At 36.1% G+C, this 72,089-nt stretch overlaps 2 long non-coding RNA genes across 2 annotated transcripts; one reads left to right on the top strand and one right to left on the bottom strand.

Annotated features, from left to right (window-relative positions):
- Positions 1-13,395: 13,395 nt before the first annotated feature.
- LOC138910585 (uncharacterized) lies at positions 13,396-41,634 on the bottom strand. The gene is made up of 2 exons (XR_011415724.1): positions 41,231-41,634; positions 13,396-13,527 (listed from the first exon to the last, which is right to left on the bottom strand). It is a non-coding gene; the product is annotated as an uncharacterized lncRNA (long non-coding RNA).
- On the top strand, positions 24,960-25,459 carry LOC138910584 (uncharacterized). Its single transcript, XR_011415723.1, has 2 exons — positions 24,960-25,112; positions 25,257-25,459. It is a non-coding gene; the product is annotated as an uncharacterized lncRNA (long non-coding RNA).
- Positions 41,635-72,089: the final 30,455 nt, after the last annotated feature.

The following is a 72,089-nucleotide window of genomic DNA, read 5'->3' as shown; positions in this document are numbered from 1 at the left end:
ATTTACACGAAATATTATCACAGCAACATAATAAAATCAATTCATATCACAATTTGCCCAATGGCCACAACCAAATTCAAAAGATATGACAAAATTAATTAATTTCACAACAAATAGCCCAAGGCTCCACACAATGTATATAACACCCAAAAATAATCAATGGAGATAGAAATTACTCAACAAAAAGCAAAGTCTTCATTAAATTTAAATTTTCAATAATTATATAAACACCTCTTCTTAAGCTCATTTAATTAATTATTTGCAGAGAAAAATTCATATTGGAATTAATTTTCAAGAAATATTAAACCAACAATACTCACGAAATTTCATAAATATTTCAAGTAACAATCACATCAAATTATCATATAAAAACAAATTCAACAATAAGGATTTAGGCATGACAAACAGATGATTTAATAATTTTCCACAATTTCCCAATTTACTACACAAAAATGCCTAAGACTTTAATTCAATGAATTTTTGCACGTATAATCCCGAGTACGTACTTATCACCTCGCGTACACATCTTTTCACATTTCACAAATGACACATAAGACTCAATGCCTAAGGGGTAATTCTCCCACTCGAGGTTAAGCAAGACACTTACATTTTTGAAGTTAGGCCGATATTCCAAAATAGCCTTCTTGCTTGAATTGACCTCCGTACAGCTCAAATCTATCCAAATTAATTGTATAACTTCATTAAAATTCATCGGAAACAATTTCGGATAATAATGCGTTGAAATAAAATTTTATTCCAAAAAGTCAACAAAAGTCAACGCGGGGCCCGCCCCTCGGAACCTGACAAAATTTTCATGAAATCCGAACACTCCTTCCGATACGAGTTCAACCATACCAATTTTATCGAATTCCAATAACAACTCGATTTCCAAATTTTAATTTTTCGTTTTCAAAACCCTAAGTTCAAACCCCCGATTAACACCTCAAAAATATGTAATCTAATCGGATTATTCGATAATAACGCAATATTATGGAGTAGAAATGATCACAAGGGACTTACCTCAAGTTTTCCCGTGAAAACCTTGCCCAAATATCGCCTAACCCGAGCTTGAAATGCCCAAAAATGGCAAAAGCTCGGAACCCCTCTGTTTTTGTATTGCCCAGGGGTTTTCGCATCCGCGGTGATTTCTTCGCACCTGCCGTAAATAATTCGCACCCGTGGCCTTCGCATCCGCGGCAAATTTTTCGCACCCGTGGCCTTCGCATCAGCGGCCAATTTTTCGCACCCGCGGCCTTCGCATCAGCTGCAAAGTTTTCGCACCCGCAGTGCCTGGCCAGCCCATGAATTTTCCGCTTCTGCGACTCATTTCTCACATTCGCGAGCTCGCACCTGCGGCCCTTTTTCGTGCAGGTGTGATCACACTAGCAGCCCAGCTGCTTCAGCTCCTCCTCCAAATCCAAATTCGATCCGTTAAGCATCTGAAACTCACCCGAGGCCCTCGGGACCCCATACGAACATACCAACAAATTCCATAACATAACATGGACCTATTCGAGGCCTCAAATCATATCAAACAACATCAAAACGACGAATTGCACCTCAAATCAAAATCTATGAACTTTGAACTTTCAAATTTTATATCTTGTCCGAAATATATCAAATCAATTCGGAATGACTTCAAATATTGCACACAAATCATAAATGACATAACGGACCTATTCAAATTTCCAGAATCGGATTCCGACCTCGATATCAAAAAGTCAACTCCCCGGTCAAACTTCTCAAAAATTTAACTTTCGGCATTTCAAGCTTAATTCCACTACAGACCTCCAAATAATTTTTCCGACACGCTGCTAAGTCCAAAATCACCATACGGAGCTATTGACATCATCAAATTTCCATTCCGGAGTCATTTTCTCAAAAGTCAACTCTCCGGTCAACTCTTTCCATTTAAGCTTCAAATTAAGGATTGTTCGTTTAATTTAATTTCGAATCTTTAGTAAATCAAACTCGACCACACCTGCAGGTCATAATACATATAACGAAGTTGCTCGAGACCTTAAGTCATTGAACGGGGCATAAATTCTTAAAACGACAAGTAGGGTCGTTACATTCTCCACCTCTTAAACAAACGTTCGTCCTCGAACGTGCTAAGAATCTTTCTAAGAACTTTAAATTACTGAGTATATTCTTGCACACATACTAGTGAGTGATTTTACATTCCCACAATTTAACACGGGTCCGATAACACCATCTCAATTGAGATTATTTCTTTTCTCCATTCTTATATGCTTTAGAGCAAAAATCCCTAACTCTCCATTCATTTTCAAAATACCTGATTTTTACTTCGACGCACGGTATTAGTCTCAACTGGCTATAGCAACTCATGCCTATGCACACATAAAATTTTCTGGGGTATTTCATTCTTCCCCGCTTAGGATCATTCGCCCTCAAACACACAATATAACTTATCTCTTCTTTCGCACATCTCAATCCCCCAAATCTTTTTAACTCCCAAATTTTTTTTTTCAGAAAATTTCGGCAGAGTCTCCCCTGTAATTGGGCCTATCCACCTGCCAGAGTAACACCCAAAAAACTCCTAACAACATATCCACAACCCAACAAAATATCACAGGGTATATATCAATAACATTAATCTTGGTATCACAAGCACTGCATTAGCATAATGATATCAGGATATGAAGCACATCATATGTCTGCTCATCACCACATCTCTGGTCTTAAAAGTTGTTCATAATTAATTTCAGCATCATCAATTAATCTCATATTAACCACCACCTTATTTTGAATTTTCAGAACACTGACAACAGAATGTGAGGCATGAAGACCTCATGATTACTTACTCGGATTAATGAGTCACATTTAATGTCACATGGGCACTCACCTCATAGGCTAAAACTCAATATTTACAGTACGAAAATGGCTGAATATGAACAGAAAATATACAAGCATTATCAAATAAGCCTAACCGGTATGACTCCCTATTAATATTATTGCACAAATTAAATTTCACAAGGGAGAATTTTAAACTCATAAACATTTCACCACAAGGACCTCGTCCTTATATAATTTCCATCGCGGCTTGCAGCCCGGTTTAAATATTTCACATCATGTAAAAATACGAGGATCTCGTCCTCAAATCCGAATCACAACTATATTGCACTTTGTGCCAACTGAAATTTTCAATTTCCTTTATTTCTTCCTTTCAATACATTTCATAAACAATTTTCACAACATATAATGAACCCCCATACCGGTAGGGCGTATAATTCATAAAAAATGGAATCAATTATTTCTAAATACATTAAACCCACTATACTGAATAATAAAGATTATTTTTGGACTTATAGCCCTCAATGGTGTATAGAAATAAAATAACAGATACGGACTCACATCTTTAAATCTCCCAACAGGGATAAACATATAAGTGGGTCACAAATTTACGAAGCTCACCATAAGTAGAGCATAATAGGAGGACTCGCCTCATTATTCAGAACCAAATCAAATTAAGAAAAATATCCTTTTATAATAAAAATCGGGATCGTACCTGCAACGATACCATCTGGGGTATTGGCCCCAGCCAAATCATAGTGATTATATCAGTGGGTCAGGTCTCCACCTCTTAGGCGCCCACTATCCGCCTGTCCTCCACCTCTAGCTGACTGTGCACGTGGAGTATCAACTAGAATAAAGCTTGTAGCTGTAGTGTTCTGATGAAATCCACCCCTCCCAAGTCTGGACAATCTTTCATGATATGCCTAGTATCACCACACTGATAACAACCCCTCTGAGGTCGCGGCTGCTCGTACTGAGTCTGTGCCGGATAACTGGAATAACCACTGTAAGAATCTCGTTTCGGTGGTGCACTATAAATTGGAGCACCCCGAGTAATCTGATGTGCGGACTGAGCTGACCGACTGCTCGACCCTCCGCTATAATGGGTTATAGCTGAAGAGAAAAATCCACTGAACCCTCCAGATCTTCGAGACCTTTTGGCCTCCTTAGACTCCCTTTCCTCGCCTAAAACACCCTCAATCTTCCTAGCAATCTCCACTACTAGTTGAAATGGAGTATCAGTTTGCAATTTTCGAGCCATGCATATTTTAATATCATAACCGAGCCCCTCAATGAATCTGCGGACCCGCTCTCTGATTGTAGGAACTAAGATCGGTGCATGACGGGCTAACTCACTGAACCTGATAGCATATTCTAACACTGTCATAGTGTCCTGACGCAACCGTTCAAACTCTGTGCGCCACGCATCTCTGAGAGTCTAGGGAACAAATTCTTTCAAGAACATTTTCGAAAATTGAGCCCAAGTTGGTGGTGTTGCATCAAATGGTCTACCTTCTTCATAGATTTGCCACCATCGATACGCTGCGCCTGACAGTTGAAATGTAGTAAAGGCAACTCCACTTACCTCCATAATACCCATGGTGCAAAGAATACGCTGACAATTTTCTAGAAATTCTTGGGCATCCTCTGTAGCTGTGCCACTGAAAGTAGGTGGACTATACCTCTTAAACCTTTCAAGTCTCTTTTGTTCTTCTTCTGATGCCTCGGGCCTGACCTCAGGCTGAACCGGAATAATAGGTTGTACCGGTATTGCACCCGGAACCTGACCAACATGAACCTGCCGCTCTGGAATTATGGTAGGAGTTTGATCTACTCCCCCAATCTGCAAAATATTTGGGGCAACAAAGATCAATCCCGTCTGAGTTAATGTACCAAACATACTCAGGAACTGTGCTAAGGTCTCCTGAAGTCCGGGGGTAACAACAGGTGCTTCTGGTACTTGTCCCCTAACTGGAGCTACTAGTGGCTCCTCAACTGTTGTTCTGACAGGTGCTCTAGTCGCAGCACCTGCCCTTCCTCGACCTCTACCTCGGCCCCAGCCTCTTGCAGCCCTAACAGTATGTGCGGATACCTGCTCAGCTAACTTAGTAGCACATGTCCTCACCATCTGTGAGAGAATGGAGATACGAAGGTACAAATTCCAAATTTAACAAATTCCGCACGACAAGAATGAAAGAAATGGAAATTTCCTAACAGTTCTGTAGCCTCTCAAAGATAAGTACAGACGTCTCGGTACCGATCCGCAAGACTCTACTAGGCTCGTTCGTAACTCGTAGAACCTATGAACCTAGAGCTCTGATACCAACTTGTCACGACCTAAAATCCCACCACAGGAGTCGTGATGACACCTAGTCTCTAAGACTAGGTAAGCCGATTTCCATTACATTTTTTTAAGCCATTTTTTTGATTAAATAAATAATCAAAACTAACAGCGAAAATAATTACAATATACAACCTCCCAAGACTGGTAGTACTGAGTCACGAACTCTAATTGAAGACATAAAATGATCACGAGGACCGAATATATAATACTGTTTGATTACAAATTGACAGTACAATGAAATGAAAAGACTCCAAGGGACTGCGACAACCAAGCAGCTCTACCTTGAATCCTTACAATCCCGCTTTAACTCTGCTCAAGTCCGTTATCTTTAATACCTGGCTCTGCACAAAAATGTGCAGAAGTGTAGAGTGAGCATACCACAGCGGTGCCCAGTAAGTATCAAGACTAACCTCAATGGAGTAGAGACGAGGTACAGTCAAGACACTCACTAGTCTAATAACCTGTGTAATATAATATACAAAATAATAGGAAATAAATAATCATAAATGCAGGATAAAACAACCAGTGATATGCACAATAGACAACAAGAATACCATTAATATCACTCAACAATTAATAAACACAATTACACCCAATTAAATCAAGCCCTTCAAATAAATGTCTTTCACATAGTTCTTCCAAATAACTCTCTTTCAAATATAAATTTTCTCAAATAATTATTTTTCAAATATAATTCTTTCAATAAATCTTTTCAAATACAATTTCCTCAAATAAATATCTTTCAAAAATCAATTCTTTTATATAATACTTTCTAAGTAAAATCCTTCCAAATAAATATTTTGAATATAATTTTTTCAATTAAAAAGTCACCATGTGACACCACATTTCAAAATCATCAAAATACGGGTCTCAGCCCATTTTTATATTTTTCGTAAATACGGGTCTCAGCCCATTATCATATTTCAACGGCACCTCGTGCCCATAATTAAATTATCATATCTGCCCGACACGTCATATCCTCATTTCATATCACAACTGCACGGACAATTCACGTGCCAAATACCATTATCATTTCATCACAGTACCCCGTGCCGACATTTTATATTATAATTGCACGGATAATTCATATGCCAATATCCCCATTTTATATCACAATTTACGGTACCTCATGCCCATATTTTATTTTATAAACCGCCTGACAATAGTCACATGCTCACAATTTCAACATAAATAAGATTATTATTAATTTACTAACAACAAGACAAGTTGCACAAGGTATAAAAATAAACACAAGAAAATTACAACATCACATGAAAATTGTCAACACCACAACCCCACATCATCACACATCGTCCCTGACAATAGCCACCCTTATCCCTCCTATAGCCACCCTTATCGCTCCTCCCAGACAATACCAATAGCCACCCTTATCGCTCCTATTGCCACCCTTATCGCTCCTATAGCCACCCTTATCGCTCCGCCCAGACAATATTCCAACAAACACAGCAGTGAAATGCCACCCTTATAACCACATAATATCAACGGTGAAATGCCACCCTTATCTCCCCAAAATAACAACTCACACAACACAACAATTTACACGAAACATTATCACAGCAACATAATAAAATCAATTCATATCACAATTTGCCCAATGGCCACAACCAAATTCAAAAGATATGACAAAATTAATTAATTTCACAACAAATAGCCCAAGGCTCCACACAATGTATATAACACCCAAAAATAATCAATGGAGATAGAAATTACTCAACAAAAAGCAAAGTCTTCATTAAATTTAAATTTTCAATAATTATATAAACACCTCTTCTTAAGCTCATTTAATTAATTATTTGCAGAGAAAAATTCATATTGGAATTAATTTCCAAGAAATATTAAACCAACAATACTCACAAAATTTTATAAATATTTCAAGTAACAATCACATCAAATTATCATATAAAAACAAATTCAACAATAAGAATTTAGGCATGGCAAACAGATGATTTAATAATTTTCCACAATTTCCCAATTTACTACACAAAAATGCCTAAGACTTTAATTCAATGAATTTTTGCACGTATAATCCCGAGTACGTACTCATCACCTAGCGTACACGTCTTTTCACATTTCACAAATGGCATATAAGACTCAATGCCTAAGGGGTAATTTCCTTACTCGAGGTTAAGCAAGACACTTACCTTTTTGAAGTTAGGTCGATATTCCAAAATAGCCTTCTTGCTTGAATTGACCTCCGTACATCTCAAATCTATCCAAATTAATTGTATAACTTCATTAAAATTCATCGGAAATAATTCCGGATAATAATGTTTCGACATAAAATTTTATTCCAAAAAGTCAACAAAAGTCAACGCAGGGCCTGCCCCTCGGAACCCGACAAAATTTTCATGAAATTCGAACACACATTCCGATACGAGTTCAACCATACCAATTTTATCGAATTCCAATAACAACTCAACCTCCAAATCTTAATTTTTCGTTTTCAAATCTCTAAGTTCAAACCCCGGATTTACACCTCAAAAATATGTAATCTAATCGGATTATTCGATGATAATACAATATTATGGAGTAGAAATGATTACAAGGGACTTACCTCAAGTTTTTCCGTGAAAACCTTGCCCAAAAATCGCCCAACCCGAGCTTGAAATGCGCAACCCTTCTGTTTTTGCATTGCCCAGGGGTTTTCGCATTCGCGGTGATTTCTTCGCACCCACGGCAAATTTTTTGCACCCGCGGCCTTCGTATCCGCGGCGAATTTTTCGCACCCGCGGCCTTCGCATCCGCGGCCAATTTTTCGCGCCCGCGGCCTTCGCATCCGCGGCCAATTTTTCGCACCCGCGGCCTTCGCATCCGCAGCAAATTTTTTGCGCAGGCGGTGCCTGGCCAGCCCATGAATTTTACGCTTCCACTACTCATTTTTCGCATCCGCGAGCTCGCACCTGCGGCCCTTTTTCGCGCAGGTGAGATCACACTAGCAGCCCAGCTGCTTCAGCTCCTCCTCCAAATCCAAATTCGATTAGTTAAGCATCTGAAACTCACTTGAGGCCCTCGGGACCCAGCCCGAACATACCAACAAATTCCATAACATAACACGTACCTACTCGAGGCCTCAAATCATATCAAACAACATCAAAACGACGAATTGCACCTCAAATCAAAATCTATGAACTTTGAACTTTCAAATTCTATATCTTGTGCCGAAACATACCAAATCAATCCGGAATGACTTCAAATTTTGCACACAAATCATAAATGACATAACGGACCTATTCAAATTTCCAGAATCGGATTCCGACCTCGATATCAAAAATTCAACCCCCCGGTCAAACTTCCCAAAAATTTAACTTTCGGCATTTCAAGCTTAATTCCACTACAGACCTCCAAATAATTTTTCCGACATGCTGCTAAGCCCAAAATCACCATACGGAACTATTGACATCATTAAAATTCCATTCCGGAGTCGTTTTCTCAAAAGTCAACGCTTCGGTCAACTCTTTCCATTTAACCTTCAAATTAAGGATTGTTCGATTAATTTAATTCCGAATCTTTAGTAAATCAAACTCGACCACATCCGCAGGTCATAATACATATTGCAAAGCTGCTCGAGACCTTAAGTCATTGAACGGGACGTAAATTCTTAAAACGACAAGTCGGATCGTTACAATGTGTAAGGACATGTGGATTATGTTCGAATACGAGGTAGCATGTGAGTTTAACAACTTATAAATCCAAAATGAGAGAAAATGAACCACATGTTGAACCGTGATATCATGGGCCTTGGATATGCATACTGATGTTACGTTGAGGAAATTTATTGCAGTACTTTATGTCAAAACTTGAAGGCAGAATACATAAAATACCACCTGAACTTGTAATCAAATCTCTGTTACACATCTTTTGATTACAAAAATATTTTTACACACCTAAATCTTTTAAAAGTGTCTGTTACACACCATTTTGATTACATGGCAAGAGCATGTTTTACACACAAAGTAGGCGAGTGAATAGAAAAGAAATGTGCGAACTCTCGTCTCGGTGCCACATATGTCCATTTTTTAATTTTTTAATTAAAATATCATCTTCTTTGTCAAGAACATAAACAAACAACCAACTTTTGCAACAATGGAGAAATTATTCTCTCGTCTCGGTGGGTTATTGGATGGTGGAGAGGCGATTGGGGTTCTTGACATGGGTGGTAATAGAGTCTTTGTTTGGGGCGGTAATGGATTCTCCGTAATGGGGGTGGTAATGGTAATGGAGTTCTTGACAGGGGTATTTGGGAAGATGAAGCAAATGGATTTTTTAAAGTGTTTTCTCTTATTTCCTTAGTTAATCCACGTGTCAAGATCTCATTGGCGCGTGACATTACATTTACTTGTAAAGAGTGGTGAAATACAAAAGTGGTGTGTCATAGATACACTTTTGAAAGGTTAAGTGTCTAAAAATATTTTTATGGTCAACAAGTGTGTAACAGAGATTTTGGGTACAAGTCTAGGTCGCATTTTATGTATTCTGCCAAAAGTATAACGTCAGTGGCATGAATGGACCAACCTTTAAACGGATGGCATAGATAGGCCGTTTCTGTTAGCTAAGTGGCATGAATGAGTCAAAAGTATAACGTTAGTGGCATGAATAGACCAACCTTTAAACGGATGACATAGATAGGTTATTTCTGTTAGTTGAGTGGCATGAATGAGCCACAAGTATATCTTAGTGGCATGAATGAACCAACTTTTTAACGGATTACATAGATATGCCATTTCTATTAGTTGAGTGGCATTTTTAGACCTTTTCCATAAAATCTATATAATTAAGAGATCTTGAGTTCGAGCCTTGAGTATAAAATCGTCTGTATTAAGAAATGATTTACCCCGAATGTGAGATTCTCCGTGCGAATTCGAATTTAGTTGGATTTGAATGCGGATATCGGACAAAAAAGCCCTATATAATTGCTTATCGCGAATTAAAAACCTTTCTTCGAACAAAGTACACCTGGACAAAACATGGATTTAGACACAAAAGGTCAATAAAAGTTACAACTTCAGTTCAATAAAAAGGTCATATATATATATATATATATATATATATATATATATATATAGGGCTTCTTTACAACGTATTAAGATTCAACCTTGCGTCAGTTAACTTTAGAAAAACAAAAAGGTAAACACATTCCTCGCAAATTTTAAAGGTGAAATGTATATACAAGGTAGAATTCAATAAAAGTAAAGCAATTTTCAATCCTATCCTAATCCTAAAAATCTAAACTGACTAACAAACTCCTCAAGAATAGGAGTAGTTATATATTGACTAGGAATCTTAACTAAAAAATATTTAGGTTAAAACAAACTCAGTGCGCAAGTTCTAAAGCACATTTCTAGTCCTCACCTTCGATTTCACTTCTTTCTTTCTTCACATAGAGATTAAAAAAGAAGTCACATAGAGATGAATAAGAATAGGGAAAGCTTGTTTAGGAGAACCAATGTTGTGGTAGTAGTTTAATTTTCATTGCTCTTACACTAGTATTAGCCCTGCTTATACCTTCCGTGGCCGGAGAAGGAGGAGGAGATGCTGGAGGCGGAGGAGGAGGAGGAGGCGATGCCGGAGGAGAAGAAGGTGGACGAACAAGCCATGAAAGGGACGAGAGGTGGGCAATCAAGTGCTTCATCTTATTCTGGCCATGCTTCAAACAGTCTCATGATCATTACTATTTATCAATTACTTGTGGCCATGAATGCAATATGAGTCTTTTGATGTTGTAGAAATGATATCAAGGTGGCCACTCTATAAGAATTGACCAGTGCGTCATGAATTTTAATTTGTTAGTTCAATTTTTTCAGAATAAAATGTCTTCCGTTGTCTTGAAGCTAAGATTTTTATTTTAAAATTTAAGGACAAAATAACAACAACAACAATAATAACATACCCAGTATTATCTCACACCGTGGGATCTGGGGAGAGTAGTATGTACGCCAACCTTATCCTTACCTTATGAGGATAGAGAGGCTATTTCCCATAGACCCTCAGCTCAGGAAAGCATCCAGAACAAAATAAGTACTGATTAATCTCTAAATAGCATCCCTGAGAATGACACATATATGTGTACACTTACCCCTGTGATGTTCAAGCTAGTGCAACTTTTTACCCATTTCCCCACTCTTATGTCTTAGGAGTAGGAGAGCTAGCTTCTAAGTAGTAATGTTGAACATCTTCAATTTATATGTTACTAGTAATTATTGTCAGTTTAAGCTAGTTTCCCGGCCTTATTATTTTGTTATTTACTTATTGAGCACAGTTCTGCTTTCATTTCATCTCTGTTTCAAGGATCTTTACTAGTGATGATCTTGAAATGCTCTATTTAAGGACTATAATTATCTAATTAATTGGTGCAGATTAGTAATACAACGCTGTATTTAGTTTTACTTAACCATAAGTGAAATGATTAAAATAAGCTAGGTATCTACTCAAGAAGAGTTATATAGGTGATTATATCTAGGGCAAAGCTAGAAGGAAAACTACGGGTTCAGTCCAAATGTTGTACTTGTATTAATGTTCACTAAATATGTACTAATATACAAAATATTTTAATTTCTCAACAATTAAGATATTTTGCATAATAGAGGTATTTTTCACTCTTTTCTTTTTATGTAATATAGGATCGCTTAACCATCTTATATTTAGCATAGCTCTAATTAGTTAGTAGCACAAGATTGTTTATAGCTGTAAGCATTGGTCTTCCAATTAAAATGCTTAAATAAAGGAGTAATTTTTGAACCTGCTGTCTAGCAAGTAACATGTCATATGGTTACTAATTTTATTTTTTTTAAATAAAAATCATGTATCTTTCTTTTAGGTGACACTATTATTTTATAACTATATAAGTTAAAACTCTCATTTATGTCATGCTAACCTAGCTAGAAAATGCAAGATTAATTTTCTGAGGTGAAGAAGCAATTTTCAGTAGCCGAAAAAATGTATAATTTTTGTATATAACATACAAAATGTATATATCTACAAAACAATATACACTTCTTCGGTTATTATTTTGAGAGCGACAATACAATTTCATTTTCTCGCAATTTTCAGTTGGCAACCTTATTATCCCGAAAAGAACACATAAAAGGTTATGGCTTTGAAGATTTTCGGCAATTACATGTTACTGCGTAAGTACAATATAATATTCTTAATTTAAATTATTTCAAAAGAATAACTTCATAAAATTCATCCAGAAACGGGGCATACGAGTGTATCTAACACCCAATACAACATTTTGTATTTTTCTCTTAAAACTCTATGTTCCAAAATTTCCATAGTAGTAAAATAAAAGTAAATGTTTTTTATGGAAAAATGCAACCTTTTCTGAAAAAGCAGTACTGTTAGCGGCAAACTTCACTAGTTACGCAATAAGGATTTTAAAAAAAGGATCTATTATTCCTACGTAATAATATACAACAACAACAACTCAATAAAATTCCACAGGTGGAGTTTGGGAAGAGTAAAATATACGTAGACCTTGGGTGTGTTTGGTATGACGGAAAATATTTTTCGGAAAATATTTTCCCATTTTTCACTGTTTGGTTGCACAAAATAGTTTGGAAAATGTTTTCTTAGATATCATATTTTCCTGAAATTTGAGAAAAATGACTTCCCTAGAAATAGTTAGGAAAATATTTTCCAAAAACTCCACCTATTCTCACATCTAAACCCAACCCCCTCCCCCTTCTCTCGCCTACCTCGCCCCCCTCTCCGTAAAGTTATGTGTTTGGAAGTTTGCGGGTTTAGAAATCCTAGAGTTTACGGATTCGAAAGTTTGCGGTTCGAAAGTTTAGCGATTCAGAAGTTTATCAAATTTATGGGTTAGGAAGGTTTTTGGTTCGAAAGTTTATGGCTTCATGTTTGTTGTATCTAAATTATGTACGAATACTCTTGAGAAGTTATTTTTCTTAATTTGCATACCAAACACCGAAAAATGAGTAAGATTATTACTTATTTTTCAAGAAAATATTTTCCATGGAAAATATTTTTCGTTATACCAAACACACTCCTTACCCCTACCCCAGAGGAATAGAAAAATTATTTGCGAAAGACCATCGGCATCGGCTCAAGAAGAAGAAAATAAACAATAGAGTTTAACTGCCAAGTCAATGAAATAGGATCACCTTTTTTCTTTTGGTAACTAATTTTTCTATTAATCACCAAATAGAACATTACAAATCAGTAGCTAGTTGATCTCACTAGCTATCTCAGTCATCAACTCAATTGACAAACCTAAATATAATCATAATCAAAATTACATCATTAGGGAGTGTAACACATTTCTAACTCTGGGCAAAGCTCTAACATTACAAATATATACTATCTCTCTATCAATGCTATCCCAACTTCTACTCTTCTTCTCAAAGATCCTTTGATTTCTTTCCATCCATATAGCGTATACACATTCTGCATACATCATTTTAAAAGTGCAAGCCTGCTGCGATTTTCCTTTGGCACACTTAGCTTGATTACCCAAGCTAGATGATCTTCCCAATTATTCTTAGTGTGAGCATGTGAGGTAGTCTTTGTACCCATTAAAGTAATCCTTTCCAAATCTCCTTGGTAAACTTTGTCACACCCCTTTATTACCCTAAAAGATAGATGTTATGGATGAGGGTTAAAGAATTTTTTCAATTAAAGTAACAATTTCAAATAGAGATTATTTTATTGTTCAGAGTCGTCACTTGGAATTGATTTTTGGGTGTTTCAAGTCACCTTTTATTTGAATCCCGCATCAAATGAAGGTTGACTCTATTTATTATTGATCTGCGTAAAGAGGAGACTGAGTAAGAAATTCTGTTGACCGTGGAGAAGGTGTGAGACACTCCCTGAATCCCGTGGTTCTAGCACGGTCGCTTTATGACTACAACTTGGCTTGAATTAACTTTTGACAAACTGTCTTATTTGGGTTTTCGTGTTTTGCCTATGTCCACTTTTATTGCTTGATTATTAGAATTATTAAATGATGTTTTGAATAATATTAAGTTGTCTTACCCACACCACGGAAGCGAATGTGCGGCCGAGAAGAATTTCATTCACTTTGCCATAACCGCGCTACGCAAGTGAATCCGCCATCATGCCAAAGGATTATTAGTACGTTATTACTTTTGGAAAAATTACTACATTTGAGGAAATTAATTTAGAAATTTATTAAATGTCAACTACCGCGCTACGCAAGAGAATCCGCGGTCGAGAAAATTTACTAAAACGTACGTGCCGAATGATTGCTTAGCGTTTAAAATTAATGAAAAAGTGTTTTAAAGTTAATTAATATTATTTTTTTTTAGAAGAAAACATCTAAAATTCCACCTTTTCTCAATTATATGAAACGCCTCAGCTTAGAGAATTTGGTAATCAATTATGGAAGGCCTAACTAACTTATTGAAAATATTTTGATTCATGATATTCTATGCTTAAATTTTAAACAACTCTTAAAGAAATATTAAGTAGTTAAATACATAAAAGAAAGCTACTATATTAAACAAAATTTCTACGGTAGTGACGGGATCATATCTACACTTCTTGGTGGTTTGAACTCTATTTCTATCTCAAAAGGTCATGTATCCTATCTAATCAAGGTATTATTTTTGAACAATTGCAATTAATTTAAGAGCCTTAACCGAGGAGGAGACCATTTTCACTTACAACTTATTTGGATGGTTATTACCCATTGTATTGTATCGCATTGTTACTTTAAATATGATATTTGTTTTGATTGTTACTTAAATTTTATTGTATTGTATCGTTAACTCCATCGTTACATAACGACGAAATGTGCCACTTTGTGTAACGACTGATTTGGTGTGGTCGCGTCATTACCTTGTCTTTTTCTCTCAATCTCACCCTTCATTATTATTAGATAATTATATTTTATCATTTACCCTACCTTTTTATATAATAATTTTATCATGTATCATAATTTTTCTTTATAATATTGCAAGTTTATTCTTCATATTGCTGGTGTGTGATATTATGAAACGATGACAAATGACACAATCTATTTATACATTATATTTATCAAGCAATACAGTACAATACAATACAGTACGATACGATACATTATGAAACGATACGTAACAACCATCCAAACAAGCTGTTAAGTTAGACGAGAATATACATTCAAGCTTAATATGAAACTAACTTAAACAGTATGATGACCCAATATGTCATCTTTAATTTTAAACATTTATTTTTGTGTTTTAAGACCTCGAATAGCACCTTTCAGCATTCCTCGACTTGCATGCGCAGTCCGTAAATATTTTCGGAAAGTTTATATTAGAATAATTGATTAAAATGTGAAACAATGCTTTAAAACTCACATAAGTTGACTTCGGTCAACACTTTGAGCAAACTATCACGGCCCAAAATCCCACCAGAGGTGTCGTGATGACACCTAATCTGTAAGACTAGGTAAGCCGATTACAATTACATTTCAAGCCTTTTAAAAAAAATGATAATCGAACCCACGGAAATAACTACAAATATAACAACCTCCCAAGACTGGTAATACTGAGTCACGAACTTTAATCGAATACATGGAATGATCTCAAGGATCGAATACTTAATACTATTTGCTTAATAATTAACAGTACAATAAAAATGAAAAGACTCCAAGGGACTGCGATGACCAAGCAGCTCTACCTTGAATCCTTGCGATCCCGCTTTAACTCTGTCTGAGTCTGATATCTCCAATACCTGGCTCTGCACAAAAATATGTAGAAGTATAATATGAGTACACCACAGTCGGTACCCAATTAGTATCAAGACTAACCTCAGTGGAGTAGTGACGAGGTACAGTCAAGACACTCACTAGTCTAATAACCTGTGCAAAATAGTATACAAAATAATAGGAAACAAATAACAATAATGGCAACACTAATCAACCAGTAATATGCACAGCAGGGCAATAAGAACACCATTAATATTGCTCAACAAATAATAAATACAAGTATACCCAATTAAATCATGTCTTTCAAATATAAATCTTTCGCCTATATACTTCTCAAATAATAATCTTCAGGATATAATACTTTTCAATAAATATATTTCGAATATACTCCCTTCAAATAAATATCTTTCAAATATAATTATTTCATATAAATCTCTTTCAAATATAATTCCTTCAAATAAATATCTTTCGAATATAATTCTTTCAAATAAATCTTTTTGAATAAAACTCCTTCCAAATAAATATTTTGAATATAATTCCTTCAATTAAAAGTCACCATGTGACACCTCATTTCAAAATTATAAAATACGGGTCTCAGCCCACTTTCATATTTTCACGGTACCTCGTGCCAAATTTCTCTATCACAACTGCACGGACAACTCACGTGCCAATATCTTTGATGATTTAACCATGGCACCCCGTGCCCACATTTCATATCACAACAGCACGGACAATTCACGTGCCAATATCATTATTATTTACTCACGGCACCACATGCCCACATTTTTATTTCATAATCCACCTGGCAATAGCCATATGCTCCCAATTTCAACATAAATCAGATTATTATCAAATTTACAGAAACAACAAGATAAATTGCACAAGATATAAAAATAAACACAAGAAAAATCACAACATCACATAAAAATTACCAGCGCAATAACTCCACATCATCACATATCACCCCTGACAATAGCCACCATTATCTCTCCTATAGCCATCCTTATCAATCCTATAATAGCCCCTATTATCCCTCCGCCCTGATAATATCAATAGCCACCCTTATAGCTCCTATAGCCACCCTTATCTCTCCTATAGCCACTCTTATCACTCCTCCCAGACAATATCCCAACATACATAACAACAGTGAAATGCCATCCTTATACCCATATAATATCAACAGTGAAATTTCACCCTTATATCCTCAAAATAATAACTCAAATAACACAATACTTTATGTAAGCACGTAATTTTTGATCCGGCACGTTTTTGAGCTATTTTAGTGTTTAAAATATTTATTTAACTTAACTTTAATTTTTATAGAGTTTCAATCAATTTTTACTTCAAATTACAATTTAAAAAAACTCAAAAATATTTTTAGTTTTAGTTTAAGGTCAGTTAGTATATTTATGTTTATAGTATTTTAATTTTACCATGACTTTAGCCTATTTTCTCTATTTTTACTTTATTATAACATTTAAAAATATAAAAATATAGTTTTACTTTTAATATTTAATTTTATTTTAGTAGTTTATTAGGAGTGATTTTTATAAATACATTACATTATTTTAGTCTTCTTAGCCCAAAATTAAAACTCAACAAGACATGGACCCAACCCAATTTCCTAAATCCAAGCCCAATCCCTTAACCCTAAGCCCCTTCTCCCTACCTAAAGATAAATACACACCTCACCCAAAATAAAAACAAGAAAAAAAAGCGGCCGCTCTTCTCCTCTCTAAAATTTACTCTTTGCCTATTAGTTATCTCCTAAAGAAAAGGCTTTAACTTCAACACCTCTACTGTTTCTATTTGGTATTTACCATAGCAGAAATTTGGTTATCCTTTATTATCTTAGTGGAGTCTGCTTTTGTCCGAGGAAAAATAGTAGAGTCGAGGTCGAAGTTCGATAGCGCATCTAAGACCCGCCTCAGCTCGCTGCCCTACAAAAGCTCTTTGAGTTTCGGTTTTCTCTGGGTCGAGTAGAGTTCGAGTTCGTTCGCGAGATTCGAGTGTTTTCCGGCGTGGTCTTTGGTTAACGGGTCTGGTATTATCGGCTCGATCTTCTTTGTAAACCAGCTGAGGAGTGTTTTTTTTTTATATTTCGAAAGTTATAAAAAGGTCCGTTTTCGGCATTTCCTTAGTTCTGCTTGTTTTCTTTTGCTTATTATAGTTTGGTGTTTATTTTTGATTAGCTTATGCCTATTTCGTGTCAGCATTGTTTTAGTTGTTGCTTTGTTTGGTCTTGTTCATTTTTATAATATTCTGTTGGTTTATACCTTTGAGTTGTGAGGGTTAAAATCGTTGGTGAAATCTATTAAGCAGTTTGGTGGATGTTTAAGTCGTTCTTGCGTGATAACATACATTTATCTTGTTAATTTGACTAGTTTGTTCATTTTTTTCTTAATATTAATTGTCTTGTTCTCTGAAATATGATAATAGATTTGATATAATGGAATTTGGATTTAGTATGTTGGGTCATTAATCTGTTGGGGCTATAGAGTATTGGTACATGTTGGCCTATTTATTCCGTTAACTAATTTACTTCATTCTTCCACAAATAATTTCATAATTCTTGACCTTACAATAATCTAAAATTAGCTTTAGAAAATTAATTAATGAACATCGTAGTTTTCTTTAAGCGCGATTAATAATGAATCATCGTGATCATGGGTATGGTTTCCGTGGCATGGTCACGATACGTAAATTCCAATTCGGGTGTACATTTCATGTGACCCGACCATAACTTCAAACAATAATAAAAATAAGCATGTCGTAAATCGCGGGTGCATTTCATGTGGCGCGATTTGCGATGTGTGCCAAAGTGACAAGTGTACGACATCGTGACTTGTTCCAGAAATAATTTCATAAATAATTAAAAGCGGTTAAAAAGTAAAAATGCACAATAGGCTTTAAATATATGATAAATCAGATAATTAGGCCAAGTATTAATTGTTAAGCGATCATGCTAAAATCACGGAATTCGGGAGTGCTTCACACCTTCTCCCGGGTTAACAGAATTCCATACCCAGTCTTCTGTGTTCGCGGACCATAAAATAGAGTCAATTTCCTCGATTTGGGATTTAAAATACATCGGTGACTTGGGACACCATAAATTATTCCAAGTGGCGACTCTGATTTAATAAATAATTCCATTTCGAATATTGTCACTTTAATTGGAAAAACTCCCTTATCCCCTACCCGCCTTCGGGAAAAAGGAGGTGTGACAGCTCTGGCGACTCTGCTGGGGACCGAACCCAGAATCTCTGGTTCAGGGTTCTGAATTCGAGCTTATAATAGCTGTTATGATTGGCTTTCACGATTGTCTAATTTTTACGTGTTTGAGCCTAATGTGCTAAATGCCGCTTTTTTTTTTTTTACCGCTTTGATATTGTGTGAATTGTATATAAACTGCTACGAAACCTTTCCTCTCTCTGAGTCTTCTAAATCTTCTGGGAAGTGCACGCTGGCGTGACTTCTTTTCTGTTAGTGTCATATCCTAATTTAGAACGAGGATCGGATCAGTTACAAAGCCGGATGGCCTTTTGGTTACCGGTATGTTGCCCCCCCTCGGCTCGAGTTGTCCGCTCGGGTAAGCCAGGTCTAGAACCATACACCCAGGGTTTTAAGCCTAGAATAACATAGCCTCATGCTGGATCCCTAGTAGGTACGTTTGTTTGCATTACGTGCATTTGACTTTGGAGACTCAACACAGGGGTTGGGTCTGTCTAGGACAGGTGTACCCAATTTAAAAGACCATTCTGATGCATTTTTACATGTTACTTGTGCATTTATCGGTTTCGACTTGTATGTTGACCGGTTTTTAGAATAGGGAAAGGAAATCAAGCAAAATCAAGAAGTGAGGTAGGATAGAGAAACATCCAGAAAATACCAGTGTTCAAAATATCCTGAAACTCTACCGAATTTTTTTTTAAAAAAAAGAGAGAAGAAAAGGATGAGTCTTTGAAAAATATAAGTCCTATTTTTCCACGAGTCAAAATTGGCAGAACTATGCGGGTCTGATTCTCACCGGATGTGAGATACGTAGGCAAACCTCATCGGTTCCGGCCCACAATTTTCAAAACAAAATCCAAAAATATTTTCCTTTATCTCCTCTTTAGAAAGTCTTTCTTTTAGACCCCAATTTTCAAAAATCTAAAAATATTTTCCTTTATTTCCTTCTTTAGAAAGTCTTTCTTTGAGACCCCATTTTTAAAAATCCAAAAATATTTCCTTTAATTCCTTCTTTTAGGAGTCTTTTTTAAAAGAAAATCCAAAACAAATAAAAGATTAAAAAATAATTTTTAAACCCAAAAAAAAAATATTTTATTTGTAGGAGTCTTTCATTAGAAAAAGAAAACAAATGAAATTAAAATCCAAAAAAAATATTTTCTACCTTTTTTTTAGAAAGTCTTTCTCCCAAAAAATCCAAAAAAAAAAAACATTAAAAGCCAAAAAATATTTTTCTTTCTTATATAGAAGTCCTTCTATCGGAAAAATTAGAAAAAATAATCAAATTCCCAAAATATTTTCTTTCTTCTTTATAAGTCTTTCTTTCGAAAATTAAAAAGAAAAAAATCAAAATCCAAAAAGAGTTAGTTTATTTACCTTATTTCTGATCATCCCGAACTACGCACGATCTGATTCATGTTCCCACATGATACGTAGGCAACCCACATCAGGTTCGATCGACCAAAAAAATAAATAAATGAAAAAATAAAATAAAAATGATGATGATAATAAGGACCGACTGTGTCCATTCTAACGTGTCTCTTGTTTTGAATCATAGAAAAAGTTTGAGGTGGTCGGTTTGTGGTAAGTTGGCAACATAATATCCAAGGGAAAAATGCCATTGACAACTGGCATCAAAGCTGTTACAAGTGCTCAAGAGACTCAGGGTCAGAGGGTTCTACATGAGTCTACTGTGGTTGAGGAAAATAGAGTACTGAAGCAATAAATGACTGAAATGTGTCAAGCATGGGCCAATGGCCAAGGACCGCCTTTTTCTATTCATGGTTTCCCAGAGTTCACATCCATTTCGACTACTACCATTCCGGTCTCATTGCCCGATCAATCCTATCCACCTGGGTTCAGTCTTTTTCCCAACTGTATGACTACAACTGAAACTTCTGTTGCGCGCTCCCAAAGTGTGCCATTGACAACCAATCAGACAACCACTACTGTTATATCCGTCTTCACCATCCCACAACCGACGGTGGTGCAAAAGAAAACTCACGAGTCACAATTTGCTACCCAACAAGAACAATACCATTCTCCTGAGTACCACTCGTACCTATTCGATCTTCCTGCAAAGATTGAGAATCCTGCCCGTAAGATGGCACAGGAAGAAATGACCCAAAGAATGAAAAGCTTAGAACAACAGTTGAAAAATATGCAAGGGTTGGCAGGTAAGAAGAGTGTTGCCTTCAAGGATCTATGTATGTTCCCCGATGTTCGTTTGCCACTTGGTTTCAAGATCCCCAAATTTAAAAAGTATGATGGACACGGCGACCCCATAGCTCACTTGAAAAGGTATTGCAATCAGCTAAGAGGTGCGGGAAGAAATGAAGAATTGCTAATGGCTTATTTTGGGGAAAGCTTGACAGGGGTGGCCTCTGAATGGTTTATTGATCAAGACACCTCTCACTGGCATGTCTGGGATGACATGGCCCGGGCCTTCGTCAGACAATTCCAGTACAATATCGACATCGCCCCAGACCGCAATTCCCTTTCTAACTTGAAGAAGAAATCGACTGAAAGCTTCAGGGAATATGCCATTAAATGGAGAGAGCAAGCAGCTAGAGTTAAGCCACCCATGGATGACCACGAGCTAATCACTGTCTTCCTTCAAGCTCAAGAGCCAGATTATTTTCAAAACATGATGTCCGTAGTTGGCAAATCCTTCTTGGAAGCAATCAAAATTGGGGAAATGGTTGAGAATGGCCTTAAGACAGGCAAAATTATAAGTCAAGCAGTTCTCAAAGCTGCAACTCAGGCTGTAAAGATTGAATCTGATAATTTTAGTGACACGAATGAGAAGGATGAAGAAACCATGATGACAATAAGGTCGAGAAGAGGTCCTAGGAGAACATCTCGAAGGTATGAGCAGCCTCATCAGGTTTCCGATGATTCCCCTGAGCACTACTATCCACCTCAGAACCCACAATACTCTATTGCTCCATTTCAGTATGTTGTCCAGCCACCAAGTCACCCCAGAAAGCGAGCACCAGCACCGCAAAATCTCCACCAGTCTCTACAAAATTTTCAAATGCCCTATAACCCACAACGGAGCCAGGGGTATAGAGGGGAACAAAGGTTGAAAGATAATTTTACACCAATAGGAGAGTCCTATGCAAGTGTGTTTGAGAAATTAAAGTATTATGACATGATTGCACCTATTCCTCCAAATTATGTGGACCCACGTGCAAGAAACTTTGACCTTTCTAAAAGGTGTGAATACCATTCCAATGCCCAGGGGCACAATGTTGAAAGTTGTCGGGATTTGAAAAGAGAAATAGAAAGGATGATCCAGGAAAAACTGATAGTGATCCAAGATAATGACACCCAGAATATCACGCAGAATCCTTTATATGCACATGATGATGCACATTTTGTGGGGATGATGTGTGGTGACATGGAGTATGAGAATCCTCTCGGAAACTTACCGACTGAAATTGGAGAAGGCCATGGTGATTCTGATGAACAAATTTGTGGCTAAATGTCAAGCTTAGCAATTGAAAAGTCATTCCCTCCTCACTAGGAAGGAATCTTGGTAGCTTGTTTTGATGTTTTTTCTATTACCTGGGTTATTCCAGGGTGTGATCCAGATTTTATTTGTTTTATTGAGTCGAACCCTTCTATCCCTCTATTTTGTCTATGTGAGTCTTGTCTGTTCGTTTTGTTGCTATTTTCATTAGCCGGGTTATTTTAGGGTCGTAACTCGGATTTTAGTTTGTTTGTCTTATTGTCAAATCCTTCTATCCGTTATTCAGTGAAATACAGTTTGTCCTTGTTTCATTCCATGCTTAGTTCTTTCGCCGCTAGTTCTAGTGACATGGCATGCATGCGGAACTTTTGGCCAGATCTTAGAAAATTGATCTAATCTTGAATCGGATAACCAAAAAAAAGAAGAAGATATTTTTTAGGATGAACAAAGAGTCGAAACACTTTGGAATTAAGCTCGAGTAAGTTTTACCTTCAAATCATTGTGAAGATCGGGTTTGGGAAAGAATCAATTGAAGTTTGTTGGAAAGTTTGACATTAAGGGATGGAAAGTGTCTTTCGACCACGACACACCAAGAAAACAGACATGTTCATCAATGTTGTATCGCGAAAGGAAACCATGTTTGGCATTCTCGAGGCTAGGAGGCCATTTTTCTGCTACTCAAACACTTTACCCTTTGTTACCCCTTTTGAGCCTGTGTTATTTTCTTCGACCACCCTCTTTTGGAATCAAGTTTAGAGTTAAAAGTCCAAAAAAAAAAAAAAAAAAAGAAAAGTCCATGCCCAAAGAGTACGAACTAGGTCAACTCTTAGAAAGTACAAGTAAAAAAAAAAAAAAGAAGAAGAAGAAGAAAAGAACAGTCAAAAGCTCATACCCCCAGAAAATAGAAGTTGGGCAACTTGTTTTGAAAAAATAAAAGAAAAAAAATGGAAAAAAGAAGAAAAAAAAGAGCAGAAAGAAAGATGAAAAATAATAGTTAGGTCAGATGTTTGAACTACATTAGACCTGATTCCTTTAAAAAAGGGATACGTAGGCAGCCTTACACGGTTTGGTCCAACAAAATAAGAATTCAAAAAAAAAAAAAAATCCAAAAATCCCCAATATCTAAAACTGTGGCAAAGATTTTATTTCACTTTTGAAAGAGTCGATTTCAAGAGTTGTAAAGTGTACAACCCATCATATTGAGTCTACTTAGAGCCTCCATGCCGACCCATCTTTCCAACCCTATCCAAAAACCTTCCAAATAAAGACCTTCCGATATGCCTTCAAGAATGCCAAGAAACGCATGCAATGAGCAACGGTTGTCACACGACATAGAACACTGTCAGGTTGCTCACACAAAGAAAAAAAAGAAGAAAAATGAGAGAGTCTTACTAGTGAAAACTCTCACGGGCACTGTAAGACGACGGTAATCAGAGATGAATAAATGAGAGAGACTTGCTGATGAAAACCCCTCGGGGCACCACTAGTCGAAAGTGAGTCATTAAGCTGATGCAAAGAATTGACACAAACAAGCCCGACTTCAAATGTCATAGGAATGATAAAAGGAAAGATTTGAACAGTTTGAAAGATCAGGCCGCTAAGTCCAAAATGCATGTCATGATCATAAAGGCTAGCTGCCCCCCCAAAAAAATCTTCCTCCTTTCCTTCCCGACAGGGGTATTTCTTGTTAATATTGTTTCTTCGCATCATTGTGTCATTCGCTCTGAGTCAGTCCTTGTCAAAACAAGCAAGAAAAGATTTCAAAATCTGCTACCAGCTTTTCAGTTGCACAAAGTAAATTTGGCCAGCACAGTCAGTTGTTACAGCCAACATGTCTTGAGGATTCGTGCAATACGAAGGTTTCCCCCAAAAGACTCTTGTCAGCCTATTTGGCTAAAGCAAACAAAGATAACCTCAAGGTTAATCAGGAATTCCCTGTAGTACCGAACAAAGACTATGAAGTGGCACATTGTGCAAAACACACTTACCAGTTGTGATTCTCCCTGAGAGACCAAATTGCTCTAAAAGCAAAAGCCATTCAAGATATCTGAAAAGGTTATCTAAGAAAAGAAATCTCTCTTTTTTTTAGATAAGGCTGATTGAGCCTCAAAACACAAGTGGCATTAGGAGCGAAACAATCAGGTTTGATACAGAAAGTAAAGGTCCCTTGTAAGGAACAACAGAGTCTCCCAGCAGTGCAGCCAACTACCAATGCAGTCAGTCTTCCAAAAGTTGGATGATCACAAAGTCAAGCCACCCAAGACTCAAGGCCGCAAACCGACCACCACTTTTAAAACTTACAAAATTTTCTTTGTTTGAAACAGGAACAAAGCAGTGCAAGGAATTTGGGTTTCCAAAAAAAAAAAAAAAAAAAAAAAAAGAGAAGAGCCAACAAAAGGTAAGTTTCTCAAATTTTTGCCTTTATCTGTCTTACTAGTGTGCATAAATGTTGCCATTGCTCTTCACATTTTTCCTCCTAGGATAAAAAGTCCTAGTCCGATGGATTTTCTCCCAATAAAAATCTTAGTCTGATGAAATTTTCTCCTAAGATAGAAAACCTAGTCTAATGAATTTTCTCCTAGGATCGAAATCTTAGTCTGATGAATTTTCTCCTAGGATCGAAATCTTAGTCCGATGAATCTTTCTCCTAAGATAATAAAAAGAGACCTAGTTTGATGAATTTTCTCCTAGGATCAAAATCTTAGTCTGATGAATCTTTCTTCTAAGATAGAAAACTTAGTCTGATGAATCTTTCTCCTAAGATAACAAAAAAAGACCTAGTCTGATGAACTTTCTCCTAGGTTCGAAGTCTTAGTCTGATGAATTATTCTCCTAAGATAGAAAACCTAGTCTGATGAATTTTCTCCTAGGATAAACGTCTTAGTCTGATGAATCTTTCTCCTAAGATCGAAGACCTAGTCTGATGAACTTTCTCCTAGGATCAAAATCTTAGTCTGATGAATCTTTCTCCTAAGATAACAAAAGGACCTAGTCTGATAAACTTTCTCCTAGGATCAAAATCTTAGTCTGATGAATCTTTCTCCTAAGATAGAAAACCTAGTCTGATGAACTTTTTCCTAGAATAAACGTCTTAGTCTGATGAATCTTTCTCCTAAGATAGAAAACCTAGTCTGATGAACTTTCTCCTAGGATAGAAATCTTAGTCTGATGAATCTTTCTCCTAAGATACCAAAATAAAAATAAAAAATCTAGTCTGATGAATTTTCTCCTAGGATAATAAGTTTTTTAAAAAAAAGAAGAAAATCTGAAAAAAAAAAAAAAAAAAACAAAGGTCAACTTTTAGTTTTCTTGAGTAATCAATCTTTAGTTTTCTTGAAATCAAGGGTCTCGCCTGGAGAATAGGGTCAGTTTTTAGTTTAGTCAAGCTTAGTTTATAGTTTTCTGTAAGCTCAATCTCAAATTTAGGAGATGCACTTCCTAGTTTGGGTTTTTCAGATTTTTATTTCTTTAGAAGACGCACATCCTAGTCGAGTCCTCAATTTTGCTCTCATCATTGCATCCTTCATCAATAACATAGGTAATTTATAGTTCTGCTAATAACTCACAAATCTTCCTAGTGTAAACTGGGGCAGAAAAAGTTTCTTTTGTTGTTTCCGTTTTGTTGTAGTTGCAGGCACCCACCTGGAAAACGAGAGATTTTATTTCAAGTTTTAAGTCAGCAGGCACCCACCTGGAGAACGAGGGAATTAATTTCAAGTTTTAAGTCAGCAGGCGCCCACCTGGAGAATGAGGAAATTTATTTCAAGTTTTAAGTCAACATCAGGCACCCACCTGGAAAACGAGGGATTTTATTTCAAGTTTTTAAGTCAGCAGGCGCCCACCTGGAGAACGAGGGAATTCATTTCAGGTTTTAAGTCAGCACAGGCACCCACCTGGAGAATGAGGGAATTTATTTCAAGTTTTTAAGTCAGCAGGCGCCCACCTGGAGAATGAGAGAATTCATTTCACGTGTTAAGTCAACAGCAGGCGCCCACCTGGAGAACGAGGGAATTAATTTCAAAGTTTTAAAGTCATCAGGCACCCACCTGGAGAATGAGGGAATTTGTTTTAATTTTCAAGTCATTATCAGGCGCCCACCTGGAGAACGAGGGAATTTATTTCAAGTTTTTAAGTCATCAGGCGCCCACCTGGAGAACGAGGGAATTAATTTCAGTTTTAAGTCAGCAGGCGCCCACCTGAAAAACGAGGGAATTCATTTCTTTTTTAAGTCATTAGGCGCCCACTGGAAAACGAGGGAATTCATTTCAGTTTTAAGTCATCAGGCGCCCACCTGGAAAATGAGGGAATTCATTTCAAGTTTTAAGTTAGCAACAAGCGCCCACCTGGAAAACGAGAGAATTTATTTCAAGTTTTAAGTCAATATCAGGCACCCACCTGGAGAATGAGGGAATTCATTTCTGTTTTAAGTCAGCACAGGCGCCCACCTGGAAAATGAGGGAATTCATTTCAAGTTTTTAAGTCAGCAGGCGCCCACCTGGAGAATGAGGAAATTTATTTCGAGTTCTAAGTCATCAGGCGCCCACCTGGAGAACAAGGGAAGTCATTTAAGAATTCAATTCAAGTTAGAAGTAGCAGAAGCTCGCCTCAAGAATGCGAGCTGACAGTCCGAGATGACCAAAGGAAGAAGTCACAATCCAGAATAAAAGAAAAAAAAAAGAAAAAGGAAAAAAGAGAAGTGAATCCAAAATGCATAAGCCAATGAAAGACATGAACTGCTCAAGACATGGCTGAATACACGAGCACCGCATGTCCGGTCTTCATCCGAAGAAGCTGTAGAAGAATGAATCAGCACCTGCAGTTAGCAAGCCGCAAGGTTCAAATCAAAAGTCTGCATGAAGAACCATTCAAGCCTCAAGATCAAGCCTCAGAAGACTTATAGATAGGAATCCTGTAACTCATAGCTGACAGGCTTAGTTAGACTTTTTTCATTTTTTGATGTAATAACAGGACCGCGGACCGGAACCTCGACGGAACGGTATCTCACTCGACTCTGTCATCCTCTCCACACACTCCATTACTTCATTCACCCCTGAACTATACGTGACCTGATTCCTTTAAAGCCAAGGATATATAGGCAACTCAGATACCAGGGCTCGGTCATAATCTTTTGTCCGTCTTTGTTTCGCTTTGAATAAGCGTCGGGTCATAAATCAATTACGTTGCTTATTGTTCTTTGCTCCGAAAACTCTTCGTATTTCCAAGCAAAGAGGGGCAGCTGTAAGCACGTAATTTTTGATCCGGCACGTTTTTGAGCTATTTTAGTGTTTAAAATATTTATTTAACTTAACTTTAATTTTTATAGAGTTTCAATCAATTTTTACTTCAAATTACAATTTAAAAAAACTCAAAAATATTTTTAGTTTTAGTTTAAGGTCAGTTAGTATATTTATGTTTATAGTATTTTAATTTTACCATGACTTTAGCCTATTTTCTCTATTTTTACTTTATTATAACATTTAAAAATATAAAAATATAGTTTTACTTTTAATATTTAATTTTATTTTAGTAGTTTATTAGGAGTGATTTTTATAAATACATTACATTATTTTAGTCTTCTTAGCCCAAAATTAAAACTCAACAAGACATGGACCCAACCCAATTTCCTAAATCCAAGCCCAATCCCTTAACCCTAAGCCCCTTCTCCCTACCTAAAGATAAATACACACCTCACCCAAAATAAAAACAAGAAAAAAAAGCGGCCGCTCTTCTCCTCTCTAAAATTTACTCTTTGCCTATTAGTTATCTCCTAAAGAAAAGGCTTTAAATTCAACACCTCTACTGTTTCTATTTGGTATTTACCATAGCAGAAATTTGGTTATCCTTTATTATCTTAGTGGAGTCTGCTTTTGTCCGAGGAAAAGTAGTAGAGTCGAGGTCGAAGTTCGATAGCGCATCTAAGACCCGCCTCAGCTCGCTGCCCTACAAAAGCTCTTTGAGTTTCGGTTTTCTCTGGGTCGAGTAGAGTTCGAGTTCGTTCGCGAGATTCGAGTGTTTTCCGGCGTGGTCTTTGGTTAACGGGTCTGGTATTATCGGCTCGATCTTCTTTGTAAACCAGCTGAGAAGTGTGTTTTTTTGATATTTCGAAAGTTATAAAAAGGTCCGTTTTCGGCATTTCCTTAGTTCTGCTTGTTTTCTTTTGCTTATTATAGTTTGGTGTTTATTTTTGATTAGCTTATGCCTATTTCGTGTCAGCATTGTTTTAGTTGTTGCTTTGTTTGGTCTTGTTCATTTTCATAATATTCTGTTGGTTTATACCTTTGAGTTGTGAGGGTTAAAATCGTTGGTGAAATCTATTAAGCAGTTTGGTGGATGTTTAAGTCGTTCTTGCGTGATAACATACATTTATCTTGTTAATTTGACTAGTTTGTTCATTTTTTTCTTAATATTAATTGTCTTGTTCTCTGAATTATGATAATAGATTTGATATAATGGAATTTGGATTTAGTATGTTGGGTCATTAATCTGTTGGGGCTATAGAGTATTGGTACATGTTGGCCTATTTATTCCGTTAACTAATTTACTTCATTCTTCCACAAATAATTTCATAATTCTTGACCTTACAATAATCTAAAATTAGCTTTAGGAAATTAATTAATGAACATCGTAGTTTTCTTTAAGCATGATTAATAATGAATCATCGTGATCATGGGTATGGTTTCCGTGGTATGGTCACAATACGTAAATTCCAATTCGGGTGTACATTTCATGTGACCCGACCATAACTTCAAACAATAATAAAAATAAGCATGTCGTAAATCGCGGGTGCATTTCATGTGGCGCGGTTTGCGATGTGTGCCAAAGTGACAAGTGTACGACATCGTGACTTGTTCCAGAAATAATTTCATAAATAATTAAAAGCGGTTAAAAAGTAAAAATGCACAATAGGCTTTAAATATGTGATAAATCAGATAATTAGGCCAAGTATTAATTGTTAAGCGATCGTGCTAAAACCACGGAATTCGGGAGTGCTTCACACCTTCTCCCGGGTTAACAGAATTCCTTACCCGGTCTTCTGTGTTCGCGGACCATAAAATAGAGTCAATTTCCTCGATTTGGGATTTAAAATACATCGGTGACTTGGGACACCATAAATTATTCCAAGTGGCGACTCTGATTTAATAAATAATTCCATTTCGAATATTGTCACTTTAATTGGAAAAACTCCCTTATCCCCTACCCGCCTTCGGGAAAAAGGAGGTGTGACACTTTACACGGAATATTATCACGACAACATAACAAAATCAATTAATTTAACAACAAATAACCCAAGGGTCCACACAATATATATAAAACCTCAAAACAACAACAGAGATAGAAAAATAACTAAGCATAAGACAACACCTTCTTTAATCCAAATTTTTGGTAAATATACGAATACCTCTTCTTAAGCTTATTCAATTAATTATTTGCAGAGGGAAAATCCATAATGAAATTAAATTTCAAGGAATATCAAATCATCAAACTCACGGAATCCACATAAATATACAAGTAATTATCATATCAAATTGTCATATAGAAATAAATTCAACAAACGGGAATTGAGGCATGCCAAATAGATGATTTAATAAATGCCAACAATTATCCAATTTACTACTCAATATTTCTAAGACTTTAACAAAATATATTTTGCATATATAAGCCCAAGTACGTACTCCTCGCGTACACGGCTTTTCACATTTTACAAATGGCACATAAGACTCGATGCCTATGGGGTAATTCCCCCACTCAAGGTTAGGCAAGATACTTACCTTTTTGAAGTTATGCCAATATTCCAAAATCACCTTCTTGCTTGAATTGACCTCCGGACAGCTCAAATCCATCCATATTAATTGTACCACTTCATTAACATTCACCGAAAATAATTCTGGATAATAAAACGTCGACTTAAAATTTATTCTAAAAAGTCAACAAAAGTCAACGCGGTGCTCGCCTCTCGGAAACCGACATAATTTTTATGAAATCCGAACACCCATTCTGATACGAGTTCAACCATACCAATTTTATCCAATTCCGATAACAACTCGACCTCCAAATCTTAAATTTTTATTTCTTGGAAGATTTTGCAAAAATTTGATTTCTTCCATTAAAATCCAAATTAAACGATGAATATAAATCATAGATTCATGAAATATAAACACTTTAGGATATAGAACACTTACCCCAACCAAGCTTGTGAAAAATCCCTCCAGAATCGCCTAAATTCGAGCAACAAAAATCCAAAACGAAAATAGCGAAATGACCATTTTTGGTCCTTAACATTCTGCCCAGTTTCCGCTTCTGCGGACATATTTTCGCATCTGCGGCCTTGCTTTTGCGAGCCAAAATGCGCACCTGCGCTGCCTCAGCTTCTGCGAGCAAAGTGGCCGCACCTGCGCCTGCGCTTCTGTGCAAATGTTGCCGCTTCTGCGGCCTTCTCCATCAACCTTGCCCAGCTCCCCTTAACTCGCTTCTGCGACAAGCACCTCGCTTCTGTGACCACGACATCGCAGAAGTGATTGCATCAGCTGTCCAGATTTTCCAGCATCTCCAAATGTCCAAAAATCAATCCGTTAACCATCAGAAATCCACCCGAGGCCCTCGAGACTTTAACTAAATATACCAACATGTTCCAAAATACAATACGGACTTAGTCGAGGCTTCAAACCACGTCAAACGACTCCGAAATTATGAATCACGCATCGAATCGAATTATGAGTTTTCAAATCTTTTAACTTCTATATTTTGTACCGAAACGTATCAAATTAATCCAGAATGACTTCAAATTTTGTACACAAGTCATAAATGATGTGTCACGACCCAAATTCTCAACCTGTCGTGATGACGCCTATCTCGATACTAGACAAGCCGACATTTTCAATAAAACACAATTTCTTTTAAGTTTGGAAATATAATATTTAAATACAATCCACAAACCTCTCAAATACCGATACAAAAACTCCCAAAACCTGGTGTCACAGAGTATATGAGCATCTAATTATGAATTCATGTCTGGAAAATACGGTCCATAACAGTCTGAGACCCGGGACCTCAACCAAACATACCATCAAGTCCTAAAACATCATACGAACTTAGTCGAACCTTCAAATCACCTCAAACAACACTAAAACCACGAATCATACCCCAATTCAAGCCAAATGAACATTGAAATTTTAAGTTTTCACAAACGACGCCGGAACCTTTCAAATCACGTCCGATTAACCTCAAATTTTGCACACAAGTCATAAATGACATAACGAAGGTATTCCAATTTTCAAAATCAGATTCCGACTCCGATATCAAAAATTCAACCCTCCGGTCAAACTTTCCAAAAATTTGACTTTCGCCATTTTAAGCCTAATTCCACTACAGACCTCCAAATAATTTTCTGGACACGCTCCTAAGTCCAAAATCACCATACGGAGCTATTGGAATTATCAGAATTCGAATACGAGATCGTTTGCACATAAGCCCACATCCGGTCAACTTTTCTAACTTAAATTTTTAATTATGAGACTAAGTGTCTCGTTTTATTCCGAATTCCTTCCGGACCCGAACCAACTAACCCGTTAAGTCATAAAACAATTGTAAAGTATAAATTGAGCAGTAAATGGGGGAACGGGGTTATAATACTCAAAACGACCGGCCGGGGCGTTACATTCTCCCCTCTTAAACAAACGTTTATCCTCGAACGGGTTTAGAATCATACCTGGAGTCTCAAATTGGTGTGGATATTTGTTCCGCATCTCCTGCTCAATCTCCCAAGTAGTTTCTCCGACTGGTTGGCCTATCCACTGTACCTTCACTGATGCTATGTTCTTTGACCTCAGCTTTCGAACCTGCCGGTCTAAAATAGCCATCGGCTCTACATCATAAGTCAAATTATTGTCCAGCTGTACTGTACTGAAATCCAGAATATGAGATAAATCCCCGACTTAATTTCGGAGCATGGATACATGGAACACTGGATGAACACCTGATAGACTAGGTAGCAAGGCAAGTTGATAAGCCACCTCTCCAATTTTCTTAAGTATCTCAAAAGGCCCAATATACCGAGGGCTCAACTTTTCCTTCTTCCCGAACCTCAACACACCCTTCATGGGTGAAATCTTGAGCAGAAACTTCTCCCCAACCATGTAAATAACATCACGAACCTTCCTGTCGGCATAACTCTTCTGTCTAGACCGTGCCGTGCGTAGCTTTTCCTGAATCACTTTGACCTTCTCTAAAGCATCCTAAACCAAGTCAGTACCCAATAGCCTAACCTTACCCGGCTCAAACCAACACACAAGGGACCGGCATCATCTCCCATACAAAGCCTCATACGGAGCCATCTGAATACTCGATTGGTAGTTGTTATTGAAAGCAAACTCCGCGAGTGACAAAAATTGATCCCAAGAACCCTCAAAATCAATGACACAAGCGCGTAGCATATCTTCTAATATCTGAATAGTTTGCTCGGACTGTGAAATTGTAATTTGAATATATAATTCAACCATAGAAATGACTCCAGTGGGTACCAATAATACCAGCATATGTCTAAACAGGATTTTTAATACGAGTGTCAGTTCAATTTTCCCTATCACGTAGAGAATGTATGGATATCAACAGATAATTCAACTACATAATTTCATGGAATTTGACCAAGTCACAATTCCTACGGTGCACGCCCGTCACCTAGCATGTGCGTCACCTCAAAACCAATCACATAACACATAATCCGAGGTTTCATACCCTCAGGACCAAATTTAAAACTGTTACTTACCTCAAGCCGTGTAATTCTTTATTCTGCAATGTCTTTTCCTCGTGAATTGGCCTCCAAACGCCTCGAATCTAGCCACAAATAATTTGATTCAATCAATAAAATTTATTGGAATTAATTCCATTAAAAATTCTAATTTTCCAACAAAATCAGAATTAACTCAAAAATCGCATATGGGGCCCATGTATCGGAATCCAACGAAACTCACAAAATCTGATAACTCATTCAATTACGAGTCCAACCATACTAGTTCCACTCAAATCCGACTTCGAATCGACATTCAAATCCCAAAAATTTATTTTATGAAATTTCTACAATTTTTCCCAAATTTCCATCTCAAAATACAAATTGGATGATGAAAACAATGATATATTCATGTATGTTAACTAAATCTGAGTTAGAATCACTTACCTAGATGAATTTCTTAAAACATCCACGAAAAATCATCACAAACCGAGCTCTCTAGGTCCCAAAAAATGAAATAATACCCTAGACCTCGGTTATATAGTACATTCTCTGAACTCACCATGTGCGGTCCGCACAATTCCAAGTGCGGCCGCACATCCCAGCTCCTACGGTTGCACAAAAATTGTGCGGCTGCACTCTCTTGGTGACTGTACTGCCAGACTTTAGTATATTGGCCATAACTCTCTATACATATGTCCAAATGATGGCTTCTTCGCCTTTATGGAAATTAGACACGAAGGGATACAACTTTCGTATTTAAATCATCTCAAAATTCCTCTTAGATCAAAAGATATAAGCTTCCGAAGTCGGACCAGCGAATTTGAGAGTTCCTGAGTGCGGCCGCACACAAAATTGTGCAGCCCGCACACTCCTCTGCGGCCGCACAATTTTCCTGAGGTCCGCACTTCCCTTTTGCCTCAGCACTCCCAAAATGTACGGTCCACACTTCCAAAGACCCCAGAACAACATTAGAGTGTCAAAAAGCCCGAACCCGTTCAAAACTCACCCCGAAACTCACCCGAGGCTCCCGGGACCTTAACCAAACATACCAACCAATCCTAAAATACCATACAAACTTAGTTGAGCCCTCAAATCACATCAAACAACTCTAAAATCACGAATCATCCTCCGATTCAAACTTAAAGAACTTGAAACTTCCAAATTCGACAACCGATGCCGAAACCAACCAAACCACATCCGATTGACCCCAAATTTTGCACACAAGTCAAAATCAACATTAAGGACCTACTCCAACTTTCAGAATCGGAATCTGACCCTGATATCAAAAATTTCACTACCGATCCAAAACTCCAAAAATTCGACTTTCGCCATTTCAAGTCTAAATGAGTTACAGACCTCCAAAACGCAATCCGGACACACTCCTTAGTCCAAAATCACCATACAGAGCTATTGGAATCATCAAAATTCTATTCCAGAGTGGTTTACACATAAGTCAATATCCGGTCAACTATTTCAACTCAAGCTTCCAACATGAAATTCATTCTTCCAAGCTAACTCCAAAATACCTTAAAACCAAAACCGACCATTCACACAAGTCATAATACCTCGTAGGAAGTTATTCAAGACTTCAAATAGTTGAAAGGAGTGTAAATGCTCAAAACGACCGGTCGGATCATTACAAAAGCTATTCATTTTTATTTATTTTTTCAAAATGCCATTTTCCAAGTTTTTGACATAAAGTGCTGCAATAAATTTCCTCAACATCAATATGCATATCCATGGCTCATGATATCATGGTTCAAGGTGTGTGGTTCATTTTTTCTCATTTTGGATTTATGAGTTGTTAAATTCAGATGCTACCTCGTTTTCTAACAAATCGTTTCCATAACCTCTTGTTGAGAAGGTAGTTAAGCTTATTTTAAGCATTTCACTAGGAAGATGAATGGTTAAAATTACTAATTAGTAGTTATGTTACTATTTGGCTATATATAATAGATTACAATAGTTCTTAAATAGAGCACTTCAAGATCACCACCGGTAAGTTCTTTCAAACAGGTGAGATGAAAAGAGTACTGGTCACAAAATCAACCCATTTTTTGTAACATGGGGTCCAAGTTTAAAACGTATATAAAATAAAATTTGGAGATTGGAAATGATGTAAATTCAAAAAAGTTTAATCTAATTATTTAAGAAAAATACATTAACTTTCACTTCTTCTTTTTTCAAAAGCAAAATAAAGGAGGAAAAGTTGAATTATGTTAGGTGTGTTAGATTAAGACTAGTTATTTGACTCATCTTGACCTAAGCAATCTTTAATTGGGTTGAATCATGACTCACTCATTGATTTGACTCATCTAAATTTGACCAACCCACTTATTTGTCACCTCTAGACCAAAAAACAAATTGTGTTAAACTTGAGATAACGCCATAACGGTATAGAGATTATCCAGTTCTGGAAAGTAATAGGTGTGATAATTAATTGCATAACATAACAGCAAAAGATCATTACATGTCCTTACACCCAGAGGCAGAAGTAAGATGGATTCTTTACCTTTAAACTGAATTTATTTCTTTCAACTCAAATTTTATTTACATATTAAAAATTTCAAATGTATACATATAATGAGAGACGAGTTCAAGATCTAGAGTCACTATTCAGTACGAGAAAAAATTATTTTAAATTGTTTTTTTTGTATATTCATCGAGCTGAAAGCAATGAATTCAGTTAAACTTACAAAGTCTTGCTAGATCTGCCGATGCATATAGCAAGATCATATTCATTTAACACATTAACTACATACTGACTCTAGATCGTGAATTCGCCTTTACTTACATCCAAAAAAAGGCGACAATGAGGTGAATAAGGAGAGTGTTTGAAGCAAGCTTAGAGTAAGATGAAGCACTTGAATATTGTTTCTTAGGATCACCACCAGCTTTCCGCCCTGTGAATCCCCGATAACCACCTCCTCCTCCTCGTCCTCCTCCTCCTACGCCACCTTTAATCGCCTCCACTGACGGTATAAACACGGTTGACATTAGTATAATAAGAACAAGAAAAACCTTAACTAGTACCATGATAATATTGTTGGTTCTTGGAAAAAAGCCTTTCTTGTTCTTCATCGCTATAAGATTTTGAAAGTAATTAAGACAGCAAAGAAGCAAATTGCTAGTGAATATAATTCCAGGCCAGCACAGATATGGCGCTTCAGAAGAATAAAAGATGTAAAATTAAAGGTGAGATCAAGAAAAGGAGGAAACAAATCAGACAGCAATATATGCGCTGCTATTATATAAAATAGTGTTTAAGTTGCTAGTTTAGTATAGTTTTTTTTTTGGTTATTATATGTATTTGAGTTTTCTTTTCCTTAATTAAACGAAAAGGTTATCACTATTTTTCTTTTTTTCTTAGAAGAAACACTACAAATCTATCATATCGGATTTTACTATCGATTGTTATGGTAATATGGACGTGATTTTTCCACCTTTAACCAAAGCTCTCATATACGAGCCTTAGAAATGCAAAAGCCTCTGGTAGGAAGCATTTTTCCCTTAATTGGATCCTACCCAGCGCGAATTTGAATTAATCCGGCAAGTAGACTCGGAATACCATATGGTTATACCAACAAAAATAGCATTTGGTTTTTGATTTATTAGATTAAAATGTTTGCAAATTTCTATAAATAAAGGCCATTTCATCTCTTTTGCTATCGGACAAAAATCCAGGATTAAAGAGTTTCAAATGAAAAAATAGAAAGTTAAATATTGGGGAAACAGTTCTATATGAATCTCTTTTTATGTGAATGTCATAAAGTTATTTACTGGGATTTCTTTGGGTTAATCTTTAATCTTGTCTCCTTAATTTCTTATTTCTTATTGTTTCTAATTTAATAGATTGTTCATATCCTTTCACTATTGTAGGTTCAATTAACCAATCACACCAATGTTTGTATCTTGACTTCACTCTATTTCTCTTAATTATTTTTGTCATCGTCAATAAGCTAGAGTGCATCAAGAAACTTAGGCAAATTTCTCGGACTTGATTGTAACACGTTATTTAATGGGTTTACGCAATACGAATTTAAAATTAATTAAACTAGTAAATATCAAATATGGTTACAATTTTTTTTTTCAAAAGAAAAACCACATGATCAGCAACCACATTTTGTACGACTTTTTTATACAGGCAGGGGCGGATCTTTAGTGTTAATTATGGGACACGAGAACTCATGGTCCCTCTGCCAAACTAGATATTTTATGTAAGTATTTTTTAGAATTGATCTAATATTATGTATTGACACTCATGGTAAGTATTTTTTAGAATGGATCTAATATTATGTATTGACACTCATGCTCTATATATATTGAATAGTGCATTTGGTTCAGTACTTAATTATTTACTCAAAGAAATAGGGATAAATTCCCATTAAACACTATTTTTCCTCCTTTATTTAGTAAATATTTACTAAAATGAAGTACCTGTTCATCAAAAATTATTAAATTTAAAATAACGATACGATACAATAGAAAAATTATCAATAATAGGAAATTATCAATAATGACTCTTTATTCTGATGCAAAAAAAAAAAAAAAACTAAAGGGCTGCTATTTTGGATTTAGTCACTCTAAAGGGTTGCTATTTAGGAATTAGTCAGTCCATCTTGAATTTCAGTTATTTAATTTATTTTTTCATGACAATAATGTCCTAAATTATCCTGAAGTTAAGATTTTTAATATAAATTTAAAGACAAAATAAGTACTAGCTAATCTCTAAATAACATCCCTGAGAATTGCTATCTGTGAACTTGCCCCTTGGCTGTCCATCCAATTGCTTAAACTAAAAATAGCCGGTGGATGTATAGTATATGCATAATTTATGTATTATATGTGTATAATTATATATATTCAATGTATAATCTATGTATATGGCTAGAAAAAATAAACAATAAATATGGCCGACTATTTGCGTAAAGATCTCATTTTCTTTCTCTTGAGAATAATGAAATATTGGGATTTTTCTCTCAACAACCCACATGAACCCTAAGCGTGTTTCATCGATTATCCTATAATCAGAACTTTATCATCGTCAGATACTGTTGTTTATGGATTTCTGTATCGACGATGTTTAAGAAGTTAGTAAATATTTAGTAGTGTAATTAACAACCTTTTTTTTACGGAGTAATTAAGCGAGTTTGTGAAAGAAAGTTTGAACAAGTTGCGGTTCGGTCATTGTGTTATAGTGTAAAAAATGAACAAGAATGGAATTGACAGGACTTGATCATAAGTGCTGCGTGCTATGAAAATCTGCCTTGCGTGCTTCAAAATTCTGGAGAAAAAAATCCGACCCAGCGTGGTTTAACAATTTGGCGAGAGGCTATTTCTTATAATCTTAATGGGGTCAAAATATAAATAAATGTTTTAAAAAAAATCATCTAGTATCATTATGCAAGTAACTATATAAGAATATAAATCCACCATAAAATTTCTGTTAAAATCACACGGTTGAGAAAATTCGAAAAATGGATACTTATACAAAACTGTATGTTGATCAACCACATAACTTTTTTTTTTTCGTTTGGTTACAAATCTCTATTTGAATTGCTTAATTTATTTTCCATCTGATCATTTCTTCCTCATGACTAATTCTAAGTCGAGTGATGAAAAACAACAATCACTACCTTTGTGTCTTTGCCAGTACACTTCTTCTAAACTTGAGTTTTTTTTTATAATAGTATTATCTTTATTTTGATAATAGAAAAATCCGAAGGTTAGTGGTGCTTGATTGGAAGCTCGAATGATAATAGACTTGTCGCTCTATCATTCTCAACTTAAATATCAGATTTTCATATGCACTTAAAAACTAGACTTTTATATATGATAGAATTTGAACTCGTGATGTATCTTGACCAGAGGCGGACCTATGTGTTGTAGTGCGGGGTTACCGGACCCTGTAAGTTTCGGTAGAAATCTTGTATATGTATATGTGTATACCTTGAAAATGATTAATTTAAATCACTTGACACCCTGAACACGAAAAGCCTTAAGGGGACTCTGATTGAGCAGAATGATGTGCCCCGTCGCATAAAAATCCTAAATCCGTCTCTGATCTTAACCCATACATCACGTGCTGACTGCTGCAATTGGTCTGTGGATTTTTGTTGCTCTCCGTGAGGCTTTTGGCCTAATAGATTTTGTGTTACCTCAATTCGAGTTAAAAGAAAAGTCTGATTCCTAATCCAAATCTAATTTTTTTAGTTAAGTTTGAAAGAAATGCAATTGCGGAAATCATATTGCTTTTTATAATGGAAACATCTTTTTTATCTTATGTGAAATTGATGAAAATATGAAACACCTGGAAATTGTAATGTTGGAAGACCAAAGCCTTGGGGCAAAACTTGAGTTTTATTTCCTTACTACTAAGAGTTGGATACATCTTTAACTTGTGGTGCCCAATTTTTCTTCAACCAATTTAAACAAAGTTATAATTGTGGCTCCAATAAGGTTAAGAAAATTATTATCAAGGGTTGTGATAGGATGAATAAGATCTCTTTACCTTTAACTTGAGGTTAGGGGTTCGAGCCTCAAAAACTAGTCTTGCATTGTCTTTATTGACCTCTTGCAAAAAGTACGAATGAAATCGTTTCAAAATGAAGAATTAACCCAAATAGCCGTCCATCAACTGCTTAAAACTAACCGGTGGAAGTATAATATATGCATAATTTATTCGTCTTTATATGTGTAATTGTGTATAGTCAATGTATAATCTATGTATATGGTTAAAAAAGGTAACAATGAATATGACCGATTAATATTTGTGTAAAAATCCCTTTCAAAATTAATAGGCTCACAATGTTAATATAGAGAGGTTTTTTTTTCCTTATGTATTCCAAGGAAGAGTTTATGTTCTGGATTATAGAGAGAGTTTTAGGTATTTGAAGTAAGATGACATGATTGTAGTAATTGCGTAGTTAATGTCTGATAGTGAAGATTTGGATTTTCTTGATTTCACCTATTTCCCTTCATTAAGATGACCTACAACATAGAACTCTGTATACCAAGTCAATATAGTAACTTGAAAAGTATAATATAATAACATATTATAATGGGTTAAGTTAACAGCTTGTTTGGATGGTTGTTGTTATGTATGGTTTCATAATGTATCGTATTGTATTGTATCGCTTTAATGTATATAATATTTGAATAGATTATACTGTTTACCGCCGTTTCATGATGTCATGCACTAATAATATGAAAAATAAACTTGCAATATTACAAAGAAAAAGTAAGCTACAAGCTAAAATTATTATATAAAAAGATATTCGGATAAAATAGGATTATTTAATAATATAAAAAGGCAAGATAAGAGGAAAAAAATAAGGTAATGACGTGATAATTGATCGTTACATAACGTGACACTTTTAGTGATTTAATCATAAGATATAATATAATTTAAGTAACAATCAAACAAATTTTATATTTAAAGTAGCAATACAATACAATAGGTAACAATCATCCAAACAAGCTGTAAATTATCTTTTTTTACATTAGCAATGTATAAAACTTAAACAAAGGTAATGCTTAAGAAAAAACAAAGTTGTTATGAAAACATATGCTAGTATATATACATCATGAACTTTAATTTATATATTCATTAATAATGTACAGAAAAAGTTATAAAATCAAATCACTTAAGATATACTTACTGCAATTAACTGTCTTTATAACCCGTACAATAGTTTAAATTACACCGATAATATAATATTTTCACACAATCTACATATATACTAATACAAACAATAACCACGGGACAGTAGCATTAATTTCGTCTATTTACTTTACAAAAGAATAACTATAATAAGAAAAAGTAATGTCTAATTGTAACCCTACTCCAAAATATATATTACACGCAAATTTTTAACTAATTTTCTAAAAGTTAAAAAAATGAAAAGTAAGCGAAAAAAGACATAGCAATGCAAGAAGAGTACCGTAACGAACTAGATCCACTGCGTTTCGCCGGGTGACCATGTGATAACGGCCGCCACCCCTCGCTTCCGCCGCCACTGCCACGACGGCCTCCTCTAGACCTGCCACCACCACCCCTTGCTCTGCCACCACCACGGCTACCACCACCGCCACCGCCACGGATACCACCGCCACCTCTTGCTCCGCCGCCGCTTGAAGAAGCAACTGCTGATGTTAAGAGGAGACAAATAATAGAAAGGACTAGAAATATTTTTACGAGGTTCTTCATTAGGCAAATACGGAGTAATGAGTTTGTAAGCTAATTGAAAAAGAAATAAGAATTTGCCCAAGTCTTGTGGTTTTATGTATATTTATTTGTAGACAGGTGCTAAAAGAAAAAACAAATTACTCCAAAGGACGGAATAGGGGTCTCGCCTTTTACGTATAAAAGAAATGCAAGTAATTAACAAGAAATGCAGGCTCTTGTTTATATGCGCGGTTCGGACCATAAGGGTCTACTGCATGCAATTTTATCTGCATTTCTTCGAGAGGCTGTTTTCACGGCTCGAACCCGTGACCTCCGGATTACATAAGAACAATTTTACCCGTTGCGTCAAGACTCCTTCAGATTCAAGTAACTAGTACTCCATAAAACTCTGCAATTTGATTTGGCTTCTCTTTATTTTTTGTTGAAAATTAATTTAAAATTATTATAGAAAACTAAAATTATTTAGGTTTCAGTATTTGCGAATTTATCTAATTCATATATGTTTAATTAAAATTTGTAGTCAAATTAATATAAATAGTGATTTTCCTATTTTTACTTAAAATAAAATTTGTTCTATACAGTCATCCATGTATTTAGCTTGTTCAAAAAAGAAGGTTCTCACTGTAGCCCCACTGTAACCAAGAAATGTTGACCACAACGGAGCATCTTTAACAAGTGTTTCACTTCCCTCACTTTTGCTACCTCAAAAGTTGTCTGCCCACCACGTTTTTTTGCTCGGTTGATTCTGAACGTGAAGGGGGCGGCACCTCCAGTATGGCTGCCTTGTCTAACCATCTGCACACAAAACAATTATATGTTATAAGACAGATGATTCACATACGTTTGAGTCTGTAGATATCGGATATCATATGGTTATACAAAAATTAAGGACGTACTATTGTATCTGTACCAACTAGTCAATGGGGAGTTATGTTTAGGTACGTATACATTATAATGTACCTGAGGAATGCAATGCGAGGAAGAATTTCTGTATCGGTAGTGTCATTCTTGAACAGCTGATGATGAGAGACTGGGTAATTCAGATGCCTCTTTGATATTGTCGCTTTAACAATCTTAAAGACATAACGAAGAGAGCTCCTTGATGGTTTCTTGCGTTCATAAAATTGGAAGCCCAACAAGAATAAAGCAACTCCCCCACCATTGCAAATGTAGATGTCTTGTAATCCACTCCCACTCTTGATTTGAGAGGAATGCAGCCAAAAATATACCTATAATCCAGTTGCATCTCCAGCTAAACTTCGTCGTATTTCTATCCTTATTTTTTCGTGGTCCTCTTCACGAAATGGTTCACTTAATGATTTCCGTAATAGTATACGTGCAGCCCAGTAAACTATCCAGCTAACTTTTGGATTTGCTCCTGAAAGGTGTTCGAGCTTAGATTACTTCATGTTCTTCCGAAGTTGGTCAACAAGGAATGCTTTCAAAGAAGTATCTCGGCCAGTCTTATTGAAAGCTAATAGCACCAGTGCCAAAACAATATTTTAATATTTAGGCGTCGGGCCTCATACCATAGCATACCCAGTCCCTGCTCAGAGAGAAAAAAATTAATTTTACTAAAAAGGGTTTTATGGATGATAATGATGATGAAGATGATGACGACGAGGATTGGGGGCGTGCATTATTTGGATAAACTCAAAATTCGAACTGAAATCCAATCCGAATAAGTAATTATTTTGGATTTTCGGATAGATTGGATTTCGGATTTGGAACTTCAAAATTTTTAATATTCGAAATACGAAAATCTTATAATCTTATATTTTTAGCCCTACTCGACTACCCATCAGACATTAGCGCATTACTCATATGCTCAATCTAATAAGTTCAATATTTATTACTTATTAGATATTATCCCATATATCCAGTACTAATTACCACGTCCAATATGCTTGGACTTGTTAATTTCCAAGATGACTTAGGCCGCATTTGTTTGCACTTAATGGATGCCTGAATTTTAATCATTCAAATCTTAATTATTAAGTGTATTTTTTTTACTTCACAATCACTTAATGGGTCTGAATAGATTTGTATGATTAAGATCTATAACAAAGACTTAATTTCATCAAGATGCTATCATCCACATTCATTACTAGCTGCCGCCACTGCCTACCATTATAACCTACCACCATAGCCGCCACCACTACCACCACCCACCATCATTATATTCAACCATAACCACACACTCACCCACCTCAACTACCACCACCAACCACCTCACCACCATCAATAACCATAGTCGTCACCTTTTACCATTATGAACTACAACTATCCATCATCATCTTCATCAATCACAACTGCAACCACCATCATCACCCACCATTATTAACTATCACCACCAACCATCACTATCTTCAACCATAATCGTTATCGCTACCAATCACCACTAGTTATTACCTAGAACCACCTCCATCAACCAAAATTACCACCAACCACCGCTCTAGTCGGCACTCACAAGCAACTTTGTTAGCACTCAAAATTAATAATGTGTATATATATATATATATATATATATATATATATATATATATATATATATATATATATATATATATATACACACTATTAATAGAGTATTAGATTAATTAGTATTTTATTTTAATTTATATTTATTAATTTTTAAATAAAAATAAATTCTATATATTCAGATGTTTAAAAAACAAACAATCTTGATAATTTAGTATTCAGATCTTAAAACACATCTTAATATTTAGGTGTGTATTCAGATTCAAATGTCTTAATCTTAATACACATCTTAATATTCAAATATGTATTCAAATTCAGACGTCTTAATCTTAAAAAAATAGACCTTAGTAGGGGGTTCAGCATCTTTGTCTGAATAACATGTTCAATTGCCTCAAATTTTGGAAACTGGCATATGATTCTCCAATAAGAGTGAAAACATTTTCTCTTTGCTGCTGCCTTTTCATTTTGTACTCCGGCCTCAGTTGGAACTAGTAGAATTTTGGTAGGCTTGTAGGATGGATAAGGATTTTGTAGAGCTGACGCACACCATTGCAGATAAGGAGGAGGTTGGGCATATAATTGCACGTTGTGAACATGGTACTGGAGAGGTCGAATTGAGTATTGTAGGGGGTGGATAAGGGTTTTTTGGGCATCATGCTCTTTGACATGGTATTATATGGATTGACTCGCCAGAATGTCACAACCAACCACCTTTTTTTTTATAATGACAAAAATAACAAAAAGGAGCAAAACATAGTCAATGTGTTAGCGTTAAGCAAAACATAGTCAATGTTTTAGCGTTAAGGCATTTAACTTATAGTAATATCACATAACATGCAATGCATCTAAGAACAATTAACGGTTCTAGAACGACTTTGAGGGTCACAAGGTCATTTGGCATCATCCCAATTTATGCTCGTTCTGGCCTTCCTCATTCTCTCCTTCCTAGCACCCCTTGGTTCACTTATTTTCTTTCCTATTTTTCATTTTTATTATCACTCATTTCTTTCTAATTGTCTTTCTTTTTTTTCTTTTTATTTATTGTATCTTATTGCTCTATTTGAAAATGATTCGATCGAACTCGACGTAAATTATGTATGTATCATGTTATATATGAAAGAGATCTTGGGTTATTTGAAAGAAGTGTTGAATAAAGTAAAGTAAAAAAATAATAAGTTTTTTGGATGTTTAATTTATATACTCTTTTTTCTTTCATTTCTCAATTACAAAGTAAAGTATGAGTAAAAAACTCAACAGAGTCAATTGAACTTGACAATCTCTAACAACATTTTAACGACTGACTCAAACCAAAGACTATGGGGACTCAAACTAGAACATCACAAAGATGCACGCCAGCTTAAAAATAAAATAATTAGTATAAGAAACATATAGATAAAGTCTCGTCAAACTGCTCTGCTTTTGTCCTGGCTGCGACGGTCTTGGCACGTCTACCAAGCGCAAACTTTGAAGCATACCCTACAAAGATGCTTTAATGCCAGGAACAAGGGTCAAGGCATGTGAACCTGCTTTCGGAAGGCTGACTCTGAAAAGGTATTAGCAATGCTACTGCACATTTGCCACCAAACCTACCAGTTGTGACCTGATCAGCAACTCAATTCTAACTCTAGACTCTGGATCATCAATCTGTCGTTAATCGTTCGTCTGAGCATCTCTACTCTGGAATCGAATTCAATCAAATAAAGTACTCATAGGTGCACTCATGCCTAAGAAGGTCCTTTATCAAAGTATCCTTTAATTCCATTTTTCTTTGCGTTCTTCCAATATTGCACGTATTTGATATCATCAGGTAGTTGAAACTTTTTATGTTCTCTTGAAGATCCAATACAGGTGAAATTTCCTATCTTCTAACCAACAACCGTATCACTCTATCTGGCGTGTATGGTCTAATGCGCTTGAGCCCAATCAAAACTAGGAGATCCTCCATATGATATCCTACCAAAATGGTGTCCGGATGAAGACAACGGTAAGTACAGAGAATATTCTCACTCATCTGTGATCCTAAAAATGCAATCCAATCCTCAACACCTACATGCAATACAAATTTAGGAACCTTCATCCTATGCTTAATAATTCACCTGATCATATATGGCACAGTCAATTGCGTAAAGTAGTAAAGCAAGGTATAAGTGCTCTATCATCCACAGTTGCAACAAATGTTTACTCTCTTCAAAAAACCCGATGCCACTCCTAACCTCACTAAGAGGCCGATACAATTCGGCTCAAATCATTGGCACAATAGTGATATTCTTGCCACGCTCCTCATGAAATAGCTCTGTCATTACTGACCCCAAACGAGTACTAATATGCCTTTCGTCCTAAGGGAACACTAAGGTACCCAAAAGAGCGAGACTAAAGGCCTCGAGACAACATTTTTCCCAAGCGGTCTAGTTTGAGCTGAACTCGTCCCAAAAGATATCAAATCATTCGAATGTGCATATCTAGCGAATAAGTACTTTGAAGATATCCATGACTCTTTAAGACACCTCAGATGCCCATTATCCTTAAGACCTAGATCCTTAAAAAATTGTTTGCCGGTATGGGCTCTAGGAAGAACCATTTCGTTGCCCAGATACAGCAGCCGCATAAGACCAGATAATCCTAAAAAAGTAGGTATTATCATAATCTCCTAACCTGAAGACCATATAGTGTGGATTCCAATATGCCAACATCACTTCTATTAGATCCAGACTGAGTGTGACGTGCAAAAGTGAGGTGAGAGTGCCCAATTTACGCATTAACACATGCTACTATAAAGGTGTGAACATATGCCACCACTTAATTAACTTTTTAGGAACCTTGACCACCATCAGTACTTTAGAGTGAATTAGCGAGTTCATATCTGATAAGAGTAATGAGGTCAAATAGAGTTAGTGACTCAAGACGCTATGTGCGATCATTATTGTCCTCGGTGCGATGAATGTATTCACGTCCTGGGATAAGACAAGGGTGGGCACGACCTTTGAAAGTGAGATATGAGGTTCTAAATGACTTCAAGATCCACAACATTTTCAGTTAGACACATGCAAAACATCTTTAAGGCTATTTTTTGCAAAATGACCTAGGTGGCCAAAAGTGGCTAGAAGTACAAACTCAATTAGGATGATCTCTAAAATAGAAAAACACCTCACTAGGGCTTACATCTCTTCAAACTACCAAGATTACTTTACAAAAATGATCCCATTTTGCAAAAATAGCCAATATGGTCAAAAGTGGCTAGGGATGCAAATTCAGCAAAGGTGGACTTAAAAACAATTAGACATCTAGTAGTGGACTCAAGACTCCCAAGACATGGATCAACTTGTTACTTTTGCGAAAATAGTCTTATTTTGCAAAAATATCTAATATGGTCAATCATGGCTTGACATGCAAGACTCGACTAAAATTTCCCTAAAAAAAGGCCCTTGAGACTCACCTTTGAAGACGAAAAAAAACTTAACCAGGTTGCCTACGTATCCTATCCCAAGGAACGAAAATCAGGTATGCGTTGTTCGTTTAGATTGTGAAGCTAGAAACTGGCTTGAAAATTTATTCTGTCTTTTATGGTATAAAAAGTGCAAAATCATTTTGAGATTTTATCTTTTGAGACTTGAAGAGAAAGTGTTTTAAGCAAATGGTGAAAAACACTTTAATGGGTCCCTCTTTTATTTTTTCCGCTTCTCTTTTTTCTTTCCTAACCCTGTCCCTAGGCATTAGTCCACCAAATGACTATGTTACCCTAAAAATGCAACAATTAGCATATAGAGATAATTTAATGTCTTTTGGGCCAAAGGACTATAAGGCTCCGTAAAAATTTCCCTAGAATCCCGAGTTTCGTGGTGCCGAGGTAGGCCAATGTGTTCGAAGGTAGCACAGACTTCTTGGGTCGTGCAATACATTGGAGATTTGGAAGAATAATTTTTGTAGAACATGGCATTTCTGCAGTCCATTATGTAGCGGAATAACTACTCCGCGGACCGCAAATTCGCCATAGAGTGAAAACGGAACAAAGCCAATTTTGGAGGTCGTTTTGCGGTCAAATATGAGACCGCATAATCATTTTGCGGGCCGCACATCCATCGCAGATTCAGTATAAAAAAATTTCGGAGGGTGACTTTTGCGGCGCATTATGTGACCGCATAACTGTTCTCACGGCTGTACTTGCACACTTCAAGGTACCCATCAAGAAATGGAAAGTTGGTACAAACAAGGATTATTTTGGGGCAAACACTCTAACTGCTTGTGACTATGAAGTCCAAACCTCTCCCAAAGAACCTGGTTCATCCAAAAAGGTTCCTGTGAACAGCAAAGTGCGAGCCTTGGTGCAAGAAAATTAGGTTAAGGATGTTGAAATTGATAGGGGTAAAGAAGAGGTTGGCGAAAGTGGAGACTGAGAGAGATGCTATCAGAGCTAAGCTGGCAAAAGAAAAGGAGAAGAATGATGGCATTCTTCAGGATATGCTGAAACTGCTTGAAGCCAAAAACCAAGAACCTTGTCCTTCCCAGCCTTAAGCCTTCCTGGCCTAGTGTAGATCAACCAGTGACCCATTTCGGGATTTGTTTTTGCTTCTTTTGCTCATGATCCAGTATTTTTATTTCTTTTTATGCTTTGTGGTACGATTTTATCAATCAATGAAATTCACTGCTTTTGCTCTAACTGTTTGTTGATATTTCTTAGATGGTTAATATCCTTAGATTTATCGATAATATTTGACTCCATGATTGCATTTGAAGTAGCCCTAGTGGCCATGAGATTTCTATTAAAATCTGATTATCTAACATTATTATGTAACTTTTTGATGATGCCAAAAGGGGGAATTAAATTGTGCTTTTACTTTAGACTGTGGTGTTTATAACATAATGAACCTCGTCCTTGGTGATAAGTGGACTTAAAAAAAGTAAAATATTTTAACATTGTGTTGATGTTGAGCTGAATCGAAACATGGCCTACGCTTATGAAAAACACATAGTTTGTCATCATCAAAAAAAGAGAATTTGTTGGCCCAAGTGAAGTTTGTTTTGAAATTTGACAAAGGAACTGAGGCATGAACCAGGTCCATCCCATGTGTACACAGACACGAGTAGATTCGAGCATAAGGGATGCACGTGAAAGAGATAAGCTTAACTTGTTATATTTGATATCTCCTTATCGAAAAGGTTGCGTAATTGATAGGGAGAAGGACTCCTTACTCAAAGAGAACACTATCCAAGATAAGGGAGGAGTTAGAAGTTGTGGATAACTAGAACTCTTCCACCAAGGAAGAGTAGCATTAGAACTCTAGTTATTTCTCATTCTACTAACTCTATATATTGCAGGATGTTCTCATTCTACAGGTATGCACAAACGCTAAAGTTAAACGTGAGTTGAGAGAAAAATAGCAAGGAATTTTACAAACAATTCTTGTGTAATTCAAGTGTGCGAACCTGAAGCTACATGAACCAGATAGAAGAACCAGTTCCAAGTGTTTGTCTTTTATTCAAGTTTCATTGTAGTAGGTGATTTTCAAATTGTACATTTCAGCTTTATCTAGAAATAATTGTATTAGGTACTCTAAGTATTCAAGGTAGAGTTAACTTGAAGTTGTCGCAACAGTTAGAGGCTGGTTGTCACAATGGGATTGGAGTTAATCCTTAGGTTTACAAAGAGTTTTGAAAATGCTGTTTTGGCTCATTGATTTAGTGAAGTGTTAGAAAAAATCCTATTGAGTAGTACGTCGTGGTTTTTTCACCTTTTGAGCCGGGTATTTTTCACGTAAAACTCCTTGTATTCTTTACTTTCTGCATTATTTATTCCGCAACTGTAATGTAAGGAACGCATATAAGAACTAGGTCTTTCGATAATCCAGTGCACGCGAAAATCAGACACCACACAAATCACCCCTCTTGTGTGGCATTGACGTATAAAATATCAGGAAGACAAACCATCATAGGCATTCATGGACAGAGCAGCAACTGGTAATATCATCCTCCCGTCTGTGAGACGAGTCGCCAAAACTGCAAGCATCCCGTACTCCACTAATCCGTGCACGGTCACCAATCCTAAGATGGTCACCCATCTTGTGTACTTTTTCATAGCCATTATATTGTTAGTGAAAAATATTCGCCTTCTTCTGGCTTGGTTGTTGCCTTTATAAGTTATAACTATAAGCTTTGACACGAATTACATATAACATTGGTTCTTTACTACTATATAGGAGAGCCTTGGAAGCAGCTGAAGGCCTTCTTTCGAAATTTCAAGATTTTGGTGAATCAATATTGTTGTACTCTTTCTCAACACAGTATAACGCTATTTTTTGCTCAATTCTACGGATACGCATGAGAATCTGACAGAATAAGTGGGCCCAAATAGCATGCATGCTCATACGTAAAGTAGCCATTCACAAAGTGAACCTCCGTGAGTGTTCATGATTAGGTTTGGGTCATTTTTCCCGAAAAACAAACCAAATTAAGTCGGTTTTTTAAATATTGGAATCAAACCAATTAAGTCAGTTTTTTATCGATTCGATTTTTGTCGGTTTTTCGATTTTTTCGGTTATTCATCGCTTTTTTTATTAAATATGAGACATACACTACCAAACGCATATTCCGGCGACTATATTTTCAACGTAACACTATCAAATCAATTGCTTTTTGAGAAATTTATCATTTACCAAGATATATTGATGATAATTGAATCAAATAGTGATAAATAATTAAAGTACTAAATTAAAAATCGATTATTTTTAACATGAAATAAATTCTTGTACTTAGCAAAAGAAAACTACCAATCAAACTAGAATGTAAAGGCAAATAATTAGATTATTATAATAGCAAAAAATTAGACTAAAAATATAAATGACTAATATGTACCATAAAAGTTTACAAACTTTATATAAAAATACACATACATACATATATATATATATATATATATATATATATATATATATATATATATATTTATATTTAAATAGCTAATTTTATAGTCGGTCTAGTTCGGATTTTTTGGTTATTTTTTATTAAAACCAAAATCAAACCAAATTTGATCGGTTTTTAAAATTCGAAATCAATACCAAACTAAACCTAAAAAGTATCGATTTTTTTGGTCGATTTGGTTCGATTCTTTGGTTTTTTATGAACACCCGCACTCCGTAGTAGCAAAAAGGAAAAAACCCTCTGACCTGTGGGACCTCCTTAGTAATTTTATCTACCGCTTTTCCTCAACTTGTTCTTTCATCGAATAAAATACCATGCCAATTATTTTTCCTAAGAGTCCGTTTGGATGAGCTTATTTTAAGTGGCTTTTACGCATAAGCCATAAGTTAGAAATTCTAACTTTTGGCTTCTTTTTTTTTTTGGTCATTTTAACTTAAAAACAAGTGCTTAAAAGTACTTTTTTACATTATCCAAACACTATAAAATAACTTAAAAGATATTTTGGCTTAAAAGTATAAGCCGATCCAAACGGGCTCTAAATTTGATAGCTCACGTGCAACATGACTTTATAAAATAACATACATTTATTTTAGTATTAATTAGAAAAACTTTGATCTTTACTTTTATAAATAATAGTTAAGACTTAGGATTAAAATATTAACTCAAAGGATACGGCCTAAGTCTTGTGTTAGTCCAAACATTTTGGGCTTTTAAGAGAGATAAGTTTGTAAAAATTGCATGAGACATCTTATTTGGTCACCTCCATTTAATCTATATCCATATTTTTAAAATTATTTAACCTATACCCCTAATTTTGACAACTTCAGATCCTGCACTACAAATTGAAGAACTTCAGACTAATTTGTCTGAAGTTTGCACTACAAACTGAAGAATTTCAGACTAATTTGTCTGAAATTTGTACCCCAACACAAAGTACGTAAATAATAAAATAAGAGTGTATTGTCAAAACTCGAAGAAGCATCAACTGAAGTTTGGAACTGCAAAGCCAAACTTCAGACATTACCAAGTTAAATTTTGTCTGAAGTTTGCAACTATCATGCCAGGAAAAATTATCTAAAGTTCAAATATAACAAGCTGATTTTGTCTGAAATTTTCACTACAAACTGAAAAACTTCAGACTAATTTGTCTGAAGTTTGCACTACGAACTAAATTTTTTTTGATTGCTTTTGCAAGTCAAGCCAAATTTCAGACAAAAATATCTAAATTTTTACTTTGATAAGGTCACACTTCAGGTAAAAAATTCTGAAGTTCAAACTTCAGACATAAATTCTTGCTACTTCAGGCCCCGTATGTCTGAAATTACCCGAAAAATAGGTACGCTAGCAATTATTTTTGCAAAGCGGGTATAAGTTAAATTGTGACCAAAAAACTAGGTATAGATGCAAATCCCCCGATAAGTTTGCCAAAAAAGAAGAAGTTAGGACTCGCTTTCCTATAGTCTATTGAGAAAAAACTTGTAGTGATGGCAATGGGGCGGGGCGGGCAAGGCGGGGCAAGCCTTGACCTACTAACATTTGACCCCGCCCCGCTAATCCCCCTACGCCCTGTGCGGTTTCTTTTTCTTTCTTTTTTTCTTTTTTTTTCTCTTTTGCAGTATTCTAAAATAATATTTTTTTAACTTTTTCAATTTTTATTTGAACGTTATATAATGAAAGAACCAATTTGGACTTGGCATGAAAATGCAAGGTTGGATTCTACCCCATTTTCCTCATCGAAATTAAATTTGTGATATCATGAATCAAGGATAAATTTCAAGGAAACAAAAAGAGGGGCTCATAAAATATACTAGTAGTATATGAGTAAAAAGTAAAGGGGGAGAATCGGTCAAAAGTATTTCTTAGTGTACGTTACTTTATGGTCCATTTTCCCTCCTCTATATTTGTTTTTTGTTCTTTTAACCAAGTCATCGAATTACACAACACAATAACAGCTGTGGTGGCAACCTCTTCTCTTTTTGTTGTGGGGTTAAGGCTGGGGGAGGGGGTGGTATACATGTTGCCATTCTTTTATTAGTACGAGAAAATCCACACCTCTTTATCAGCCATAGCGTTCTTAAATTCCCGCAAGTATTAGATTTGGTCTAATATTACCCCCCATTCACCTATTGGGATAAATATATCCTCCCCGTTAAGGTTTTGGCTCACACATGCCCTTTAAATTAACAACTCATTTCTGATTAAAAATTAAAATTATTTTTAATGACGTGATTTTATCCTATTGGTTGATTTAAAACCCACTCCAAATATGTCCAACCCACCCACCCGTTTGAGACCGACCCGACCCAACTCCTACATTACCCACTAAACCATATAACCCATCAGCCAAATACACTAATACTCCCCCATATGACTGATAGTCCTCTCAAAATTAGGGTTCTTGTTGTTGTTCTTCTTCCCTCTCTCAAATCTGAAAATCAGAGTTCTTACATCTTCTCCATCTTGTTTTAGCTTCAAAATGACTGAGTCTTCTTCTGCTTCTTCCGAAATTCATACGACTGATACTCCCATCTCTGAAAATTAAGGTTCTTTTTGTTCTTCCCTCACCCAAATCTGAAAATCAGAGTTCTTACATCTTCTCCATCTTGTATTAGCTTCAAAATGTCTGAATCTTCTTTTGCTTCATCCCGTGACCAAAGTGAGAACCGTACATGTTATTGTAGATTGATTGCCAACTAATTTACTGGTACGACACTTTTGAATGGTGTGCTAGGCACATTGAAGCTAATTGGAGCAAAATCTGGAGAGGTATAAAGATGAAAACGTTAATGTGGTGGTGTGCTTGGAGTACCTATGAAGAAGAATTCAAAGATCAGTTGAAGACTCTGGGTGATATTCATGAAGATGCTGCTAGGAAACTATTACACTGCCCTCCTCAAAACTGGTGTAGGTCTTACTTTGACACTACATACAAGAACCAGATGGTTGACAATAACTTTACCGAATCATTCAACAAATGGATTCTTGAAGCAAGAACTAAACCTATAATCAAGATGTTGGAAGACATTAGATTAAAGGTAATTTTTTTTCTTATGTTAAATTTTTTATAATTTTTTATTACTATACTATGATCTTCCTTTTTATGGTAGGTAATGAATTTGTTGAAGAACCATGAGGAGGAATGCAGGAATTGGAAGGAAGAAATTAGCCCATATGCTATGGAGCTTTACCATGATTACAGAGTGATTGCATTAGAGTGTAAAGTTGTCTTTAATGGAGATTATGGATATGAAGTGGTTGAGGGTAAAGATAAGCATACAGTGAACCTAGAATTGAAGAAATGTACTTGCAGGCATGGAATTTGACAGGAATACCATGTCCTCATGCTATCAAATCTTTAATGCACGGCAAAGAAGATCCATCAAACGAGGTGCATTGGTGGTATTCAAAGAAAGCTTATATGTTGGCATACATGCATAAGTTACAGCCAGTGAGAGGCGAGAAATTTTGGAAAGTTGAGTCACAACATGCAATAGAGCCACCAGAAATACATAAAATGGTGGGTAGACCAAAGGTAAAGAGAAAAAGAGAAAAAGATGAGGCTAGAAAAAGGGAGGGGGTCTGGTCAGCTTCAAAAAAAGGACTTATAATGACATGTGGGTTCTATGGTACAACAGGCCACAACAAAAGAAAATACCCTTTGGTAATAATTTTTTCACATATTTTCTTACCTAACAACAAATTTTAATTTATAAACACCATTTAATGAACAACTCTTACATGCTAATGGTGAAGGAACCTCCGGACAGTACAAGATGTGCCCTTAATGGCACCACAAGACAGTCAAATTTCAGAATTTTTTTTCATGCCTACTCCTGGAGTGAGTCAATGTGATGGACCTTCAAACATAGCTCAAAGGAAGGTATCTGTTGCACCTTCAATAATAGTTGATAATGAATATGAGCGTGAAGATGAAAATGAAGATGAAGATGAAGAGCCGAATGTGATGCCTAAGGTGATATCTGAAGCTAAGACTAGGCTTGAACAAAGAAAGTTGCATCAAGAACCTATTGGTACTAGGAATATTGGCTTCAAAAGAAATGTAGATGATGTTAACGTGCCTACTAATCTGTCTTATTCATCAAAGAAGCTCACTTGGAGAGGCAAATCAGTTATGTCCGCAAATCAGTTGGTAGCAGAAAAGGAAAAAAAATTGGAAAACTAAAGACTAAAAAGGACAAGCATTAGAGTAGTTTGTGTAGTTAAATGACTTTTGTGTAATTTGACTGTTATGTACTGATTAATTCAGACCTTGTTTTTGTTGTTTAAGTGGTGAATTAGTTGTGTAATGACTGTTTTGGTTATTACAATCATTATTGTGTAATGACCGTAAAGTGTAATGACTGTTATGTGTAGTCATTTCTAGTAAAATATTGAAAATGTTAAGTGTAATGACTTAAGTTCGGTGTAATGGCTGTAAAGTTCAAATATTAAAACTGTTAAGTGTAATTCTGGTAAACTACAGTGTAATGAGTATCATTGCTAGTATTTTCTTGCTAGTAGGTTACAAAATGTCGCATGCGGTAGTTCTGATATTCAGTAGCAGAACGAGGAATGCACTTGCTTAGACACTGCACATAACAAGAATTATTGTTGTTTGGTATAGTACCAGATTGATTTTAATAACCACCCCAACAAGAATAAGGGTTGTTTGCACTAACATTATGCATTTATTTTCCTACTACAATCAACACCATCAAAAGGGTAACAAAAACATGTATTCTCTCCCTTGCCACTTTTGTGTTGTTTGAATTTATTTATTGTAAATTGTGAACCATTCTATTAGACCAACAAAATAAACCAACAGAAATCTTAACAAACAAAATAGACCAACAACCCTTACATACTTAACAAACATCAGTTTCCTCTCATCAACTTATGCAGATTTTTTATATTTGACAATCAAAACAACCAATCTAAACAATTAAAATATACGTATTTCCTTCATTTAACAACCAAAAACAAACTAGTTTAAACAACTAATATCAGCAGATTTTCATCATTAATACAACCAGACCATCATTTTGCCATCAACGCAAAAATACACAGATATGTTGGAACTTTTCATCATCAACGCAAAACATTAGAGGTCACCAACTTCAATACATCATTGTGCCAGCTACAAAAACAACAAAAATAGCCCATGACCATATCGCAAATCTTTTTCATCGCTTCGATTTCTGCTCCAAGTTTGAAACTTTCTCTTCTAAGGATACGTTATTCAAATCTGCAGCTTTACTCCCAACCATATCATCCACTGTCTTCCTCAGCTTGTTCATTTCCAGATGAAGGGCATTCAACGAATTTCTTTGCTTATGGATAAATATTGACACATGAGGTGGAAGTTCTTCATCGCGCCATTCCCAATATCGACAACCATTAGTCTCATAACGACAATATTTGTAGAATCTATGACCACCATTCAAAGGTGTCGTAGCAGTAAATTGGTTGGCAATCAATCCACAATAACATGTACGGTTCTCACTTTGGTCACGGGATGACATTTTAAAGCTAAAACAAGATGGAGAAGATGTAAGAACTCTGATTTTTAGATTTGGGAGAGGGAAGAACAAAAAGAACCTTAATTTTCAGAGAGGGGAGTATCAGTCGTATGAATTTCGGAAGAAGCAGAAGAAGACTCAGTCATTTTGAAGCTAAAACAAGATGGAGAAGATGTAAGAACTCTAATTTTCAGATTTGAGAGAGGGAAGAAGAAGAACAACAAGAACTCTAATTTTGAGAGGACTATCAGTCATATGGGGGAGTATTAGTGTATTTGGCTGATGAGTTATATGGTTTAGTAGGTAATGTAGGAGTTGGATCGGGTCGGTCTCAAACGGGTGGGTGGGTTGAACATATTTGGGGTGGGTTTTAAATCAACCAATAGGATAAAGCCATGTCATTAAAAATAATTTTGATTTTTAATCTGAAATGGATTGTTAACTTAAAGGGCATGTGTGAGCCAAAACCTTAACGGGGAGGATATATTTAGCCCAATAGATATATAAGGGGCAATATTAGACCAAATCTAATACTTCAGGGGCAAAGCTAACCCTTTTCCGTTGAAAAAATCCAATCTTTCTCTTTCCTCTTAAGAGGGAAACTATATTCCAAAATAAAGTTTTCCCTGCCTGTCATGCCTCATTAAATTTTAAAAACAAATTAGCCCTGCCCTACCCTATCCTATTTAGTGTCTATACAGGCCCGCCCTGCCTTGCCCTGCTCTGTCCCATTTAGTGTTTACCCTGGCCCGCCTTGCGCTGCCCTGTCCAATTGGCATTCTTAAAAACTTGATTATGTTTCCTCCGTTTTGATTTGTCCATTTTTTTCCTAATGTTTTTCTGTACCCTAAAAGTGCATGGTGTAAATAGTGAATCTAAAGAGAAAATGAAAATTTTATGATATCTTTTTCATAGTTTATCTTTTTGGTTTTTAAAGGAGTAATGTTTTTTTATGAAATTTGCTATTTTGAGAAATAGTATGAGGGAGTCAGGTGAAAATTCATCTGACATTAGAAAAAGGCAGGCATTGCTTAATCATTACTCTAAATCACATTAACATCATAGTTTTTGGCACCGCAAAATAAACCTGCTTGAGAGCCAAACTTCGCTTACTATTATTCCAACATTATGCAAATAAAAGTTAGCTCACTTTCTGTTTGTCCTTTACTTGATTGTTATTGGCGTTAAAGATAAGAAATTTGTATTGTACTCTATTGACTTAGCTTGCTCGCTTAATCCATAAAATTAGTCATGCTGAAAAGTAAGGAGAGACAACCTCTTTGTCACAACTTGATATTTTAGGAGTTTGTACTAACCAAATAATTAGTTTACGTATTAAGTTAGAGGTTTAAATGTAAATATTTCTAAAACACTCTTTATATAACGATTGTACCAAATGTTTAATAAAAAACTTCTATAATATTTTGTGAATAATTTGGTTCGCAGTCCTCTTCAAATGTAAGAAGTTTTATTTAGATGATGTGGCTGCAGATAATTTATCTTCTTCTATCTCCCTAAAGTACAATGGCAAAAACTATCTGAATTAACAAGGACGGTCACGACCCAAAATCCACTATAGGTCGTGATGGCGCCTAACGCCGCCGTCAGCCAAGCCAACAATGTTTGATCAATTTAATTACTCATTTTATTACTTTCGAAATCATAAATTTTAATAAGGAAGGAAATTTACACTTTTAAATCCACGGGAACGTACAAAAATTATAGTTTATAAGAGAAATAAAATGCAGTGATAATATACAGAACCGTTAGCATCAACTAGTATATCCCAAAATCCGGTATTATAAGTGCATGAGCATTTACTATGGAGTACAACAATAATAATACAACATCTATCTGAAATATAAATAAGACAGAATAAAGTAAATGGTATGATGAAGACTCTGTGTGCTGCGATGCGTAGTCTGGAATGCAGCTCACCATAAAGTCTCCTCAGCAGCTGCTCCTACGCGCCAAGATGACCACCAAATGAACCTGTCGGATCATGCACATTTAGTGCAGAAGTACAGCGTGAGTACGTAAATCAACACGTACCCAGTAAGTATCTAGCCTAACCCCGGAGAAGTGGTGACGAGGAGTCGACATCGACACTTACTAGTGGTCTAATAAATCAATATTGTAAATTATAAATAGATAAGAAGCACAACCGTAGTAGTGAGGTAAATATGTAACTAACACAATCTCCAAAAATTTCTTTAAACGATATCAATTCCCCATTTCGTATTCTATCTCAACAACTCAGAAAATACCTAGTGCCAATATCAAATAAATAAGAAATACCATATAAAATGCAATGCATCAGTGGAAGAAACAATCTCGTGAATATTCGGACTGCTAGTGATATAACGCACGATTACGCTGAAGTCGTACGACCAGATTTCACAAAGAATATGATACTGCCGAGGCGATCGGCCCGATCCTATCATAACATGTATACTGCCGAGGGTCGAGCGGCACGAATCATAGATGCATACTACCAAGGCGAACTGCTCGCTCCCATAAGAGTGTGGTACATAATCCTGCCGAGGCGTTCAACCCGCTCCACAAGAAAGGAAAGGAATTATCCAATTACGAGACACGAGCTTATGGTACAGTATATGAACACAAGGTAAGTATAACCTTTACCGTTTCTCAAATAACTTGCCAACAACTCAAGGTAATAAAGCTTGACCTAATATATATGTATATATTTTTAAATCAAGTTCAATTATAATTTCAATTAATTAAGCCACCAGAATGAATTCAAATATTACATGGTAAAGTCCTAAGTCTACCCGGACATAAACATGCTTTAGCTACGTACAGACTCTTATCACCCCGTGCGTACGTAACACCCTTAACTAATAGCACATAACAATTACATCACCTAGGGGGTAGTTTCCCCCTCACAAGGTTAGACATGAGACTTACCTCGCTCCAGAGTTCCATAACCGTCTCCAACGCCTCTCTAACTCCTCAACTCAAAGCCAAATGTCCCAAATCTAGTCAAACAACATGCAAATCAATCAAAATATACTCCAATGCTTATAATTAATCAATTTATAACAATCCTCAACTCCGCTTGAAAAGTCAATAAAGTCAACCCTCGGGCCGACGCGCCCGAATTCTGAAGATTATTAAAAATAAATATTACTCATAACTCATATGGTCTATATACAAAAAATCATCCAATTTCATCCATGAATCGACCCCCAAATCAAGGCTTTACCATTTATCAACTCTCGGGCTCAAAATCCCAATTTCTAAAATCCAAACACGAATAAAAATAATAACCAACGGAAATAATAATGGAGAAATATCAAACCAAAGGTCAGACATATACCCCCATGGTTAGACGAGAACAACGCCGCAACAATCACCTCAAACGGAGCTCTAGAACTCAAGATATGCCCAAAATACTAAAATTCTAGGTTTAAAATACTGTCCAGATGATTTTTTCGTCATCGCCTTCGCGGTAGACCTTCTCGTCCGCGAAGAGTAATTTTTCGTGTTGACCGATCAGCCCAAAAATCCTTCTTCGCGTTCACGAAGAACAAAACTTCGCACCAGAAACCAACAATTTTGGCGGACACGAAAATGGGAATAACTCTCTCATACAACATCGGAATTCGACGATTCTTATTGCTATGGCTCCGTAATTACGCTACGGATCTAATGGTTTAATCCAATCACAAATAAAAGGTCGTTTTCTCTATATAGTTCCCTTTATTCCCAAAGAAACGACTCTGAAACATTAAAAAAGAGCGTGACACAACCCAAACACCTCTGAAACACACCCGAGGCCCCCGGAACCCCGTCCAATTACACAAACTAGTCCCAAAACATATCACGAACCTGCTCGAGACCTCAAATCACACCAAACAACATCAAAACTATGAATCGATGATCGAAACCTTTCTTTAAACTTCAAAACATTCAAACTTTGACGAACGCGTCCGATTCATTCTTAAACATTCTCGAATGACGCCAAACTTTACGCACAAGTCACAAATCACGATACTAACCTCTTCCAAGGCTCGGAACCTCAAACAGATATCGACAACACCAAAGTCCACTTCAAATCAAAGTTAAGAAATTCTAAAACCTTCAAAATGCCAACTTTTCATATTAAGCGCTGAAATATTTTCGGACCACCCGATACTCAACCCGAACATACGCACAAGTACAAAATCATCATACGAACCTATTGGAACCTTCAAATACCGATTTCGAGATCATTTACTCAAAAGTCAAACCTTAGTCCATTCTTCTAACTTAAAGTTCCGAAATTAGAATTTTCCTTCCGAGTCAACTCCGAATTTCCCGAAATTAAATTTCGACCTCACGTACAAGTCATAATACCTGAAGTGAAGCTACTCAAGGCCTCAAACCGCCGAACGACGTGCTAGAGCTCAAAATGACCGGTCGGATTGTTACATTCTCCCCCATTTAAACATACGTTACGTGTCAAGAACCGTTCCGGAGTTGTCCAAAGTCATTGTTTAACACCTCGTGCACCTACCTGTGCTACCACAACCCAGTTGAGCACATTAGCTCGAGCTAGACTGTAGATCCTCCCTTTTATTTAATCAATAAGCCTTAGAACCAAATTCCAACATCCGGAATTCTCCACGAGACCCAATATTTTTTAACATACGAACACCGCATCAATCACTACACACTGTACCAAAACATGATCATGCACCTATGCTGAAATCACACCATGCACCACATAAGTATTTTGCCCATAATAACATCCTACCACTATTATAACTGTAATTTCATGAATCTGATGCCCGCAATACACCTTATAACACATATAAACCCTATTCCAACTCTCGCAATACTGCCACGATGGAAGAGATGTGTAAAAACTCATAACCACATGCCGAATCAACAAATCATGGAGTCTCTCCTACTGACCATTACCTCATTCTGAACTGAATAACGATATTTGCTCTTTAATATACCTTATATAAATCTGATTGCACTGATTTCAGGTCCAATACTCGTCTCATCCAGTATAAGCTTCTCAGGCAATAAGCCACCTCAAACACTGACCAAGATCTCATAAGACGCCATCAATGCGCCGACAAGCCATAACTTGAATATGACCCATAAGGAGGAACGAACTTTGGAAAAGAACTACCCAACCTGCGTAACGAATAAAACGGTCGAACAGATACTATTAACCCTTCTTAGAGAATGAGAAACAATATACACAAGAATATATATAGGGAACCGTACTCAACACTCACTGTTGCGGCGTGCAATCTGATCCACACATGATACCGTTGCGACGTGCAACCCGATCCAAACAACATACCCGTGGCGGCATGCCACCCGATCCACACATAATAATAAATAAGGAAATACCCATCAAGCCATAATGCTTACACCTATGAAATACCCGAATATCGACCACAAGCATGCCAAGTGCAAAAATACAACCCTAGGGAGACGGATAGCGCCATATGCTACAAAACCCGAGCACGACTATGGTGCAATAAATGACCTGCATCTCGAGAGCCATCCTGCTCATATAATACCACAAGCTACACGGGACCACAACACTTGTGCGAATAATCAATCCGTCTTGCAACCCACATGGCACAATAGAGTATTACATGGAATAACTGACGACGGGAATAACACCCAATGCCCGAAGACTCCTCCATAAGCAACGTTATGCTTAATGAACACATCGGGCCTGATGTAGAGCACACATCCACATTAGACCCATCAACGGACCCCAAGCTGATTCCAATCATCCCATACTGGGCCAACAACCTTTCAAGGATCCACAATGGCCCCATTCATGACACACGAGCAGTCGTCCCAATCCGAAACAAACTCCCACAGTTCACAACAAAAGGGATAGAATGCCTCCCAGGCATAAACTCTCCCATTTGCAACAGTACAAGAATCGCCATACCCGATATTTGATCCCTAACAATCAAATGACTACACGTCACACTTATACGATATTCCCGTGGGATATACTCCCACAACCTTCCGCACCATGTAGTAAAATTTGAACATCAATGGCCATCAACCATGCTATTTCTATAGTACTAGCCAAGCATCCACATTTCAATACCCAACACTCCTACCACAAAATAGACCATCCTCAGGCTGCCCGGCAATAGTGACAGCATACACTAAACATCTGAAATCCTCCCCCGCTTTTCCGAGCTCGTGACATTCTTATCAAAACCAAACCGCAACCTTGATCCTCAATTTTTAATTTCCATACCACTTACTGCACCTATCATGCCGCTACGCAAGAGTCCAAGAATTTTATCATAACCCGTGAACCACTAGTAGAATAAACATTTCATTGGCTAGAACACCCTTTCACTCCACTCATTTCAGAAGAACAATTTTAGCACGCAACCGAACTCCCATAACCGCAAAAAATACAAACCTCACGTCGTGGTCTAAACCGCTATAACTCTTCCGAAATCCATTTACACAACAAGTCCATTTGAATCAAATACCTCCCAAATCAATCAAATTATGGTGGCTATCAAGCCCACATGTACAACCACAAATCACATGTATAACTTCACACGCCGAAGGAACTGATCATCGCCACAATCATACTGATTCAACCATTACGAACCGACCCAACTTCTTCCAATTTACTCTTGACTTGCCTTATAAATAATAATAGCTCAATTCAAAAATATAACAAAACTCGATCAACACTCATTCCGAGTGACCCAAATCATGAGATCACCATACAATGGACCCAAAATCCTTAGACACCGCGCTTACATCCTTGAACCCATTAGAAACACTATTGAGAGCCACCCACTCTGTCCTGTTCCCGAGTATAACCAAATTCTAATGCTCTGCTAGCACATGAACACCCTCTCAAAGAACTAGCCGACCGAATTCTTTTCCTTGTACATCACTCCACAAGAAGCATAAAATCTGAGTCTTCCCAAAACTGCACATGAATCGATGAGGCGAAGTATAACACACATTCATCAAGTTCATTGCTCGAATTAACCCTGATATTTTATTTTTCTTAGTCATAATTACCCACAAATGCCTCGATAACCAGAAACCACACAAGCAGACAATCACAAGCTCCAATCATAGACGGTGGGCTCCCTCACTTAGCTTTAAGCTACAATTACATAAATCTAGAACCCGCAAAGATTCCTCCTTCTCAATTACCATTATCTTGCACCTTTACCCTGCCAAATTTCTCGAAATCATTTGCTAAACGTTTCATGAACATTCAGAATCATTAGCCACAATCACATATTCGACCTCTTACCGGGTAGCAAGTAGAATTCTTCGTAGATGATTCATCAAACTCGTGCATCTGCTGACCTGCTCACAAGAGATAGCCCACTTGTGGAATTTCCATACCGACGTCTTTGACGCTGCACTGGGTACAACTACCACGAAATCAGTAAACCCTCTGAAGCCCATACTCGTCTGCCAACTGTAAAAGTCAGTTCATTCCCTATAGACATCAACTGAAAGTCCGGAAATACATTCCAAACTTGAAGTCACGTCGCATCCCATAACGATAATCAAGCTTTTACATCCCTCTTCATTTCAAGCAAACTCCTTTCTGTCATATCAATCCTTCCTCAGCGCAGTAGCCACCATCCCAAATGGCATTTATAGACTTGGTCATTGTCTACCATGATTCCCAAATCGCTCTAAACTTTTCTCAAGGCATGTGGCTTCCTACCACAGAATCCATATGATACGATGTCACTCCCACTTTGGTTAAACCATCTCTTTTAAGCAACTTATCGACCTCTGCTTTTCATACTTGACTTGAAGGTAATTCAACCACCGCGAGACATCTCCCACTATGTCCTTCCTCATCCTTCGCTACCCAAATACTGCATCAAATCAAAATCCATCTCTGTAGCACCTGAACTAATAAATTGGTACTCTAAGCCTCCTCGAAGATCATCTTTCTTGAGCCATCAGCTTTAGAAACACTGATTCGATTCTGAAACAACTACACACCGCCATCTATGACAACCACTTCTTAGGCACTATTTCACAACATCCTACCCCGAAGGAAAATCAAAGAAGACCATAACACCGGTGAACCTTAATACGTTTAAACAAGGACGACGATTCCACATCACAAATGAGAATTCCACCATGCTCAAAAATATCAAGTCTCGTTACTCCATCAACCAAAGCCTGAACATCCATAGTCTGATTGCCTTTCCTCCACTGGATTTAAATGTCGAATCTCTAAACCATGAACTGAGAAGTCCTCCTTTCAAGGCATTCACAGTCGCGATCCATAAATAAGCACCCTACCATTTACATCAACACTATGCGATAACCACTCGTGAACATCATAACAATATGTGCATAGCCTCAAAACAATAGGCAATACTAATACAGGGTTGAAACGACAGAACACCCTTCCATAGGATGACAACAATAGCTCGCTCGAATATGCAGGGATATACATCATGCACCATGTCTGCAGTACCACTACAACTCCTCGATGCCCAATTGATAACAAGCACTCCATGTCGCATAAGATTGATTACGAAGGAAATGAAGGCATAAGTTTCAATGGAATCAAATCGCACGAAGAGGAATCAAGAAGGGAAGTGCTTCTAACATTCATGTAGCCTCTCAAAGATAAGTACAGACATCTACGTACCGATCCGCAAGAATCTACTAGACTTGTTCATGACTCATGAGCCCCAAGTGAACCTAGCGCTCTGAAACTAAGCTGTCACGACCCAAAATCCATAATAGGTCGTGATGGCGCCTAACGTTGCCGTCAGGAAAGCCAACGGTGATTGATCAATTTAGTTACTCATTTTATTACTTTCTAAATCATAAATTTCAATAAGGAAGGAAATTTACACTTTTAAATCCACGGGAACATACAAAAATTATAGTTTATAAGAGAAATGAAAGGCAGTGATAATATACAAAACTGTAAGCATCAACTAGTATATCCCAAAACTCGGTGTCACAAGTGCATGGACATTTACTAAAGAGTACAACAATAATAATACAACACCTGTCTTAAATGTAAATAAGACAGAATAAAGAAAATGGTACGATGAAGACTTTGTGGGCTACGATGTGTAGCCTGGAATGCAGCTCACCATAAAGTCTCTTCAGCAGCTGCGCCTACGTGCCAAGATGACCACCAAATGAACCTGTCGGATCTTGCACATTTAGTACAGAAGTGCAGTATGAGTACGTAAATCAACATGTACCTAGTAAGTATCTAGCCTAACTCTGAAGAAGTAGTAACGAGGGGTCGACATCGACACTTACTAGTTGTCTAATAAATCAATATGGTACATTATAAACAGATAAGAAGCACACAAGTAGTAGTAAGGTAAATCTGTAACTAACACAATCTCCAAAAATTTCTGTAAACGATATCAATTCCCCATCTCGTATTCTATCTCAACAGCTCATAAAATACCTAGTGCCAATATCAAATAAATAAGAAATACCATATAAAATACAAGGCATCAGTGGAAGGAAAACTCTCGTGAATATTCGGACTGCTAGCGATATAACGCACGATTACGCCGAAGTCGTACAACCAGATTTTAGAAAGAATATGTTACTGCCGAGGCGATTAGCCTGATCACATCATAGTGTGCAAACTGCCGAGGGTCGAGAAGCACAAATCATAGATGTATATATTATACTATCGAGACGAACGACCCCCTCCCATGAGAGTGTGGTACATAATCATGCTGAGGCGTTCGACCCTTTCCACAAGAAAGGAAAGGAATTATCAAATTACGAGACACAAGCTTATGGTACAGTATATGAATACAAGGTGAGTATAACCTTTACCATTTCTCAAATAACTTTCCAATAACTCAAGGTGATAAAGATCGGCCTAATATATATGTATATATTTCTAAATCAAGTTGTGATGACCCAAAAGGTTATTTTTAAATTTAATAATTAATTATGTATTCTAAGGCCTCATAAAGCACTAATTATCATTCCTCGACTCGCGTGCGCAGTCCGTATAATTTTTCGAAAAGTGTTTATATGAAGAATTGATTAAAATATGAAATAGAGCTTTAACACTCAACTGAGTTGACTTTGATCAACATTTTGAGCAAATGAACCCGGATCAGTGTTTTGATAGTTCTGGTAGGTCCGTATCATGATTTGGGACTTGGGCGTATGCCCAGAATTTAATTTGGAAGTCCCTAACTCAAGTTATGGCCATTTAACGGAAACTAGAAATTTAAAGGCTAAAGATTTCCAAAGTTGATCACGTATTTGACTTTTTGATATCGGCGTCGGAATCCGATTTCGAAAATTGGAATAGCTCGATTATGTCATTTATGACTTGTGTGCCAAATTTGAAGTCATTCCGGATTCATTTAACATGTTTCGGCACAAGTTTTGTAAATGGAAAAGTTTGAAATTTTTAAGTCCAAATCAAGGTGTGAATTGTAATTTCGATGTTATTTGAGACCCCGGACTGGTTGGTATAATTGAACGGGATCCCGAGTGGCTCGGTGAGCTTCAGGGAGAGTTTGAGCATTTCGACACTCTAATGTTATTCTAGAACTTTTGGAAAAGTGCGTGTGTGCGGCCACACTTCAGGGGTTCTATAGGTTCAATGGTCCGATTTCGGAGGCATATATATTTTAATCCACAATGAATTTGGAGATAATTCAAAAATGAAAGTTGTAGCCATTTGAATCTAGGTTCCAGAAAGGTATAGCATTAATCATTTGGACAATTGTACAAAATGTTATTGGCATTTTACTGAAGCCTGGTAAGCTGCCACAATGAAGTGCGACCGCACTCAAAATTGTGCGGCAGCACTTGAAAATGTGCGGACCGCACATTGAGAAATCAGAATTGTGTACTATATAACTGAGGGTTTGGGCATTATTTCACATTTTGGTCTTTGGGAGCTCGGTTTGTGATGATGTTTCGTGGGTTTTCAAAAAATCTATTAGGGTAAGTGTTCCTTATCCTATATTGGTTATATTCAATGATTCCATACTCATTTACATCATGAATCCGTGAATTTATGGAAGAAAAATCAGATTTTTATAAAATTTTCCAAAAATGTAAAATTAAGATTTGAAGGTCAATCCGATATTGGAATTCGATAATTTTTGTATGGTTGAACTCGTATCGGAACGGGTATTCGGATTTCGCAAGTTTTTCCAGGATTCGAGACATGGGTTCCACTGTTAATCTTTTTAGATGAATTTCGGATTTTAATCCGAAAAATTTATAATTTCATATGAAATTAATTCCTACGATTTGTTTTGCGTGTATTGAATTGTTTATGACTAGATTTGAGGATTTCGGACACGAATTCGCGAGGAAAAGGTTTATTGGAATCTTGAATTTGGTTGCAAGCGAGGTAAGTTTCGTGGTTAACCTTGACGTAAAGGAATAGAATCCGTGAATTATTTGTTACGTGAATTTCATGTGTAACGATGTATAGGCAAGGTGATGAGTGCCTATACTTTGTCAAATTAATTGTTTGCATAACTATTTAAAAATCATAAATTGTTTTAAGACGTGAATTAATTGTTATAATAATTATTTTCTCTCATATTCCTTGTCAATTATTAATTCTTGAATTCATGCAATAATTGTTACATGCTTATTTGATTTATGTGTCTTAATTGCTACTTGACATTTAGCATATTAAATATGAAATTGCCTATTTTTTCCCTGATTTTTCATAATTAATTGCTACTTGTCATTACTTGTTTCCTGAATAAATTATAATCATTGTATACTTTGTTGCCTAAAAATTTCTTATTGAATGTGGTGTTTATTGGAGTATTTTTATTACAATCAAGAGTTGTTAATATTATATTGCCAGAACGGGTTGCACGCCGCAATGGAAATAAAAATGAATATATTGGGGGATCGGGTTGCACGCCGCAACAGATTATATTTTAAGTTTATATTGTTGGATCGGGTTGCATGCTGCAACAGAAATTGATTGAATTAATAATTGGTTATGACTGCCGAGTTGATTTCAACTGAAATGAGTTATATGTTTTATTTCTATTATTGTCTTTATTACTATTATTGCGTAAAGGTTAATGTAAGTGACCTGCCTTAGCCTCGTCACTATTTCGTCGAGGTTAGGCTCGACACTTACATAGTACATGGGGTCGGTTGTACTCATACTACACTCTGCACTTCTTGTGCATATTTCGAAGTTGGTCCCAGCGGCGTACCATAGACTTACTCGGATTTCAGCTACCCAGAGGAAACTTGAGGTATAACTGCACAACGTCCACAGTTCTAAAGTCGCCTTCAACTTTATTTTAGCTGTGTGTTTTCTTTCAGACAACTTTATTTTATTCAGACTCTTATTGTATTATTCTAGAAGGTCGTTCATGTGTGACTCCAGTTCTGGGATGGTATTTAGACATCGCGATTATTATGGATTATTCACTATATTTCAGACTTTATTTCCGCATTTGTTTCTTTGTTATTAATTAATTTACAATTGTGTTAAAATGGCTACTTACATTCTAACATTGGCTTGCCTAGCAAGTGAAATGTTAGGCACCATCACGGTCCCGAAGGTGGGAATTTCGGGTCGTGACACAAGTTCGATTAATTAAGCCAACATAATGAATTCAAATATTACATGGTAAGGTCTTAAGTCTACCCGGACATAAACATGATTTAGCTACGTACGGACTCTCGTCACCTCGTGCGTACATAACACCCATAACTAATAGCACAAAACAATTACATCACCTAGGGGGTAGTTTCCCCTTCACAAGGTTAGACAGGAGACTTAACTCGCTGCGGAGTTCCATAGTCGGCTCCAACCCCTCTCTAACTCCTTAACTCAAAGCCAAATGTCCCGAAAGTAGTCAAACAACGTGCAAATCAATCAAAATATATTCCAATACTTATAATTAATCAATTTATAACAATTCTCAACTCCACTCGAAAAGTCAATAAAGTCAACTCTCGGGCCCACTTGCCCGAATTCTGAAAATTATTGAAAATAAATATTACTCATAACTCATATAGTCTATGTCCAGAAAATCATCCAATTTCGTCCATGAATCGACCCCCAAATCAAAGATTTACCATTTCTCAGCTTTGGGGCTCAAAATCCCAATTCTACAATCCAAATACAGATAAAACTAAAAGCCTACGGAAATAATCATGGAGAAACATCAAAATAAAGGTCAGATATTTACACCCTGTTGATATGAGAACAACGCCGTAAAAATCACCTCAAACGGAACTAAAATTCTCGGTTTAAAACACTGTCGAGATGATTTTTCTTCATCGCCTTCGCAGGAGACCTTCTCGTTCGCGAAGAGATCGTGTTGAACGGTCAACCCAGAAATCCTTCTCCGTGTTCGTAGAAGCTCTCTCGCATTCGCGAAGAACAAAACTTCGCACTAGAAACCAACAATTTTGTTTGACATGGAAATAGGCATAACTCTCTTATACAACATCGGAATTCGACGATTCTTGTTGTTATGGCTCCGTAATTACGCTAAGGATCTAATGGTTCAATCAAATCACAAATCAAAGGCCATTTTCTCAATATAGTGCCCTTTATTACCTAAGAAATGATGCCAAAACATCAAATAAGAGTGCGACAAGCCCAAACACTTCCGAAACACACCCGAGGCCCCCGGGACCCCGTCCAATTACACAAATCAGTCCCAACACATAACACGAACATGCTAGACGTCTCAAATCAGACCAAACAATATCAAAACTACGAATCGACAATCGAAACTTTTCTTTAAACTTCCAAACATTCAAACTTCGACGAACGCGCCTGATTCATTCTTAAACATTTTGGAATGACGCCAAACTTTACGCAAAAGTCATAAATCATGATACGAACCTATTACAATGCTCGAAACCTCAGACGTACATCGATAACACCAAAGTCCACTTCAAATCAAACTTAAAAAATTCTAAAACTTTCAAAATGCCAACTTTTCATATTGAGCGTCGAAATGCTTCCGGACCACCCGATACTTAATCCGAACATACGCCCAAGCACGAAATTATCATACAAACCTATTGGAACCTTCAAATCTCGATTCTGAAATCGTTTACTCAAAAGTCAAACCTTAGTCCATTCTTCCAACTTAAAGTTCTGAAACTAGAATTTTCCTTCTGAATCAACTCCGAATTTTCCGAAATTCAATTCCGAGCGGAACGACATGCTAAAGCTTAAAATGATCGGTCGGGTCGTTACAATGACAAATAATAATTTCTCAAGTAAAATATACTATTGCATTTGATCCAAAATAGGTATTTTAACTTTTCAAAATTGGTACAGAATAAGTGTCCTATAAGTTCTTGAAAATAATGAATGTTGGTCGTATATAACTAATAAAAAATAAAACTGCTCCATAGAAATACTCAATCACCAATTAAATAATTCAACTTAAAATGCATTTCAAAGAATGACTGAAGTTAGAACGGAAAATGTGTATTAAGTTTGGAAGTATCATTTTTCAAGTGAGATTAGTATTTAAATAATACTAATTAGCTAGCTCATACAAAATTTTAAGTATTTAATTGCAATTATATTTTTATTTGATAACAATATTTTTTTTCAAATAGTAAAAAGTCGATTAGGTGAAAAATCATCCACGGAAAAAAGAAATTATAATTCTTTGTAAATCTCAAAAATTTAAGAATCACTTTATACCATAAATAAAATTAAAATGCCCCTTTAAAGACATAATTATAGTCAAGAAACTAGATTATATTTAGCTAAATTTATTACTATCTAGAGAAGTTAAAATATCTCATAAATTATCTTGTTGAAATAATTGATAATTTTGGAGTTTGTTATTAATTTATGCTCAATATTCCAAACAATTGTAATTACTAATTTAAAAGCTTTGAAAACTAATATAATATAGAATACTATTATTAGTGGAATAGTCTTCTATACATTTTAAAATATTCTAATATAGAAGAGTTTCAAAGAAATCAAAACGTATACAAGTTTTAAAGAAATTTAAATAAACTTCCATATTATCCAAAACCAAACGTACTTCTTATTTCTTTAATGTTCTTATTCTCTCCTTTATTTATTTTATTTATTATTTGTATATAATTTAAGTATAAATTTATATCAGATAAAATATTAATGATTTAAAGTTTTAAATGTCAGAATATTTAATACAGTTCAAATAAGGAAAACAATTATTATACAAACTCCTAAATGCTAGGGAATTAATTAAATGACTATTTCTAAATATTAGAAAAATAATCAAATGACTATTTTATCCAGTGTTAGCTCTATTTTTAAAGAGTAAAAAAGAAGAACAACATTTCGCTAAAGGCCTTCATGCTTTTAATATAGTATAGATAAACGATATAACAATCATTTGTGCATGCTTAATTGTATTTGCTAAGAGAGATAAAGAATTCTATGAAGTAATCTTATTATTATGTTTTAAATTGATTTTCTATATAAGTGCAAAATTTAAGGCGGAGAATTAATCTAAATAGCCGCTCACTCATCCAATTAAACAAAAAGAATCGGGAATGAATAATATATTCATAATTCATGTACAATACATATAATCATGTATAATTAAGAGAAATTTTCAGAAATCACTATTGTTTAGTGGATATTAACTTCCTATAGCTACCATATACATAATTACTTCATATAGATACTATTCACAAGTGCACGAGCTATTAGAATAATACAGATAATGGT

The sequence above is a fragment of the Nicotiana tomentosiformis genome, chromosome 4, assembly GCF_000390325.3.
Source record: "Nicotiana tomentosiformis chromosome 4, ASM39032v3, whole genome shotgun sequence".
NCBI classification, from domain to species: domain Eukaryota; kingdom Viridiplantae; phylum Streptophyta; class Magnoliopsida; order Solanales; family Solanaceae; genus Nicotiana; species Nicotiana tomentosiformis.
Note: the sequence above shows the minus strand (reverse complement) of the source record. Positions and strands in the feature narration are given on the sequence as shown.